Source organism: Odontesthes bonariensis, chromosome 8, assembly GCF_027942865.1.
Source record: "Odontesthes bonariensis isolate fOdoBon6 chromosome 8, fOdoBon6.hap1, whole genome shotgun sequence".
NCBI lineage: Eukaryota > Metazoa > Chordata > Actinopteri > Atheriniformes > Atherinopsidae > Odontesthes > Odontesthes bonariensis.
The window spans coordinates 25,762,571-25,821,292 of NC_134513.1; the positions used below are offsets into that span (position 1 = coordinate 25,762,571).

General features: G+C 42.8%; 1 protein-coding gene and 23 non-coding genes across 24 annotated transcripts; 16 read left to right on the forward strand and 8 right to left on the reverse strand.

The window, feature by feature from the left end:
- Positions 1–14,295: 14,295 nt before the first annotated feature.
- On the reverse strand, positions 14,296–14,367 carry trnae-cuc (transfer RNA glutamic acid (anticodon CUC)). Its single transcript has one exon. It is a non-coding gene; the product is annotated as a tRNA-Glu (tRNA).
- A 281-nt stretch (positions 14,368–14,648) lies between these two features.
- On the forward strand, positions 14,649–14,720 carry trnag-ccc (transfer RNA glycine (anticodon CCC)). Its single transcript has one exon. It is a non-coding gene; the product is annotated as a tRNA-Gly (tRNA).
- A 765-nt stretch (positions 14,721–15,485) lies between these two features.
- trnae-cuc (transfer RNA glutamic acid (anticodon CUC)) lies at positions 15,486–15,557 on the reverse strand. The gene has a single exon. It is a non-coding gene; the product is annotated as a tRNA-Glu (tRNA).
- Positions 15,558–15,838: 281 nt separating this feature from the next.
- trnag-ccc (transfer RNA glycine (anticodon CCC)) lies at positions 15,839–15,910 on the forward strand. The gene has a single exon. It is a non-coding gene; the product is annotated as a tRNA-Gly (tRNA).
- A 1,375-nt stretch (positions 15,911–17,285) lies between these two features.
- Positions 17,286–17,357, reverse strand: trnae-cuc (transfer RNA glutamic acid (anticodon CUC)). The gene has a single exon. It is a non-coding gene; the product is annotated as a tRNA-Glu (tRNA).
- A 281-nt stretch (positions 17,358–17,638) lies between these two features.
- On the forward strand, positions 17,639–17,710 carry trnag-ccc (transfer RNA glycine (anticodon CCC)). Its single transcript has one exon. It is a non-coding gene; the product is annotated as a tRNA-Gly (tRNA).
- A 765-nt stretch (positions 17,711–18,475) lies between these two features.
- On the reverse strand, positions 18,476–18,547 carry trnae-cuc (transfer RNA glutamic acid (anticodon CUC)). The gene has a single exon. It is a non-coding gene; the product is annotated as a tRNA-Glu (tRNA).
- Positions 18,548–18,828: 281 nt separating this feature from the next.
- On the forward strand, positions 18,829–18,900 carry trnag-ccc (transfer RNA glycine (anticodon CCC)). Its single transcript has one exon. It is a non-coding gene; the product is annotated as a tRNA-Gly (tRNA).
- Positions 18,901–19,665: 765 nt separating this feature from the next.
- trnae-cuc (transfer RNA glutamic acid (anticodon CUC)) lies at positions 19,666–19,737 on the reverse strand. The gene has a single exon. It is a non-coding gene; the product is annotated as a tRNA-Glu (tRNA).
- Positions 19,738–20,018: 281 nt separating this feature from the next.
- Positions 20,019–20,090, forward strand: trnag-ccc (transfer RNA glycine (anticodon CCC)). Its single transcript has one exon. It is a non-coding gene; the product is annotated as a tRNA-Gly (tRNA).
- Positions 20,091–20,845: 755 nt separating this feature from the next.
- On the reverse strand, positions 20,846–20,917 carry trnae-cuc (transfer RNA glutamic acid (anticodon CUC)). Its single transcript has one exon. It is a non-coding gene; the product is annotated as a tRNA-Glu (tRNA).
- Positions 20,918–21,198: 281 nt separating this feature from the next.
- Positions 21,199–21,270, forward strand: trnag-ccc (transfer RNA glycine (anticodon CCC)). Its single transcript has one exon. It is a non-coding gene; the product is annotated as a tRNA-Gly (tRNA).
- Positions 21,271–22,654: 1,384 nt separating this feature from the next.
- trnae-cuc (transfer RNA glutamic acid (anticodon CUC)) lies at positions 22,655–22,726 on the reverse strand. The gene has a single exon. It is a non-coding gene; the product is annotated as a tRNA-Glu (tRNA).
- A 1,117-nt stretch (positions 22,727–23,843) lies between these two features.
- trnae-cuc (transfer RNA glutamic acid (anticodon CUC)) lies at positions 23,844–23,915 on the reverse strand. Its single transcript has one exon. It is a non-coding gene; the product is annotated as a tRNA-Glu (tRNA).
- A 281-nt stretch (positions 23,916–24,196) lies between these two features.
- trnag-ccc (transfer RNA glycine (anticodon CCC)) lies at positions 24,197–24,268 on the forward strand. The gene has a single exon. It is a non-coding gene; the product is annotated as a tRNA-Gly (tRNA).
- Positions 24,269–28,101: 3,833 nt separating this feature from the next.
- trnag-ccc (transfer RNA glycine (anticodon CCC)) lies at positions 28,102–28,173 on the forward strand. The gene has a single exon. It is a non-coding gene; the product is annotated as a tRNA-Gly (tRNA).
- A 2,007-nt stretch (positions 28,174–30,180) lies between these two features.
- On the forward strand, positions 30,181–30,269 carry trnay-gua (transfer RNA tyrosine (anticodon GUA)). The gene is given in 2 exon segments: positions 30,181–30,217; positions 30,234–30,269. It is a non-coding gene; the product is annotated as a tRNA-Tyr (tRNA).
- A 503-nt stretch (positions 30,270–30,772) lies between these two features.
- trnah-gug (transfer RNA histidin (anticodon GUG)) lies at positions 30,773–30,844 on the forward strand. The gene has a single exon. It is a non-coding gene; the product is annotated as a tRNA-His (tRNA).
- A 717-nt stretch (positions 30,845–31,561) lies between these two features.
- Positions 31,562–31,650, forward strand: trnay-gua (transfer RNA tyrosine (anticodon GUA)). The gene is given in 2 exon segments: positions 31,562–31,598; positions 31,615–31,650. It is a non-coding gene; the product is annotated as a tRNA-Tyr (tRNA).
- Positions 31,651–31,764: 114 nt separating this feature from the next.
- trnar-acg (transfer RNA arginine (anticodon ACG)) lies at positions 31,765–31,837 on the forward strand. The gene has a single exon. It is a non-coding gene; the product is annotated as a tRNA-Arg (tRNA).
- Positions 31,838–32,154: 317 nt separating this feature from the next.
- Positions 32,155–32,226, forward strand: trnah-gug (transfer RNA histidin (anticodon GUG)). The gene has a single exon. It is a non-coding gene; the product is annotated as a tRNA-His (tRNA).
- A 716-nt stretch (positions 32,227–32,942) lies between these two features.
- trnay-gua (transfer RNA tyrosine (anticodon GUA)) lies at positions 32,943–33,031 on the forward strand. The gene is given in 2 exon segments: positions 32,943–32,979; positions 32,996–33,031. It is a non-coding gene; the product is annotated as a tRNA-Tyr (tRNA).
- A 503-nt stretch (positions 33,032–33,534) lies between these two features.
- On the forward strand, positions 33,535–33,606 carry trnah-gug (transfer RNA histidin (anticodon GUG)). The gene has a single exon. It is a non-coding gene; the product is annotated as a tRNA-His (tRNA).
- Positions 33,607–48,468: 14,862 nt separating this feature from the next.
- LOC142385697 (uncharacterized) lies at positions 48,469–50,239 on the forward strand. Its single transcript, XM_075472420.1, has 2 exons — positions 48,469–49,149; positions 49,793–50,239. Exons 1-2 carry the CDS (start codon positions 48,628–48,630, stop codon positions 50,237–50,239), a joined length of 969 nt encoding a protein of 322 aa, XP_075328535.1. The 5' UTR covers positions 48,469–48,627.
- The last annotated feature ends 8,483 nt before the right edge of the window (positions 50,240–58,722 follow it).

A 58,722-nucleotide genomic window follows, 5' to 3' on the forward strand; every position in this document is an offset into this window, starting at 1 on the left:
CATAAATAATGGTTTTGCACAAGGGTGTAATAATGGTGTTGACATTGGTGGGGACATAATTTTTTCACTCCACCACCAACTAAGTTTGAGGGACACGTCCTTCGTGTGGGGGGTGTGGGGGGCCTCCCCCAGAAATTTTTTATTTCTTAGATGCAATTTCCTGCACTTTAACCAATTCTGGGGTGAAAAATGCAAATCCCATCTGATTCACAGCCCTCTGATTTTTTTTTTTTTAATGTAAACCATAATGGCAAGATTGAGAATTGATTTTTTTATGCTCACTCAAGTTTCTGGTGACTTCAACATTATCCCAGGCCCAAGCAGACATTGCCACAGAAAGATGTTTTATGTGTGTTATGTGTTTCTGAAATTTCAGGATCTGTAAGTTGATGAGTTTGGGTGCATTTTGTATAAAATATCAACTGATGAAGTTTTGAAAGTGCACACTGCAAAGATAAGTGTGAAAAGTGTGAACAATAAAAGTGGAAATGTACAATTTTTGAAAAATGTAGGCGGATGACTACTTAGCATTAGCAACAAGCATTTATTAGCTCTGCACAGTTCCCACAAAAATAAAACACCAGCAGTCAAAAGATTAAGGTCCAGCAAACATTTATTAAAAATAAAGACATACTGGCACATGAAAAACACTTTTCCATGGCTCACTTTTTCCTGAGCTCCTACAAACTATTAAGTTTGTAGCTTTGAGCCTATTAACTAGCCATATCTTGTATGAATGAGCCATGCAATGCATGGCGCCGCCGTTCATTGAGGCAGACAAACTGCTGAGTAACTTACCGTTGACTTGGTGAAATAACCTCTTATGTCCGTCAGTTTTCTTTTCTTGCCCGAGTCAGACATGATTACTCCGAGCCAGCGAATAAAAGACCCGTCACCTCGTCAGCTGTTTTCCCGCTATCACCGCTTAGCAACCAACCTAGCAACCAACCTAGCAACAACAAGCCAGGCATAGCGCTACAGAAGGTGATCCAATCTCAGATAGCGAGGCTGTCCCCACCAATGACACGCCATCTTTGAGAGAAGGAACTGCGGGAGGGGAAAATTAACCCTTTGTTTCGCCCGTGCTCTGCTGTGGTCCATGAGTTTAAGCATTCAAAAATTATAGAACGAGTGAAAAAAAATCAACACAGAAAGAAAAATATATCTAGTTTGAGATTTCTTTGTTAAGTGTGAGAGCGTGACACTAAGTCTGAAGGAGTGAGTGTCACGGCAGATGCGTGAGAGTTGGCAACCCTGCCTTCGGGGGTCTGAGTTGGAAAAACTGCGCTATGGAACTTTGCTGGAGTGGCCCGGTAGCTGAGCGGAAGTACTTCGACTTGCTTTCTGGCACACCTACCGCAAAAACAAATAGACCCCTCTCACGCTCCCAGGTACATTTGACTTGTCTTACCTTCTCGGTCGACATAGCTTGCACCTTCTAACTCCTCGCCGGTTCGTCAACAAACGTGAAAAGTGAAAGTGAAAGGGTGTTGTATTTACGACACTGTAACCGTACATTACCTCCAAGCCTGTAGGGGGAGCTCCAGAGTGGGATTTTTGAGAAGTTACATTGTATCGCTTAAAATAAGAATTTCTATAAGGAAAAAATGTGTCGTGACGGGTGGGTAGGTAGGACACGGACTCGAGAGATGTAAAAAGCAAACTTGGTTTATTTTTAACTTTGGACAAAACAAAAGGCGCAGCTGAGCCAGATGACAAAAACTTCAACTGTGAAATCAAAACATGAACATGACAAAAATAAAATTGGAAAAAAATTGAGATTTTTTTTTATATTCGTCAGGTTTCCGAAATGTGTCCCCCCCAATGTTAAACTCATTCCTACGCCCTTGGTTGTGTCACTTGTTGTGGCTGAAGTTGTGTTTAGTTCATCTCAGGATCCTAGTAGTCCTCAACAGAAGCGATGATCTTTGAGAACTGGTAGAGGGAAATGTGAGGAAAAAATGTTCTGTGAACTGAAAGTGTTTTATGTTTGTTTTTAAAGGATACTGTGAACCATGGCAAACATGGAATTGGTGGTGCGATGGTGGTCCAAAAAAACAACAACAACCCACAAACACTCTGAAATTTGGTAGATCTCAAGCTAGTACTTTTGAATAACACGCCGATTTTACCTTTATCCCTAACACACACACACCCACATCTTATTTACAATAAGGTGAAAAGCACAATCAGTTATAAAGTGAGAAAGCTAAATTTAAACAAAACCAATAACTAACATGTTTTAGTGCTTAGTTTTGGAGGAATTGACTTGCACTAGAGATCACATGTACAATATTCAGAGAAGAAACATGACCAATACTAGCTGACACAAAAGACTGACTATTTTCTATCCTAAAGCCCAAAACACAATGTTTCTCTCATATTTCCAAAGTTGGTTGTTTTGTTTGTGTCTTCTTCTCTAAAGTTGTGTTTCTGGCTTGGTGACCACAAATTTGTTTATTTCAGCCAAGTCTGAAGTGCCTGCATCACAGAAGTCTGGGAAGTCTGTTCTCTGTGGGATGAAATTAATTACTGAGCCAGCAAATCTTGTGAAAGTAGTAGGATGGCAATAAATCCAGAGCTTTGCTGGAAGTTTTGACTATGGGAAAGCCTTAAAGGTAGGGTAGGAGATCCTAGATTTTGAGTCCAGCGAAGCTGCATTTTGAAAATACACAGGTACAAAGTCCTAACCCCTTTCTTCAGACTTTCCCCCGAAGCCACGCCTCTAGAGTACATGAACGCGCAATGCTTGTTCACGAGCAGAAAGGTGCACGAGCGCTGTTTAAATCGTCGTTGCCGTATTTAGTATATGCTAACTATACGTTTAATAATGCTAGGTGCTAGCCAAGCTGGCTCTAGTTTAGCTTCCTGCCAAGCTTCTGGGCACGCGTAATTTGTTCACGAAGAAGGGTACGCGCACAGGGGGAAGGAGGAGCAGATTGCAGTTTGATAGACGCATCAGAATCCAATCATCGTTCAGTATGATTGGATAGTGTTTTTCCTGGATTTTTCGTTCTTAGAGGCCACTAAAACTTTTAATTTTTGTGTCAAAACTTTTAATTAATTGGTTGCAATGGGGATGTGAATAGTATTTCAAGGAATATGTAAAAAATGCTCCAGAAAAAGAACCCCTACCCCACCTTTAAGTCTTTCTTCATCTTAAAGTCAGACTCCATTTCTCTTGCAGACTAGAGATGAAATTTGAAAAATAAAAAAATCTGACAGACTTTAGGCAGCTCCTACATCTTCTCTACCCTTAGCACACACACTTAGTTATGTTTTATGCACCCGTCTCTTAATTTCAGAGGACATTACAGTGAATTACATACATTTCCTAAAGACTAACTGAAGCAATGCTCTCCACTGGCCCAGCCACTCCGCAAACCCAGGATTTTTTTCCTAGAATTTAAATTATTTCGGTCAAACTATGTCCCTACATGGCCACTCTGCACAAAGTAAAAGTCCCCATGACAACCAATATACAGTTCCTCCAGCCCCATATCAAATCTCTGTTCCACACTCACCTCTGGTAAGTAATATTATCTCCACCACATATTCATATGCTGCAAAGGCAAGTTTTTTAATACTGTGATAGCAGTGATCTGAAAAAAACATTTTATTCAGATGTATTTTAAGTGCTCTTCAATCCTACCGACGCCTTCCGATGAGGAAGCAGAGTTGGGGAGCTCGGACGTGGGACCTCCCATTTCTGGGGCTGAGGTTGCCGAGGTGGTCAAAAAACTCCTTGGGGTTGGATGAGGTCCGTCCTGAGTTCCTCAAGGCTCTGGATGTTGTGGGGCTGTCTTGGTTGACACGCCTCTGCAGCATCGCGTGGACATGGGGGGCAGTGCCTCTGGACTGGCAGATCGGGGTGGTGGTCCCCCTCTTTAAAAAGGGGGACCGGAGGGTGTGTTCCAACTATAGAGGGATCACACTCCTCAGCCTCCCTGGTAAGGTCTTTTCGGGGGTACTGGAGAGGAGGATCCGCCGAATAGTTGAATCTTGGATTCAGGAGGTGCAGATATGGGACTCCTTGATATGGGCTGTTCGGTCTCTGTATGACCGGTGTCAGAGTTTGGTCCGCATTGCCGGCAGTAAGTCGGACATGTTTCCTGTTAGGGTTGGACTCCGTCAGGGCTGCCCTTTGTCACCGATTCTGTTCATAATTTTTATGGACAGAATTTCTAGGCACAGCCAGGGCGTTGAGGGGGTCCGGTTTGGCTACCTCAGAATCGGGTCTCTGCTTTTTGCGGACGATGCGGTTCTGTTGGCGTCGTCAGGCCGTGACCTTCAGCTCTCACTGGAGCGGTTCGCAGCCGAGTGTGAAGCGGCTGGGATGGGAATCAGCACCTCCAAATCCGAGACCATGGTCTTCGGCCGGAAAAGGGTGGAATGCAATCTCCGGGTCGGGAATAAGATCCTTCCCCAAGTGGAGGAGTTCAAGTATCTTGGGGTCTTATTCACGAGTGATGGACGAATGGAGCAGGAGATTGACAGACGGATGCGGGCTCTGCACCGGCCCGTCGTGGTGAAGAAGGAGCTGAGCCAGAAGGCGAAGCTCTCGATTTACTGGTCAATCTATGTTCCTACCCTCACCTATGGGTAGTGACCGAAATAACGAGATCGCGAATACAAGCGGCCCAAATGAGTTTCCTCCGCAGGGTGTCTGGGCTCTCCCTTAGAGATAGGGTGAGAAGCTCGGTCATCCGGGAGGGGCTCGGAGTAGAACCGCTGCTCCTCCGCATCCAGAGGAGTCAGATGAGGTGGCTCGGACATCTGGTGAGAATGCCTCCTGGACGCCTCCCTGGTGAGGTGTTCTGGGCCCGTCCCACTGGGAGGAGGCCCCGGGGAAGACCCAGGACACGTTGGAGAGACTGTTTCTCGGCTGGCCTGGGAACGCCTCGGGGTCCCCCCAGAGGAGCTGGAGGAAGTGGCCGGGGACAGGGACGTCTGGGTCTCTTTGCTCAAGCTGCTGCCCCCGCGACCCGATCCCCGGACCAGCGCAAGATGATGGATGGAAGGTATTTTAAGTGCATTTCTTCATAATATCCAGCACAACTGTGAAAGTGAAGAGATTTTTAACATTAGGAAGATACTGGGAAATGTTGTCTATAAGGCAAGCAATGATCTATAACATAAATCTTAGTTTAGTTGAATTATCGACAAGTTACATAGAACTAAATTTATTAATGCAAACAGAAAAAACACAACATAGGTGAATCTGAACCAAGACCCCATAGATTTTATATTCTCTCTAAGATCCATAAGGAACCCAATACTTAGACGATACCTTGGGAGATTCCTCCGTGAACACCCATTGTGTCGGAATGTGGAAACGAATTCATCGAATTTCATTTATACACTCTTTCAATTAAACATCAAAGACACTTATCATTTTATTGATGTGGAGAGTCTTAAATACCAATATTGATGCTTAGTTTCTAGTCTAATTAGGTCCCAATAAGCCCAAATAGCAAAGAGAAATAAAAAATGCATGTAAAAAAAAAATCACCTTGGGCCTTAGTAGGTTGAGATCAAACTTGTCCTACAGATTTAATGCTACAGACTTCAAACTTGGCAAGGTGACTCTTAAGACATGGGGGGTATAATTCATGGAAAAACTTTTTCAAAACTTAAAGGGCGTGGGAACGCCTCAAAGTTTGATGACTCGCCATCACTCGACTCAAAAAATGAAGTCGCTTATAACTCCCACATACATTATCCAATCTGTCCCAAACTTCATACGGTGATTGCTGGACCCAGCCTGAACGCGCAAATATAACATAGTGACATCCACCTATAGCGCCACCTGCTGGTGGTCGGAAATGTCTTTTTTTTTCCACACCTCGCATTTGATCAAACTCCCTCCTACAGATTTAATGCTTTAAGCTTCAAACTTGGCCAGGTTACTCTTAAGACATGGGGGGAAAAATTCATGGAGAAACTTTTTCAAACCTCCAAGGGGATGGCCGGCCCAACGTACGCACATCCCAACGTACGCCACCTCGGTCCCGCCTACAGCTGCTTGCAGCTTTCTAGTTCTTTCTTTCTTTCTTTCTTTCTTTCTTTCTTTCTTTCTTTCTTTGCAAAAGGTCTGCGAAAACTCATGAAATTTTGCGAGCGCCACCTGCCAGTTGACGACATGAAAGTATCTAAACTTTATATTTTTGGGAGTCGCTCATTGACTCTGTAGCGCCCCCTACGATGCTTAAAAATGGTCCCCTTAATAGGATTAGTTTTGCGTAGGACGATGAATTTCGGTACACTCATTCATCATGCCCAGACGCACAAAAAAGTCTCTTCCCGCCATGGTCCCATGTTCACAGGAAGGCGGCCATTTTGGATGGAAAGTGAGTTTTTATGCCATTTTTGACCGATTCCACGCCTTGCATAAGATCGAACTTGTCCCACAGATTTAATGCTACACTCTTCAAACTTGGCCAGGTTACTCTTAAGACATGGGGGGAAAAATTCATGGGGAAACTTTTTCAAAAGGGCGTGGCCGTGGCGACGCCTCAAGTTTGATGACTTGCCATCACTCGAATCAAAATTCAAGTCGCTTATAACTTCCACATGCATTATCCAATCTGTCCCAAACTTCATAAGGTGAATGCTGAACGCGTACATATTATCATAGTGACATCCACCTATAGCGCCACCTGCTGGTGGTCAGAAATGTCTTTTTTTTAACACACCTTGCATTTGATCAAACTCCTCCTACATATTTCATGCTAAAATCTTCAAACTTGGCCAGGTTACTCTTAAGACACGGGGGAAAAATTAATTGAAAAACTTTTCAAAACTCTGAACGGTGTGGGCGTGGCCAGGCAGTGAAAATCATGTGATGGCGTTTGTGATTTGAAAGCCTTATCATCATCGCATTTTCAAAAATCCCGCTGCATTGGGATTATTATGTGCTCGTAGTACGTACGGAGAGGGTATCGTGCGTGTGGGCAGAGCTGCAGCTCCAGCGTCCAGCGCATGCCCCAACGTACGCACATTCCAACGTACGTCATCTCGGTCCTGCTCACAGCTGCTTGCAGCTTTCTAGTTATTGATGTTGTTATTACAATCATTGTAAATATTTAACAAAAATTTGAGCTACTTGACTAATTTGAATTTCCCCCATTGGGGGATGAATAAATTATTTTTCTAATTTCTGGTGAATATTAAATTAACACTATTTATGAAACAAATATACAAATGCTGTATAACTGTTTTGATCTCTTCTCAAAGCAGCTTTTTTGTATTTGATTCACGAAGAAATAAGTTGATGTAAGTTTCTCCAAGGCTTGGCCTTAATGAAGACTTGCGTGACCTCAAGGCTTCAGGAAATCGGAGGCTAGTTGAAACATTAACATGATAAATTCCCTGATGCTCTCCTCTCTTCTTTTCTGTCTGTTACACATTACATTATGCGAGGAGCAGATCTTATTTCAGCATGAAAAACGATTTTTCATGTGTATTAATATGGTATTCCTGAAGACAAAATAATAATCAAGATGAAGTAGAAACATGCAAAACCATGGGCGTAATTTCGGCATGGATATAAGGGACACGTCCCCACCAATATCCAGCGATTATCGTTTTGTCCGCACCAATTTGATCACTGGGGCTGGGGGGAAAAAACGGTCTCCCGTCTCATTCGCATTGCGGCGAAGAAAGGGTTAACCAAAAGTCCTTTGCCAAAGGCTGACGACCAATCTGATTGGCTGTGCCTTCCCCTTCTTTCACGTGAGACTCTAGGTTGTGTATGGTTGCTAGGAGGCAGGAGCGCCAAAAAAAAAAAAAGCTGAGGTCTTTTCGGTAGGTTCTATCACTGCGCTAATCAGTGGTGTTACCACACGGTACGTTATTAAATTACTCTGGCAGGCTAACGTTCCAGAATCTTTGGTGAGTTTAATCTTTCATGCTCAACAAGCAGCCCCCATAGATTCACAACTCTCAAGTGCCTGGTCAAAACAGCAGGGAAATGCCAGACACTGCTTAAGAAGTATTGTTGGTTCAGTACAGTTCCTTAGCAGGCAGGGATTGGCAATGCGTGGCCATGGAAAGGAAGATGGTAACCTGTTTCAACACTTGAAACATAAAGCCAAGGATGACGCCTGTCTCTCTGACTGGTTGTCCCGTCACCATGATTATACATCTCCAACAGTGCAAAATGAGATTTTACAGTTGTTTGGCACCTGTATAGTTAAAGATATTGCACAAACTCTCAGATCTCTGTCTGTGCAGCAGTTCTCCATCATTATAGATGGTACTCAAGATATTTCAGGGACTGAGCAAGAGTCCATATGTTTTAGGTATGTGGATGAGGATCTGGTTCCACATGAGGTGTTTGTGGGCTTATATCAAGTGTCAAGAACTACTGGAGTGGAGATAGCAAGAGCAGCGGTGGATGTGCTTTTGAGGCTGAATATCCCATTGGCATATTTGAGAGGTCAGGCATACGATGGTGCAGCAAACATGTCAGGATCGTATTCAGGTGCACAGGCAGAAATGAAAAAAACAGCAACCACTGGCATTGTATGTGCACTGCGGGCCTCACTGCCTGAACCTGATAACACAGGCTGCATGTCAGGCCAGTCCTTTAATTCGCGATGCCTTAGAGTGGGTGCATGATCTGGGGACATTAAGCAAGCAGTCAGGCAAATTCAAGGGCATGTTTTCAGCTGTAGCCGCAGATTCAGAGGGACCAAATGTGTCTCTTAGACCACTCTGCCCAACCAGGTGGACAGTAAGGGGAAATGCTGTCAAAGCCGTGCTATCTCAATATGACAGTGTGCTGGTGAGCCTAGAGGAGATGGCAGCAAGTGGGTCAAGCTCAGCTGCTAAGGCAAATGGTTTGCATGACAGATTTTCAAAGGGAAAGACTGTGCTTGGGCTTCTAGTGGCATTGGAGGTCATTGAGGAGCTAGAATGCCTCAATAAGTCCCTGCAGTAAAGAACAGCAACAATTGCTGGAATGAAGGAAGCAATAGAGTGCGTCAAATCCACCCTACAGGGTAAAAGAAATGAGGAAAAATTCCAGAAAGTGTTCGATAAAGCTGTGGAAATGGTGGATTCCCTGGAACTTGAGCCAATTCAGATTCCTCACCAGAGACGGCCACCGAAACGGTACACTGGTGAGGCAGGCAGTCACACTCCCAAGACACCTGAGGAGTCTTACAGACCAGAATTTTACAAGGTGCTGGATACTGTAGCTGTTCAGTTTGAGGATAGGTTTAACAAACCTGATCTGTGTGTCTTGCAGAAATTGGAAGAAACTCTGCTGTCTGGAAAGGTGGATGGCATTGTTGATCAGTACCCAGAAATTAACAGGCAGACTCTTGAGATTCAGTCGGCCATGTTCAGGTCAAAATATACATTCACATCTAGTAGTGAGGTGGCTACTATTATCAGAGGGATGCCAGTTGAGGTGAGGGGTCTGTTTAATGAAGTGGAAAGCCTTGTCAGGCTGCTTTTAGTTGTGCTAGTTTCATCAGCTGAAGCAGAGAGAAGCTTCAGTGCCCTGAGAAGGCTGAAAACATGGCTGCGGTCAACAATGACCCAAGTGAGATTGAACAATGCAGCTGTATGCCATGTTCATCAGGACATACTGGATAATATAGACATAAAACAAATATGCCAACAGTTTGTCGCAGTTAACGATCGACGAAGGCATGTGTTTGGCTCCTTCACATAGACCCATTCTTGTGCTCATCAGTTGAGATGACAGTTGCAGTATGGCTGAAATACTTACTAAGTCTTGAGGAGTAAAGTAATGTTAAGATGTAAAGTGATGTTAAGATGTAAGTATTTATTTAGTTAGTTCTCCTTTCATATAGCATGCCCTACACCATTGCAGAAGGAAAGTTCATTGTTTAAATATATATCATTTAGACTAACTGCTTAATGCTGTATAGTTGAAAATAAAGTAGGCCTACATTTTTTCTGTTATTGTAATGTTTTGTTTCATGGAGACCCGTTTCATGGCAGAAGTAAACAGACATGTAAACTATCAATGTGTGTCATTGATTGATTCGGTTGTACACCGACTGAAGGTATATCATTTGTGGCAGTTTTGGGGGGTGGGGGGGATTAGGTCCCTGTCCCCACCAATGTCAAAGCCAAAGTTACACCCTTGAAAGTGATAACAGGTATATTCTTGAAACTACAGTTGATGGGCAGAACGATGGTCTTAGACCAGTTGATAGAGTAGTCAGAAAGTGCTGAGAATTTATTTATGAGTGTGATCTTGTGAGTGAGAGATGTCTCTGAGTTCTGAAGGAAAAGTAATACATCATCAGCATAAAGACTTATTTTGTGTTCAATATTTTTGGGATGGATGCCTTTAATATTTCTATCTTGTCTGATAGGGCTGCTAAAGGTTCGATGAAGATTGCAAAAAGTGAGGGTGAAAGTGGGCAACCCTGTCTGGTACCTCTCTGCAGACTGAAGCTTGGAGAAATTTGATCATTTGTCCTGACACATGCATTTGGGGAGCTATATAGTATCCTTATCCAGTTAATGAAGTACGCCCCAAACCCGACATTGTTTAATGCTGCAAATAAAAATTTCCAGTTAACTTTATCAAATGCTTTTTCAGCATCTAAAGAGACGATTGTTGACGATTCCAAGTTGCTGATGGTAGAATAATCTATGAGATTAATTAGTGTGTGTGTGTGTTAGTGGATGAGTGTCTACCCTTTATAAAACCTGTCTGGTCAGGATGTATTATAAGGGGAGTTATTTTTTCTATTCTTTCGGCGAGAGCTTTGCAGATTATTTTGAGGTCTACATTTATTAGTGATATTGGGCGGTAGCTGGATGGAAGTACAGGGCCTTTTCCTGGTTTCTGTAGAAGGATAATGTTAGCAGAGTTCATGTTAGGGGATAATCTGCCATTAGGAGAATGGCAGATTATCAGACTTTTTTTGTCTGACCATTTTGTGAAATTTAGGTTCCAAAACAGTCCAAAATTCTTTGTAGAACTCAGCTGGAAAACCATCTGGTCCTGGGGCTTTGTTACTAGGCATATGTTGAAGGGCTTCATTGAGTTCTCCTGTTGAGAGGGGTGAATCCAGAGCCGTGGTCTGTTCGAGTTGTGATTTTGGGAGGTTGATGTTACTAAGAAACTGATCTATGTTTCTGTCTGGTGGATCATTTTGTGATGAATATAAGGCTTTATAGAAGTCCCTAAAAGCATTGTTGATTACATCAGGGTCATGGGTAATATTTCCTTCCGAATCCCTAACCGAAGAGATTGTTGTTTTCTCTTTGTTTATCTTTAATTGATTTGCTAGGAACCTTCCAGATTTATTGCCATGCTCAAAATTCTCCAAGCGAAGTCTTTGTATCAGGAACTGTGTTTGTTTATCAATAATTTCATTTAGTTCAAGATTAGCTTTCCTTAATTCATTCAGTATGTGTTCCTCTTTGGAGGCACTGTAGACAACTTCTAATGATTTAATCCTGAGTTCTAAATCTGATATTCTTGAACTTTCCCTCTTTTTCTTATTTGATGAAAAAGAGATTATTTTGCCTCTCATAACTGCTTTTCCCGCTTCCCAGAGAACACAAGCTGACATTCCTGGCAGCTCATTATTTTCCAGATATATAGACCATTCCCTTTTGAAATAATCAATAAAATCAGGGTCTTTAAGTAATGATGTATTAAATCTCCAATTTCTAACTGGTGGTGTAACTCTGTTATTCTTCAGTGTGATAGAAACTGGAGCGTGATCACTGATGGTGATGGGGTGGATTTTGGTGTCTGAAATATTACTCATCAGAGAACTGCTAACTAAGAAATAATCTATTCTTGAATATGAGTGGTGTACTGCTGAGAAGAAGGTGTACTCTCTGAGAGTGGGGTGGTGGGAGCGCCAAGCATCACAAAGACCAAAATCATTCATATATTGTTTAACAACATTTGCGGACTGCCAGTTCCGCTGACTTCCTGTAGTACTGCACCTGTCCACTCCTGAGTCAGATACCATGTTAAAGTCCCCTCCTATGATGAGTGTGTTAACAGAGTGATCGGAGAGTGAAGTGAAAAAGGAGTGAAAAAACGAGGGGTCATCAACATTTGGGCCATAGATATTAGCAATGCATAAATATTTTGGATCAATAAGGTAACAATTATAAATCTGCCTTCTGGATCAATAACTGGATGCTTGTTAAGAGCATCCCTTGCATGTGTGTGCATTTATGCTTGCAGGCGACTGATTGTGCTTCTGCTCTGAGTGCTTGTGCGCTGTCAGTGCTGTGTAAGCGTGGCGTTTGATTACGTGTGCTACTCAAATCTCCTTCTGTGCCGTGCATGTTAACATTAATATGACATACTGAAGTGGAAACGCAGCAGGTTGGGGAAGAGAGAAAGAAGAGAAAAACAGTGCAAAAGAGTAGAAGTGTGAGATAAAAAAAAGCCCAAATAGACGCAACAACCATGACCACAACCACAAGAGCAACAACCACAGCAACAACAACAGCAGCAGCAACAAGAACAACAACAACAAAAAAGAATATGGAGGTGATGGGGGGTGAAATGTTCACAGCCATAAAGCAGTGACCTACCTTTGTGCGGCTATGTGTATTATGTATACTAGTGTTACCTATGCATAGTCCTAAGTTTTATCTCAAGCCAGTATGCATAAGTGTTCGTGTTTACTGTTCAGTGTGGTTACCTGACAAGATGTTATATCGGCGGAGAAAATAGTATGCTTAATAAAGCCAGGGGGTGATGTTTGGGTCTCTGAAGAGTTGACCGTTCACATAGAGTTTATCCACGGCGATGACAGCTCGGGAGTTTTCTTCTATGAACTTCTTCAATGCAGACGCCTGCGACGATCCAGGATCTCCTTCGGGAACTGATCGTTGACGCTAAAGTCCGTTCCGCCCAGCTCTCACCAGGTCCTCGGCTCTTCACCAGTTTCTTCTGCTTGAAGTGTTCGAATTTGGCGACGATCGGCCTGGGTCGCTGGTGGTCTAGTCTCCTCCCTCCGAGGCAATGAACCCGGTGGAAGGTGATTGTGTCCACGGCTTCTTTCGGGAGATTCAGCTGTTTGTGAAGGAAGATTTTGATGGTGGTCTCCGGGTTCTCCTCCTCAAGTTCCGGAAGCCCGGCAAAAACCAGGTTGTCTCTCATGCTACGGGCCTGAATGTCGAGAAGGGACTCCTTTATTTGTTTATTTTCCTTGTTGAGGTTTGTCATCCCCTCGGAAAGTTGCTTTACCGAGTCTTTCAGTGTTTTGTTTTCTTCGGTTAGCATCACTACCTGATTCTGGCTAAACTCCAGGGATTCTCGCAGGGACTGGAATTCCTTGTGGAGGATCTCCACCAGAGCAAGCCTGGCATCAAAGCTCGCCAATCGCTCATTTATGGAGTCTAGGATGGCCACAAACTCCTTCTGTGGCCAGGTGGCAGCTGTCGGGGACTCGGCTTCGCGGCTGCGTTTGGTCGCTTGCGTTGTTTTCCCCATGACGACACGTTGAAAACACTCCTCTACAAACTCCTGAAGTGACTCGATCGTCTCTTCCAGGGTGAACGATATGTTGAGCAGTCCACGTAGAGGTTTCAGACCTATATTTTTAGGTTTTGGGTGTCGTTATCTGGCGTTTGTTGTGGATATTAGCGCTATTTTTAGAGCTAGATGGAGGACGCCATGTTGGATTCCGCACTGGGCTCGCGAGAGTTCACAGCATCACACGCGATCTCACCGGCCATCATGTGCATTCTAAGTTCCTTCTCTACAAAGCAAGTGGTGAAGATTAGATTCCACAGTGCGGTACGACACAAAAAACGGGCCTCCCTCAAACTCAATCCAAGACGGACGGACGGAGGACGGCCAGCACCTGCCAGATAACCAAATGCTCCAAGTCCACGGACAAAAACATTTTGTCCGACAATAGACCATGAAATTTCTCTTTTTCCGTATCATTCGTGGATGCCCATGTCATTTAATAACAAATGGCATTTCTCTTTGCTGCTCAAAATATTATTAAGCACCGTGTTACACATCAAAGTATCAGAAAAACTTGATCATTCTTTTAGTTTTTAAAAGCCACAACGGTCCTAGAGCTGCTGGAAAGAGTTAAGCGAGCCCTTCTCTAAAGAGAAGTAGTAAATCTGCTGGCTGTAAAGTGTTATTTCAAATCAAGTGGTGCGCATAGGATGACTTCTTACAAACCAACGTCCTATTGAATTTGTGACAGGGCTCAATTAAATTGACATTCTAGATGGATATCATTCGATAACAACAGCATAACTGTCTTAAGTTTACGCTAAACACAGTGCCAAAACCTGATTACCTCATTCCCTGACCGGGAATCGAACCCGGGCCGCGGCGGTGAGAGCGCCTAATCCTAGCCACTAGACCATCAGGGACCCAAAAGCAGTGCACACGGTACAGGTTGCAACACTGTGGTAAACTCTTCCTAACTGGCAAATTAATTTGCATAGTGCATTGTACTGAAGTTGTGGACATTTTAGCCTTAGATGAAAGCAATTCTGCACATCTGGAGAATGAATCCAAGCAAGCACAAGTTTCACGCTTTAGACTTCTCTCTTATTTCAGGGAGAAATAGAAAGATTCCTGAGTAAGAGTGAGTGTGTCATAGCCCTGCAAGAAAAACAGTTGATAGATGACTAAATCAGGGTCTGTCAGGGCATTGGTGGTATAGTGGAGAGAATAGCTGCTTCCCAAGCAGTTGACCCGGGTTCGATTCCCGGCCAATGCATTCTCTGCTCCTTGTATGATTAGCTTTCAAATGTACCTTGCTATCTATACCTCTGTTCAGACAATGGGTGGCTTGTTGGGGAAACACAGTCTCAAGCTTAATGCACTCTAGCTACTCTTCAACCAAGGAAGTATGTTTTGCTATGACTCTTCAGTTAAAGTGATGGTCTGTTATCTCATGTGCATTCTAAGTTCCTCCTCTACAAAGCAAGTGGGGAAGATTAGATTCCACAGTGCCGTACGACACAAAAAACGGGCCTCCCTCAAACTCAATACAAGACGGATGGACGGATGGTAGGCCAGCACCTGCCAGATGGCCAAATGCTCCAATTCCACGGACAAAAACATTTTGTCCGACAATAGACCATGAAATTTCTCTTTTTCCGTATCATTCGTGGATGCCTATGTCATTTAATGACAAATGGCATTTCTCTTTGCTGCTCAAGATGTTATTAAGCACCGTGTTACACATCAAAGTATCAGAAAAACTTGATCATTCTTTTAGTTTTTAAAAGCCACAACGGTCCTAGAGCTGCTGAAAAGAGTTAAGCGAGCCCTTCTCTAAAGAGAAGTAGTAAATCTGCTGGCTGTAAAGTGTTATTTCAAATCAAGTGGTGCGCATAGGATGACTTCTTACAAACCAAGGTCCTATTGAATTTGTGACAGGGCTCAATTAAATTGACATTCTAGTTGGATCTCATTGGATAACAACAGCAGAAGTGTCTTAGGTTTACGCTACACACAGTGCCAAAATCTGATTACCTCATTCCCTGATCGGGAATCGAACCCGGGCCGCGGCGGTGAGAGCACCGAATCCTAGCCACTAGACCATCAGGGACCCAAAAGCAGTGCACACGGTACAGGTTGCAACACGGTGGTGAACTCTTCCTAACTGGCAAATTATTTGGCACAGTGCATTGTACTGACGTTGTGAACATTTTAGCCTTAGATGAAAGTAATTCTGCACATCTGGAGAATGAATCCAAGCAAGCACAACTTTCACGCTTTAGACTTCTCTCTTATATCAGGGAGAAATAGAAAGATTCCTGAGTAAGAGTGAGTGTGTCATCGCCCTGCAAGAAAAACAGTTGATAGATGACTAAATCAGGGTCTGTCAGGGCATTGGTGGTATAGTGGAGAGAATAGCTGCTTCCCAAGCAGTTGACCCGGGTTCGATTCCCGGCCAATGCATTCTCTGCTCCTTGTATAATCAGCTTTCAAATGTACATTGCTATCTCTACCTCTGTTCAGACAATGGGTGGCTTGTTGGGGAAACACAGTCTCAAGCTTAATGCACTCTAGCTACTCTTCAACCAAGGAAGCATGTTTTGCTATGACTCTTCAGTTAAAGTGATGCTCTGTTATCTCATGTGCATTCTAAGTTCCTCCTCTACAAAGCAAGTGGGGAAGATTAGATTCCATAGTGTCGTACGACAAAAAAACGGGACTCCCTCAAACTCAATACAAGACGGATGGACGGCCAGCACCTGCCAGATCACCAAATGCTCCAAGTCCGCGGACAAAAACATTTCGTCCGACAATAGACCATGAAATTTCTCTTTTTCCGTATCATTCGTGGATGCCCATGTCATTCAATGACAAATGGCATTTCTCTTTGCTGCTCAAGATGTTATTAAGCACCGTGTTACACATCAAAGTATCAGAAAAACTTGATCATTCTTTTAGTTTTTAAAAGCCACAACGGTCCTAGAGCTGCTGGAAAGAGTTAAGCGAGCCCTTCTCTAAAGAGAAGTAGTAAATCTGTACCCAGGCTCCGCCCTCGCAGTGACGCAACACCTTCGGCTCTGCTACACTTACTCAGGCAAACTGCTCATTCAGGTGAATTCGAGTTCCCGAAAAAATGGGAACTCCACCCACTTCGTCGGGAAGCAATCAACTTTGAGCAGCGCCAATGGCCCAGGGTAGAGGCATGTTCAAGGTAGTGACGTGGTTGAACTGCCACTCAACCCATGGATTGTATACGGAAGCGCTTCATTCAATATCAACATGGAGCAGCGTCAAGCTTTTGACACTGCTGTAGATGCTGTAATGAAAGTGTTCGACGGGAGATTCTCGTTAAAAATCGAGCAAAGAACAGCCCTTGAATCATTTCTTGACAGGAAAGACGTTTTCGCCTTGCTCCCTACTGGCTTTGGTAAGAGTTTAATCTACCAGTTAGCCCCGCTGGTAGCTAAATCATACGTCAGAGGAAAGAGTGGTGTGATTGGCTTAAGCTAAGGCACAGCCTTTTCTGGCCACAACCAGTAGCAACCCAAGGGAGGCGGGTTGACCAAGCCATTTCGAATCGTATTCGTTATGGTCTTGGTCAGACCAGAATCTCGAAGAGATTTGAAAGTCTATGTTAATCAGGCTAGTAAATCTGCTGGCTGTAAAGTGTTATTTCAAATCAAGTGGTGCGCATAGGATGACTTCTTACAAACCAACGTCCTATTGAATTTGTGACAGGGCTCAATTAAATTGACATTCTAGATGGATATCATTCGATAACAACAGCATAACTGTCTTAAGTTTACGCTAAACACAGTGCCAAAACCTGATTACCTCATTCCCTGACCGGGAATCGAACCCGGGCCGCGGCGGTGAGAGCGCCTAATCCTAGCCACTAGACCATCAGGGACCCAAAAGCAGTGCACACGGTACAGGTTGCAACACTGTGGTAAACTCTTCCTAACTGGCAAATTAATTTGCATAGTGCATTGTACTGAAGTTGTGGACATTTTAGCCTTAGATGAAAGCAATTCTGCACATCTGGAGAATGAATCCAAGCAAGCACAAGTTTCACGCTTTAGACTTCTCTCTTATTTCAGGGAGAAATAGAAAGATTCCTGAGTAAGAGTGAGTGTGTCATAGCCCTGCAAGAACAACAGTTGATAGATGACTAAATCAGGGTCTGTCAGGGCATTGGTGGTATAGTGGAGAGAATAGCTGCTTCCCAAGCAGTTGACCCGGGTTCGATTCCCGGCCAATGAATTCTCTGCTCCTTGTATAATTAGCTTTCAAATGTACCTTGCTATCTATACCTCTGTTCAGACAATGGGTGGCTTGTTGGGGAAACACAGTCTCAAGCTTAATGCACTCTAGCTACTCTTCTACCAAAGAAGCATGTTTTGCTATGACTCTTCAGTTAAAGTGATGGTCTGTTATCTCATGTGCATTCTAAGTTCCTCCTCTACAAAGCAAGTGGGAAAGATTAGATTCCACAGTGCCGTACGACACAAAAAACGGGCCTCCCTCAAACTCAATACAAGACGGATGGACGGATGGTAGGCCAGCACCTGCCAGATGGCCAAATGCTCCAATTCCACGGACAAAAACATTTTGTCCGACAATAGACCATGAAATTTCTCTTTTTCCGTATCATTCGTGGATGCCCATGTCATTTAATGACAAATGGCATTTCTCTTTGCTGCTCAAGATGTTATTAAGCACCGTGTTACACATCAAAGTATCAGAAAAACTTGATCATTCTTTTAGTTTTTAAAAGCCACAACGGTCCTAGAGCTGCTGAAAAGAGTTAAGCGAGCCCTTCTCTAAAGAGAAGTAGTAAATCTGCTGGCTGTAAAGTGTTATTTCAAATCAAGTGGTGCGCATAGGATGACTTCTTACAAACCAAGGTCCTATTGAATTTGTGACAGGGCTCAATTAAATTGACATTCTAGTTGGATCTCATTGGATAACAACAGCAGAAGTGTCTTAGGTTTACGCTACACACAGTGCCAAAACCTGATTACCTCATTCCCTGACCGGGAATCGAACCCAGGCCGCGGCGGTGAGAGCACCGAATCCTAGCCACTAGACCATCAGGGACCCAGAAGCAGTGCACACGGTACAGGTTGCAACACTGTGGTGAACTCTTCCTAACTGGCAAATTATTTGGCACAGTGCATTGTACTGACGTTGTGAACATTTTAGCCTTAGATGAAAGCAATTCTGCACATCTGGAGAATGAATCCAAGCAAGCACAAGTTTCACGCTTTAGACTTCTCTCTTATTTCAGGGAGAAATAGAAAGATTCCTGAGTAAGAGTGAGTGTGTCATAGCCCTGCAAGAAAAACAGTTGATAGATGACTAAATCAGGGTCTGTCAGGGCATTGGTGGTATAGTGGAGAGAATAGCTGCTTCCCAAGCAGTTGACCCGGGTTCGATTCCCGGCCAATGCATTCTCTGCTCCTTGTATGATTAGCTTTCAAATGTACCTTGCTATCTATACCTCTGTTCAGACAATGGGTGGCTTGTTGGGGAAACACAGTCTCAAGCTTAATGCACTTTAGCTACTCTTCAACCAAGGAAGTATGTTTTGCTATGACTCTTCAGTTAAAGTGATGGTCTGTTATCTCATGTGCATTCTAAGTTCCTCCTCTACAAAGCAAGTGGGGAAGATTAGATTCCACAGTGCCGTACGACACAAAAAACGGGCCTCCCTCAAACTCAATACAAGACGGACGGACGGATGGTAGGCCAGCACCTGCCAGATGGCCAAATGCTCCAATTCCACGGACAAAAACATTTTGTCCGACAATAGACCATGAAATTTCTCTTTTTCCGTATCATTCGTGGATGCCCATGTCATTTAATGACAAATGGCATTTCTCTTTGCTGCTCAAGATGTTATTAAGCACCGTGTTACACATCAAAGTATCAGAAAAACTTGATCATTCTTTTAGTTTTTAAAAGCCACAACGGTCCTAGAGCTGCTGAAAAGAGTTAAGCGAGCCCTTCTCTAAAGAGAAGTAGTAAATCTGCTGGCTGTAAAGTGTTATTTCAAATCAAGTGGTATGCATAGGATGACTTCTTACAAACCAAGGTCCTATTGAATTTGTGACAGGGCTCAATTAAATTGACATTCTAGTTGGATCTCATTGGATAACAACAGCAGAAGTGTCTTAGGTTTACGCTACACACAGTGCCAAAACCTGATTACCTCATTCCCTGACCGGGAATCGAACCCGGGCCGCGGCGGTGAGAGCACCTAATCCTAGCCACTAGACCATCAGGGACCCAAAAGCAGTGCACACGGTACAGGTTGCAACACGGTGGTGAACTCTTCCTAACTGGCAAATTATTTGGCACAGTGCATTGTACTGAAGTTGTGAACATTTTAGCCTTAGATGAAAGCAATTCTGCACATCTGGAGAATGAATCCAAGCAAGCACAAGTTTCACGCTTTAGACTTCTCTCTTATTTCAGGGAGAAATAGAAAGATTCCTGAGTAAGAGTGAGTGTGTCATCGCCCTGCAAGAAAAACAGTTGATAGATGACTAAATCAGGGTCTGTCAGGGCATTGGTGGTGTAGTGGAGAGAATAGCTGCTTCCCAAGCAGTTGACCCGGGTTCGATTCCTGGCCAATGCATTCTCTGCTCCTTGTGTAATCAGCTTTCAAATGTACATTGCTATCTCTACCTCTGTTCAGACAATGGGTGGCTTGTTGGGGAAACACAGTCTCAAGCTTAATGCACTCTAGCTACTCTTCAACCAAGGAAGCATGTTTTGCTATGACTCTCCAGTTAAAGTGATGCTCTGTTATCTCATGTGCATTCTAAGTTCCTACTCTACAAAGCAAGTGGGGAAGATTAGATTCCACAGTGTCGTACGACAAAAAAACGGGACTCCCTCAAACTCAATACAAGACGGATGGACATTCAGCACCTGCCAGATCGCCAAATGCTCCAGTCCGCGGACAAAAACATTTCGTCCGACAATAGACCATGAAATTTCTCTTTTTCCGTATCATTCGTGGATGCCCATGTCATTTAATGACAAATGGCATTTCTCTTTGCTGCTCAAGATGTTATTAAGCACCGTGTTACACATCAAAGTATCAGAAAAACTTGATCATTCTTTTAGTTTTTAAAAGCCACAACGGTCCTAGAGCTGCTGGAAAGAGTTAAGCGAGCCCTTCTCTAAAGAGAAGTAGTAAATCTGCTGGCTGTAAAGTGTTATTTCAAATCAAGTGGTGCGCATAGGATGACTTCTTACAAACCAACGTCCTATTGAATTTGTGACAGGGCTCAATTAAATTGACATTCTAGATGGATATCATTCGATAACAACAGCATAACTGTCTTAAGTTTACGCTAAACACAGTGCCAAAACCTGATTCCCTCATTCCCTGACCGGGAATCGAACCCGGGCTGCGGCAGTGAGAGCGCCGAATCCTAGCCACTAGACCATCAGGGACCCGAAAGCAGTGCACACGGTACAGGTTGCAACACTGTGGTGAACTCTTCCTAACTGGCAAATTATTTGGCATAGTGCATTGTACTGAAGTTGTGGACATTTTAGCCTTAGATGAAAGCAATTCTGCACATCTGGAGAATGAATCCAAGCAAGCACAAGTTTCACGCTTTAGACTTCTCTCTTATTTCAGGGAGAAATAGAAAGATTCCTGAGTAAGAGTGAGTGTGTCATAGCCCTGCAAGAAAAACAGTTGATAGATGACTAAATCAGGGTCTGTCAGGGCATTGGTGGTATAGTGGAGAGAATAGCTGCTTCCCAAGCAGTTGACCCGGGTTCGATTCCCGGCCAGTGCATTCTCTGCTCCTTGTATAATCAGCTTTCAAATGTACATTGCTATCTATACCTCTGTTCAGACAATGGGTGGCTTGTTGGGCAAACACAGTCTCAAGCTTTAAGCACTCTAGCAACTCTTCAACCAAGGCAGCATGCTTTTCTATGACTCTTCAGTTAAAGTGATGGTCTGTTATTTCATGTGCATTCTAAGTTCCTCCTTTACAAAGCAAGTGGGGAAGATTAGATTCCACAGTGTCGTACGACACAAAAAACGGCACTCCCTCAAACTCAATACAAGACGGACGGACGGATGGACGGCCAGCACCTGCCAGATGTCCAAATGCTCCAAGTCCGCGGACAAAAACATTTCGTCCGACAATAGACCATGAAATTTCTCTTTTTCCGTATCATTCGTGGATGCCCATGTCATTTAATGACAAATGGCATTTCTCTTTGCTGCTCAAGATGTTATTAAGCACCGTGTTACACATCAAAGTATCAGAAAAACTTGATCATTCTTTTAGTTTTTAAAAGCCACAACGGTCCTAGAGCTGCTGGAAAGAGTTAAGCGAGCCCTTCTCTAAAGAGAAGTAGTAAATCTGTACCCAGGCTCCGCCCTCGCAGTGACGCAACACCTTCGGCTCTGCTACACTTACTCAGGCAAACTGCTCATTCAGGTGAATTCGAGTTCCCGAAAAAATGGGAACTCCACCCACTTCGTCGGGAAGCAATCAACTTTGAGCAGCGCCAATGGCCCAGGGTAGAGGCATGTTCAAGGTAGTGACGTGGTTGAACTGCCACTCAACCCATGGATTGTATACGGAAGCGCTTCATTCAATATCAACATGGAGCAGCGTCAAGCTTTTGACACTGCTGTAGATGCTGTAATGAAAGTGTTCGACGGGAGATTCTCGTTAAAAATCGAGCAAAGAACAGCCCTTGAATCATTTCTTGACAGGAAAGACGTTTTCGCCTTGCTCCCTACTGGCTCTGGTAAGAGTTTAATCTACCAGTTAGCCCCGCTGGTAGCTAAATCATACGTCAGAGGAAAGAGTGGTGTGATTGGCTTAAGCTAAGGCACAGCCTTTTCTGGCCACAACCAGTAGCAACCCAAGGGAGGCGGGTTGACCAAGCCATTTCGAATCGTATTCGTTATGGTCTTGGTCAGACCAGAATCTCGAAGAGATTTGAAAGTCTATGTTAATCAGGCTAGTAAATCTGCTGGCTGTAAAGTGTTATTTCAAATCAAGTGGTGCGCATAGGATGACTTCTTACAAACCAACGTCCTATTGAATTTGTGACAGGGCTCAATTAAATTGACATTCTAGATGGATATCATTCGATAACAACAGCATAACTGTCTTAAGTTTACGCTAAACACAGTGCCAAAACCTGATTACCTCATTCCCTGACCGGGAATCGAACCCGGGCCGCGGCGGTGAGAGCGCCGAATCCTAGCCACTAGACCATCAGGGACCCAAAAGCAGTGCACACGGTACAGGTTGCAACACTGTGGTGAACTCTTCCTAACTGGCAAATTATTTGGCCTAGTGCATTGTACTGAAGTTGTGGAGATTTTAGCCTTAGATGAAAGCAATTCTGCACATCTGGAGAATGAATCCAAGCAAGCACAAGTTTCACGCTATAGACTTCTCTCTTATTTCAGGGAGAAATAGAAAGATTCCTGAGTAAGAGTGAGTGTGTCATAGCCCTGCAAGAAAAACAGTTGATAGATGACTAAATCAGGGTCTGTCAGGGCATTGGTGGTATAGTGGAGAGAATAGCTGCTTCCCAAGCAGTTGACCTGGGTTCGATTCCAGGCCAATGCATTCTCTGCTCCTTGTATAATTAGCTTTCAAATGTACCTTGCTATCTATACCTCTGTTCAGACAATGGGTGGCTTGTTGGGGAAACACAGTCTCAAGCTTAATGCACTCTAGCTACTCTTCAACCAAGGAAGCATGTTTTGCTATGACTCTCCAGTTAAAGTGATGCTCTGTTATCTCATGTGCATCCTAAGTTCTTCCTCTACAAAGCAAGTGGGGAAGATTAGATTCCACAGTGCCGTACGACACAAAAAACGGGCCTCCCTCAAACTTGATCCAAGACGGACGGACGGATGGTAGGCCAGCACCTGCCAGATGGCCAAATGCTCCAAGTCCGCGGACAAAAACATTTTGTCCGACAATAGACCATGAAATTTCTCTTTTTCCGTATCATTCGTGGATGCCCATGTCATTTAATGACAAATGGCATTTCTCTTTGCTGCTCAAGATGTTATTAAGCACCGTGTTACACATCAAAGTATCAGAAAAACTTGATCATTCTTTTAGTTTTTAAAAGCCACAACGGTCCTAGAGCTGCTGGAAAGAGTTAAGCGAGCCCTTCTCTAAAGAGAAGTAGTAAATCTGCTGGCTGTAAAGTGTTATTTCAAATCAAGTGGTGCGCATAGGATGACTTCTTACAAACCAACGTCCTATTGAATTTGTGACGGGCTCAATTAAATTGACATTCTAGATGGATATCATTCGATAACAACAGCATAACTGTCTTAAGTTTACGCTAAACACAGTGCCAAAACCTGATTCCCTCATTCCCTGACCGGGAATCGAACCCGGGCCGCGGCAGTGAGAGCGCCGAATCCTAGCCACTAGACCATCAGGGACCCAAAAGCAGTGCACACGGTACAGGTTGCAACACTGTGGTGAACTCTTCCTAACTGGCAAATTATTTGGCATAGTGCATTGTACTGAAGTTGTGAACATTTTAGCCTTAGATGAAAGCAATTCTGCACATCTGGAGAATGAATCCAAGCAAGCACAAGTTTCACGCTTTAGACTTCTCTCTTATTTCAGGGAGAAATAGAAAGATTCCTGAGTAAGAGTGAGTGTGTCATAGCCCTGCAAGAAAAACAGTTGATAGATGACTAAATCAGGGTCTGTCAGGGCATTGGTGGTATAGTGGAGAGAATAGCTGCTTCCCAAGCAGTTGACCCGGGTTCGATTCCCGGCCAATGCATTCTCTGTTCCTTGTATAATCAGCTTTCAAATGTACCTTGCTATCTATACCTCTGTTCAGGCAATGGGTGGCTTGTTGGGCAAACATAGTCTCAAGCTTAAAGCACTCTAGTAACTCTTCAACCAAGGAAGCATGTTTTTCTATGACTCTTCAGTTAAAGTGATGCTCTGTTATCTCATGTGCATTCTAAGTTCCTCCTCTACAAAGCAAGTGGGGAAGATTAGATTCCACAGTGTCGTACGACACAAGAAACTGTCCTCCCTCAAACTCAATCCAAGACGGACGGACGGATGGACGGCCAGCACCTGCCAGATCACCAAATGGTCCAAGTCCGCGGACAAAAACATTTTGTCCGACAATAGACCATGAAATTTCTCTTTTTCCGAATCATTCGTGGATGCCCATGTCATTTAAAGGAACATTCCACCAGTGGAGACATGAATATGTATTGAAAGTGGGCCATATATGTAGTAGAATAGTAGCATAAATTTCTAATTTGGTGCCTTCTTGACCGAGAAAAGGCAGAAAATGACTTTTTTGTGCTTGTGGATTAAAGACAACAATCCCCATAATGCATTGCAATGCTCAAGATCCGCAGGCCACTCCCCCGAGAATGTACGAGCTCCACCCGACTACGCTACCTGGAAATCATGTCACTGCCTTACCTGTTTGCACTTCCATCGAGCACCTTACTGTATACTCAATCACAGGGTCAATACCTCTTTTTTTTTTTTATAGTGTGGATAGTTTTGTTTGTGTGTCTTTATGTTCATGACAATTCTTATTTTGTGAATTAAAAAACAAAATGTCACTCCTTCTCTCCTGTCTGCCTTCAACAAAGTTTAGAATAGCATCATAAACTCTGAAGGAGGTAACTGATTTGCAACAAACTTATAATGCAATGTATACTTGTAATGCTTCATAATTTATAGTAATTATAGGTAGGCTATGATCACAATTCTGTCGTTTTGTCATCTGAGGTAACAGTAGCTGGGTAGTTCCCGTTCTGAAATGTTGGTCGTTCAATAACTCGAATACACTTGGAGCAACATTACTAAGAAAGAACCACAACAAAGTACATTTTAACCATTCAATTAAATAACTATACAAACAATACAACTGTTGAATGAATATAAAACAAGGAAACTATAGCTTCTCCTGAGCGTCCTCCTGAGCGCCCGTAGTACTGGCCGTCTGGAGCTGGGTAGTTCTGGCGGATAGCCTGCACGCCAGACGCCCTCTGCCCAATCTCTCTCCTTGCAGGACACACTCAAGAAAGTGCCGGTAGGCTGTTAGACGAAATTGTCTAGACAAAACATTGATCACAAAGTGAGTGATGGCATTTGAGCCTAGCGTGCCACAGTAGCTTGCATAACTGCAAGCTATTTGTACAATGAACATGCCACGTTAGCATGTTAGCAAGAGTACTCCTTGACATAGTAACAAAGAAAACAAACTTACTTTACAGAAAGACGTCCATTTGGCCCTGTAGGCTTTGGCTTTCGTTTCCAGTTGACTTTAGGTATTTTAAAGTAGGTCTCCAGGACGCCACCAATTCGCCCCAGCTCGAGCCATATCTTCTCCAGTTCTCCGTGTTAGCTGCAGGCTGCAGCTCTATCTCTCTCTCTATTTCGTTTTTTTTATTGGCGGTTGGCAAACAACTTAAAGCAGCATTACCGCCACCAACTGGTAAGGAGTGTGGATCTCATGACAATTATATATACCTATATCTATATAGATATATATATCTATATAGATATACGGTAGATATATATATATGTTAGCTGCAGCTCTCTGCCAGTCTACAGCACTGGCACTGATCTGTGATAGGTCTGTTAGCCCATTAGGTCCAACCCCCTATGGGCGGTGTTGAAGGGTGGGAACTAGGCTTGTAGTCTCAACAGAAATCCACCCCTCTTACACTTCCTCCTACAATGACGCAAAAATCGTCATTTTGCGTCATTGTAGGAGGAAGTGTAAAGAGGTGAATACGGATTTCTCCCGTCTCAGGGGGAAATGAGAGAGTGTTGCATGACCATTCAAAAGTATGACTGGGTTTCTAACAATGCAAAGCCTAATGCAAATGGGTGGAGTGTCCCTTTAATGACAAATGGCATTTCTCTTTGCTGCTCAAGATGTTTTTAAGCACCGTGTTACACATCAAAGTATCAGAAAAACTTGATCATTCTTTTAGTTTTTAAAAGCCACAACGATCCTAGAGCTGCTGGAAAGAGTTAAGCGAGCCCTTCTCTAAGGAGAAGTAGTAAATCTGCTGGCTGTAAAGTGTTATTTCAAATCAAGTGGTGCGCATAGGATGAATTCTTACAAACCAAGGTCCTATTGAATTTGTGACAGGGCTCGATTAAATTGACATTCTAGATGGATCTCATTGGATAACAACAGCAGAAATGTCTTAGGTTTACGCTACACACAGTGCCAAAACCTGGTTCCCTTATTCCCTGACCTGGAATCGAACCCAGGCCGCGGCGGTGAGGGCACGGAATCCTAGCCACTAGACCATCAGGGACCTGAAACCAGTGCACACGGTACAGGTTGCAACACTGTGGTAAACTCTTCCTAACTGGCAAATTAATTGGCATAGTGCATTGTACTGAAGTTGTGAAATTTTTAGCCTTAGATGAAAGCAATTCTGCACATCTGGAGAATGAATCCAAGCAAACACAGAAAAACTTGATAATTCTTTTAGCTTTTAAAAGCCACAACGATCCTAGAGCTGCTGGAAAGAGTTAAGCGAGCCCTTCTCTAAAGAGAAGTAGTAAATCTGCTGGCTGTAAAGTGTTCTTTCAAATCAAGTGGTGCGCATAGGATGACTTCTTACAAACCAAGGTCCTATTGAATTTGTGACAGGGCTCGATTAAATTGACATTCTAGATGGATCTCATTGGATAACAACAGCAGAAATGTCTTAGGTTTACGCTACACACAGTGCCAAAACCTGGTTCCCTTATTCCCTGACCTGGAATCGAACCCAGGCCGCGGCGGTGAGGGCACGGAATCCTAGCCACTAGACCATCAGGGACCTGAAACCAGTGCACACGGTACAGGTTGCAACACTGTGGTAAACTCTTCCTAACTGGCAAATTAATTGGCATAGTGCATTGTACTGAAGTTGTGAAATTTTTAGCCTTAGATGAAAGCAATTCTGCACATCTGGAGAATGAATCCAAGCAAACACAGAAAAACTTGATAATTCTTTTAGCTTTTAAAAGCCACAACGATCCTAGAGCTGCTGGAAAGAGTTAAGCGAGCCCTTCTCTAAAGAGAAGTAGTAAATCTGCTGGCTGTAAAGTGTTCTTTCAAATCAAGTGGTGCGCATAGGATGACTTCTTACAAACCAAGGTCCTATTGAATTTGTGACGGGCTCGATTAAATTGACATTCTAGTTGGATCTCATTGGATAACAACAGCAGAACTGTCTTAGGTTTACGCTACTCACAGTGCCAAAACCTGATTCCCTCATTCCCGGACCGGGAATCGAACCCGGGCCGCGGCAGTGAAAGCACGGAATCCTAACCACTAGACCATCAGGGACCCAAAAGCAGTGCACACGGTACAGGTTGCAACACTGTGGTAAACTCTTCCTAACTGGCAAATTAATTTGCATAGTGCATTGTACTGAAGTTGTGAACATTTTAGCCTTAGATAAAAGCAATTGTGCACATCTGGAGAATGAATCCAAGCAAGCACAAGTTTCACGCTTTAGACTTCTCTCTTATTTCAGGGAGAAATAGAAAGATTCCTGAGTAAGAGTGAGTGTGTCATAGCCCTGCAAGAAAAACAGTTGATAGATGACTAAATAATGGTCTGTCAGGGCATTGGTGGTATAGTGGAGAGAATAGCTGCTTCCCAAGCAGTTGACTCGGGTTCGATTCCCGGCCAATGCATTCTCTGCTCCTTGTATAATCAGCTTTCAAATGTACCTTGCTACCTCTACCTCTGTTCAGACAATGGGTGGCTTGTAGGGAAAACACAGTCTCAAGCTAATGCACTCTAGCAACTCTTCAACCAAGGAAGCATTTTTTGATGGTCTGTTATCTCATGTGCATTCTAAGTTCTTCCTCTACAAAGCAAGTGGGGAAGATTAGATTCCACAGTGCCGTACGACACAAAAAACGGGCCTCCCTCAAACTTGATCCAAGACGGACGGACGGATGTACGGCCAGCACCTGCCAGATCACCAAATGGTCCAAGTCCGCGGACAAAAACATTTTGTCCGACAATAGACCATGTAATTTCTCTTTTTCCGTATCATTCGTGGATGCCCATGTCATTTAATGACAAATGGCATTTGTCTTTAGTGCTCAAAATGTTATTAAGCACCGTGTTACACATCAAAGTATCAGGAAAACTTGACCATTCTTTTAGTTTTTAAAAGCCACAATGGTCCTAGATCTGCTGGAAAGAGTTAAGCGAGCCCTTCTCTAAAGAGAAGTAGTAAATCTGCTGGCTGTAAAGTGTTATTTCAAATCAAGTGGTGCGCATAGGATGACTCCTTACAAACCAACGTCCTATTGAATTTGTGACAGGGCTCGATTAAATTGACATTCTTTTCATGTCATTGGAAAAACAACAGCAGAATTGTCTTTGGTTTACGCTACTCATAGTGCCAAAACCTGTTTCGATTCCGTGCCAATGCATTCTCTGCTCCTTGAATAATCAGCTTTCAAATGAACCTTGCTATCTATACCTCTGTTCAGACAATGGGTGGCTTGTAGGGAAAACATAGTCTCAAGCTAATGCACTCTAGCAACTCTTCAACCAAGGAAGCATTTCTTGCTATGACTCTTCAGTTAAAGTGATGGTCTGTTTTCTCATGTGCATTCTAAGTTCCTCCTCTACAAAGCAAGTGGGGAAGATTAGATTCCACAGTGCCGTACGACACAAAAAACGGGCCTCCCTCAAACTCAATCTAAGACGGACGGAAACGCCAAATGCTCCAAGTCCGCCGACAAAAACATTTTGTCCGACAATAGACCATGAAATTTCTCTTTTTCCGTATCATTCGTGGATGCCCATGTATTTAATGACAAATAGCATTTGTCTTTGCTGCTCAAAATGTTATTAAGCACCGTGTTACACATCAAAGTATCAGAAAAACTTGACCATTCTTTTAGTTTTTAAAAGCCACAATGGTCCTAGAGCTGCTGGAAAGAGTTAAGCGAGCCCTTCTCTAAAGAGAAGTAGTAAATCTGCTGGCTGTAAAGTAGGCAGCGTGTCAGTCTCATAATCTGAAGGTCTTGAGTTCGACCCTCACACAAGGCAGTTGTTTTGATGGTGTCTTTATAGCACTTCACCTCAGTTACAGCTGGAAACTTTCTGGGCACAGGTGGCTCCGATTGCTCTCTGTTGGAGCTGCAGAAAGCCTACTCGGAAGCTTAGTCCTTCCAAAGTGTGGAAGGTGTCAAACACAAGTTATGGGGCTTCGAACCATGTCTCTTTTAGAGATGCCTTGCAATCAGATATTTGTCGCCTTTCAGTTTCTGCTTCCTTTATTATCTACTTAAACTTGTCAAGTTTCTCATTGCAATCAGATCTTTGTCGCCATGTGTCAAAGCCAAGTTATGGGGATTCGAACCATGGCTCTTTTAGAGATGCCTTGCAATCAGATATTTGTCGCCTTTCAGTTTCTGCTTCCTTTATTATCTACTTAAACTTGTCAAGTCAGACACATTTTTCTTCGGTTTTGCCTTTGTCGCCCCCCATAGGTGTCACAGGGGGCTGCAGATTAGAATATCTTATTTCCTACCATCCACTTATTTGATAACCATGCAATCCATGTGAGCTGGGCAAGTGGGCATCACATACCTTTAGCAAAGTCTGCAGGACCAATGAATGAGTGAATGGTTACATGCATTCATACAGGATTCAGGAAAAGGATGTTGGCTTTATTCCCTTCGATAGCTCAGTTGGTAGAGCGGAGGACTGTAGGTGCCCAGCAACAGTTATCCTTAGGTCGCTGGTTCAATTCCGGCTCGAAGGATGTGCCAAGCTTTTGTATACAGAGGCTCTTTTGGCCAACTCCATCAATCCTTTCAAAGCTTTTGGAATATACTGTTTTACGAAAGACTGTTCCACTCTTTATAGAACTTGCTAAGGGCTAGTGGCGCAATGGATAATGCGTCTGACTACGGATCAGAAGATTCTAGGTTCAACTCCTGGCTAGCTAGGCACGCTGGTTTTAGTCTTTCACTTCTCCCACTGCTTTAGGACAGGATCGCTTTAAACCTTCTACTCCCTGGGTATCCCAGCTCACTTACGCCCCAAAGATACCTCACAGTGTGTCGTCTTGCAACACATGTGGCTGACCCCACACCGTAAGGAAAGCTCGTCTTCCTCTTTATCTCTGCTGTCAATAATTTTGCTACAAACACAAAAAAAAAACATGCCTGCCAGCCACATGCCGCAGAGCTACATATGCTATCCTTGGGATACGAAGGTGTTTCGGATCACATCAAAGCCACACACGACAAAAACCCACAGCCGGCCGTGATCGTATAGTGGTTAGTACTCTGCGTTGTGGTCGCAGCAACCCCGGTTCGAATCCGGGTCACGGCAACCCCCCGACCGAATTTGTTTGCATCGCTGAAAAAAGATCCCACTTACAACTTAGATTTCTTAAACTTTTAAGAAAATAATTTTGTCTACAGGCCTCTGTCCCGTATCAAAGGTCTGAAAGAATCAAACAGCACAAATTCAGAAGGTCTGCCCATTTAAAGAGCATAAAAGGGGTCAAAGTATCAAACAGGCCCCAATGAGAAATAGTGCCTTTTTAATGAGTCGCCAAGGCCGCATATGTTCTGTGTTTTTTAGCTCTTCTAAAGGGAGGGTTTTCACACACCGCCACACCCAAAGTATAAACATCCTAACAACAGAAGATGAAAATCATGTGCCAAAAGAATGGATGGATAGACCTGACAAAAAAGAACCAAAACAAAAAGGCTGGACTTTTTGCGCTGGACAATGTGAGGGTATATTGAGGATCAACATCTGTGTTGGACGATGTGGAGACTTTCCCAGATAGATGCCAGATATGTTTTTGTAAGGACTAAATGCATGATAGAAACTGAGGCTGATTTGATCTGAAACGCATCTGAAACTGATGGTTTGTCATCACTTTTTGTGTTTATTTAACTGATAAACAGGCCCAAGCCCCTGGCTCCCTTCCATAACTCATTTGGTACAGCAGAGAACTGCAGGTGTCCCATGATACGCATCTTAAGCCTGGTTACATGCATTCATACAGGATTCATGAAAAGGATGATGGCTTTGCTCCCTTCGATAGCTCAGTTGGTAGAGCAGAGGACTGTAGGTGCCCAAAAACAGTTATCCTTAGGTTGCTGGTTCAATTCCGGCTCGAAGGATGTGCCAAGCTTTTGTATACAGAGGCTCTTTTGGCCAACTCCGTCAATCCTTTCAAAGCTTTTGGAACATGCTGTTTTACAAAAGACTGTTCCACTCTCTATAGTACTTGCTAAGGGCTAGTGGCGCAATGGATAATGCGTCTGACTACGGATCAGAAGATTCTAGGTTCAACTCCTGGCTAGCTCGGCACGCTGGTTTTAGTCTCTCACTTCCCCCACACCTATAGAACAGGATCGCTTTAAACCTTCTACTCCCTGGGTATCCCAGCTCACTTACGCCCCAAAGATACCTCACAGTGTGTTGTCTTGCAACACATGTGGCTGACCCCACATCGTAAGGAAAGCTCGTCTTCCTCTTTATCTCTGCTGTCAATGATTTTGCTCCAAACACAAAAAAAAAAACATGCCTGCCAGCCACATGCCGCAGAGCTACATATGCTATCCTTGGGATACGAAGGTTTTTCGGATCACATCAAAGCCACACACGACAACAACCCACAACCGGCCGTGATCGTATAGTGGTTAGTACTCTGCGTTGTGGTCGCAGCAACCCCGGTTCGAATCCGGGTCACGGCAACCGCCCGACCGAATTTGTTTACATCGCTGAAAAAAGATCCCACTTTCAACTTAGATTTCTTAAACTTTTAAAAAAATAATTTTGTCTACAGGCCTCTGTCCCGTATCAAAGGTCTGAAAGAATCAAACAGCACAAATGCAGAAGGTCTGCCCATTTAAAGAGCATAAAAGGGGTCAAAGTATCAAACAGGCCCCAATGAGAAATAGTGCCTTTTTAATGAGTCGCCAAGGCCGCATATGTTCTGTGTTTTTGAGCTCTTCTAAAGGGAGGGTTTTCACACACCGCCACACCCAAAGTATAAACATCCCAACAACAGAAGATGAAAATCGTGTGCCAAATGAATGGGTGGATAGACCTGACAAAAAAGGAACCAAACAAAAAGGCTGGACTTTTGCGCTGGACAATGTGAGGGTATATTGAGGATCAACATCTGTGTTGGACGATGTGGAGACTTTCCCAGATAGATGCCAGATATGTTTCTGTAACGACTAAATGCATGATAGAAACTGGGGCTGATTTGATCTGAAACACATCTGAAACTGATGGTTTCTCATCACTTTTTGTGTTTATTTAACTGATAAACAGGCCCAAGCCCTTGGCTCCCTTCCATAACTCATTTGGTACAGCAGAGAACTGCAGGTGTCCCATGATACGCATCTTAAGCCTGGTTACATGCATTCATACAGGATTCATGAAAAGGATGCTGGCTTTGCTCCCTTCGATAGCTCAGTTGGTAGAGCAGAGGACTGTAGGTGCCCAACAACAGTTATCCTTAGGTCGCTGGTTCAATTCCGGCTCGAAGGATGTGCCAAGCTTTTGTATACAGAGGCTCTTTTGGCCAACTCCGTCAATCCTTTCAAAGCTTTTGGAATATGCTGTTTTACGAAAGACTGTTCCACTCTCTATCAGATTTGCTAAGGGCTAGTGGCGCAATGGATAACGTGTCTGACTACGGATCAGAAGAGTCTAGGATCAACTCCTGGCTAGCTCGGCACGCTGGTTTTAGTCTCTCACTTCTCCCACTGCTTTAGAACAGGATCGCTTTAAACCTTCTACTCCCTGGGTATCCCAGCTCACTTACGCCCCAAAGATACCTCACAGTGTGTCGTCTTGCAACACATGTGGCTGACCCCACACCTTAAGGAAAGCTCGTCTTCCTCTTTATCTCTGCTGTCAATGATTTTGCTCCAAACACAAAAAAAAAACATGGCTGCCAGCCACATGCCGCAGAGCTACATTTGCTATCCTTGGGATACGAAGGTGTTTCGGATCACATCAAAGCCACACACGACAACAACCCACAACCGGCCGTGATCGTATAGTGGTTAGTACTCTGCGTTGTGGTCGCAGCAACCCCGGTTCGAATCCGGGTCACGGCAACCCCCCGATCGAATTTGTTTGCATCGCTGAAAAAAGATCCCACTTTCAACTTAGATTTCTTAAACTTTTAAGAAAATAATTTTGTCTACAGGCCTCTGTCCCGTATCAAAGGTCTGATATTTTTAATGAGTCGCCAAGGCCGCATATGTTCTGTGTTTTTTAGCTCTTCTAAAGGGAGGGTTTTCACACACCGCCACACCCAAAGTATAAACATCCTAACAACAGAAGATGAAAATCGTGTGCCAAATGAATGGATGGATAGACCTGACAAAAAAAGAACCAAACAAAATGGCTGGACTTTTGCGCTGGACAATGTGAGGGTATATTGCACTTCATGAAAAGAGGGATTTGTGGATGTATGTGGCCCCTTACATACGTTAAGCCCCTGCATTTGCGGTGGTAAAAGTGAAAACTTGGCCCAAGTTGTTGCAAATTGACCTGGCAACTGCTCCCCCATGCCCCCCTCCCCTCCCCTACTTAGGAGAGCCTTTAATATGTAAATGCCAGTGATCAGGTCAGGAGCTGCCACAGTCATTTTCAAGTGGGGTTGGTTGAGGTGAGGTGGGGGGTGGGCAGGCCTGTTTCTACACGTTCCTGACCATCACCTCCAACTCCAGCCAAGTTTGTTGCTGTGTTGTCTTGAAAAAGAAGAGGTGCACGCTGTCTGCTGGTGACAGGTGATGCATATCTGTTTTTTTTTCTCCCAAACACCTCTTTTGTAATACCGCTTTTTGTGGGCAAAATTCAAGGATTCAAGGATTCAAAGGTTTATTGTCACATGTGCAGTTAGAAACGTGTTTCCCTGAACAATGAAATTCTTTTCTTTGTTGCCCGCACTGGATGTCCAAATGTATAATAATAAAGATAAGATAAAGATAAAATAAGCATGCAACAGCAATATTCTAAAAGGTTTCTTAAATAAAATAGAAATATAGAAATAAAAATATAGAAATCTGGCCTGTATACATAATGTGCAGTAGTGCGCTCAGTGTTTTATTGTGTATGGCTTAATTCGGTGTCACAATGGTCACAATATCGCCGAGGTCTTTTCTTTGTCCTTGCAGAGTCCATTTTTGTGTCAAAACAGTGCAAATTGCCAGCTGTGGTCAGACAACATTAAATAGCAAAAGGACGGGAGGTTGTCTCGCGAGTATTCCGTGTAATGACGTATACGCATATGATTGGTGGAGCTTAACGGCTCGCATAAGCTCTCGTTCAATCACGTATGAGAAACATTGTGTCGTGCAGTGTAAACAAAAAGTTTAAGGAGCAGATCTGGCGGCAGAAAGGCAGACAGAAATCGCTGAGGTCCCGTGCTGTGAAAACTGCCCTGGTTTGCGGAATACAATGGGCTGGAAGACGACTTGCTTTCAACTCCCCAGCAACTCTCTGCGGGTCTACAGGTTTGTGTGTTTTTTTCTACTTGCACATGACCATTAGATTGTTTAATTTTAGTCTTGTTGACACTGTACAGCACTTGGGACAGTTCTCGCTGATTTTAAATGTGCTGTATATTAAACTTACTTACTCACTTGCTTACAGGCAGATAAAATGAAAGTCCTGTTGAATGCTATAACCGGGATGTCTCGTATGGTGGCCAGCACTGTGGATACGGTCGTGGAGAGGGTTCTGGAGGGAATCGACCAGAGATTCGCTAGGTTGGAGGCAAGATGGCCGTCGAGAACAGACTGAAGTTACATTCCAGAGAAGTTGAAGAGCGCAAGAGAAGGCGGATACAGAATCCGAAAATCGCGGTAAGAGTAGGTTATTGACTGTGGCTTTAGGCTAAACTCAACTTAATTGTGTCCATCACGTGAAAACCAGTGTGAGTTGCTTTATTTAAAAAAATGAATTTCGTGTTTTCAATTTATAGGAAGCAGTTCGCCGCCTGCATAACTCACCGTGGCATTATAATCCAGGTCAAGGGTAAGAATAAGTGAATGTTCTCCCAATATCTAGTTGAGTTGGACCCGATGTTACGTTACGTTAATGCAGGTTTTTTTTATTAACCATAGGCCTATTGTTTTTACAGGCTACTGTCACCTCACAATATGGATGTAACGAGTCGCTTGAAGGAGGCGGTGTCAAACTGTCACACCGTGGTGAGGTTAAGTTGGGTTTTTTGTCTTGTCTCGTCATTTCCTGTTTTATTTTGAAAGACTAACTTCCCTCTCGTTCCAGGTCACTTGCCCTTCCTCTCGTGTTCCAGTCTGATTGTCGTATGAGTGATTCCACCTGTTTCCCATTACCCCCGTGTGCTTAAGAGTCTGCGTCTCCCCCTGTCTTGTGCCAGTGTGTTGTATCTGTCCCCGTATAGTGCTTCATCCTCGCGTACCTTCCAAACCTGTTTCCTTAGCCTGTTTCCGAGTTCCTGGTTCCCAGTGGTAATTATCCTCGTGAGAGTGATTTTCTTTTTTCCTAGAATAAGTTTTATATTATAGATCCTGTAAGAAATACATAGTTAAGTTTGCTTATAGTCTTTTGTTTTCCCTCCTGGGTGGAGTGGTCCTTTTGTTTGGTAAAAACGTTCATAGTTTATTTCCTCCAAATTTTTAGGAGAGGTTTTTCTTTTCCTCCTTAGTAGGAGAGACTTATAGTTAATTGTAGAGTTTCATAGTCTTTTGTTTTTCCTCCACTAGTGGAGTGATTTTGAGTTTTGATAATTTTTATATAATCCTAGAATAATATTTCATAGCCTTCCTTAGCTTCTCTCACGAGGAACTGGTCGCTCTGCTGCCTCAAAATAAAAGTCTTGGATTTAAACCTCCTGCATCTGCGTCCTCCATTCTCTGGGCCTGACACAAACAGTCCGAACTTCAGAGAGGTAGACGGGGACACTATCGAGGGTGAGCGGCGCTGACTTTTACCACGGCTGGCACTGACACTTTTAAGCACCGGTCATTTTATTCATTCCTCTTGTTTTTTTTTTTTTAGCAGCGTGACGGACCTGTGTGCTGTGCTACAGGCGCGTCTTGAAGCCAACCCGAAATACTCACAGTCTCACCACAGAAGAGTGAAAGAGAGTAAGAACATATACGCTGTCAATATGACTTTCGTTACTTTATAGACAAGTTGTTAATATGCTGTGCATGGATAGACTATGTTTTGATTATTTATTGGTTATTCCAACAGCTCCCAGAAGCCAGCTTCTGATCCAGGATGAGGACGTCTGACAACTCCCGCAGACCCTGCAGGGACCGGAGTAATGCGGAGAATGCGGATTCCAAACGGCGCCGTTTAGGCTTATTGTGTATATTGTAGGCTACAGCAGTGTGTGTATATAGTTTAATTCTTTATTATCAACATGGTTCTTATTACAATGTAAGCTATGTACATTGTGTGGTGTGGCAATAAAAGCGCTTTAAAAAAAGTTTCCTTTTTCATTTCCTCAATAGATTCACGTCATTCATGCCTGCATTAGCCTAGTCATAGTGCAGCTTATAAGAATGACGTGAATATATGAAGTACACAAACATCCCAGGAATATTAGTAATCATAATCACAATTATTAATCATAATTGCTGAGTGATATGCCCATATAAAGTATGCATATATTAACCTTATTGGCCAATGGGCGGTCAGCTTTACAGGAGCTTTTTTTTGTAATCACGTGCCTTTTTCGTCCAATACCAGCGAGGCCAGTGAGAGGTCCAGGCACTCTCACAGCGGGGTGCTAATCGCTGGGCCATTAGCACCCCGCTGTGAGAGCCCGCCGCGAGTCGGGTTCGTTTCCGACGATTTTCTCGCTCAACAAACTTAAAGTTTGTCTGCCTGCAAGCGCCCAGGTGCGTCCGAAAATTAGGCAAATTCGCGGATGTTCACTGCCGTCCACAGTGACACAAATCCCTCTTTTCGTGCAGTGACATGTCCAGTATATTCTTCTTTTCAACTTGAACCTGTGTAGTGACCGTCACAGGAGGATCCACATTCACTGGTGTGGAAGGTCCAGCTACAGGCTCAAATTCAAAACTGCTGACGGGATCTGGATCAACACAGTCTTTATGTGCTCGAGATAGGTGACGTTGGTAAGCAGAATATGTACAAAAAACAAATGAACAACCAGGCTCTCCACAGTTCAAGCGCAGAGACCTTCCCGGATACAATCCATGCTCAAACTTCAAATGTCTAAATAACATTGAACAACTGGTGTGGTGTACCTTGCAAATGTAACGTGTGCATTTCTGGTCAAAATGTACCGGTCTTCAAACTTCACAGTGAAGAAGCTCCGCTCTGATTTCTTTTAGCCGAGGACTCTCTGTCACTTTGCCGACGTCGATGCCATACACGGTGGTTTGGATGAAGATGAAGAAGCTGGACAGCGGATCATCATACGACACGGCAAAAGCATAATGCGCCTTGAAGAGCTCATCAAAGGCAGCAACTGGGGTCTGCATCCTGCAGGGAATGGCCTTCTGGTCCAGGATGATGTAGAAATCCTGGATACTGTTGCTTCTTTCTTCAACACCGAGAAGAAAGGGCTGTTTGGGACCAGTTTCTCTAAGGAAGGTCTCCATACTTGACCCCACCTGAGAGAGAGAGAGAGAGAGAGAATGTTTTTACTCAAGTCATTTGAATTTATACTGTCTGAATGTACGATGTACTGATTGTATGAATGGATGTGCGCAACTTGATAGATAGATGTGCACAAGTAATGAATTCAGGGATGGATCTATCAATGTACACAACATCCATTTATTTTTGTGTGATGAATGGATGGATGAATTTTTAAAAACAATGTAACTGCACCGCACCATGTGATGGAATGTTGCCTTCATCTTATTTTTGACAAGGGTCGTATCACTTGAGTGTTTCATCACCGATATGGCTCCCTGCAATCATCACCAGTCAACTGCTTCTCATCTGAACGGATACGGCGTGGAGTCTTGGGGCCCTCTTGGAAAGTGGACCTGGATTTCTTGCTGTCTTGAGCAGAGTTCCGCTGAACAGTGTAGCGTTGACACGTTATTAATTAATATTTACCTCGAAAATAGCAGGGGCACCACCTACCTACAATCTTAATTTACGTTACAGTCAGGTAGGAAACTGTTACAATCTTACGATCCTGGTATATTAAATTATTAATTAATTAATACTCGATCTCATTAATTAATTAATACTCAATCCCATTAATTCATTAATAATCAGTCTCATTCTGATTCGTAGTTCTGTTTGAAGTGATAGTCGGCTTTAGTAACTGTCCGTGACGCTCTTAAATGGAGTAATACAAACATTTATTCAACATTGCACAGGTATATAGGTGTATAAACAATTGATAAAGAGACAGAAATTAGAATTATTGGTGACACTCAAAAAGGGCATATAAGGGGAGAAAGAAGCAGGCCACTAACAGGGTTACCTATCAAAAATGTGACTAAATCTGGTTCGTAACACGGATATTGTGCCAACGGTCTTCTGCCCGCGGAGGTCTGCTCATTCGTCGCTTTCAGAGAAAGTTTTCATTTTATCCACGGCTTCGAAAGATCTCAAACCAGCACCTTACTTTGTCGTAGTAGCGTAAGGGGTCCCGTGGTTCTTTCCTTCTGATGAGTTGGTGTCGAAGCGGTGTTCCCGTGGTAACCAGCGGGATGACGCAGAATCGACTTCTTCTTTATTCTTGGTCCTTGGATGAAGAGTGGCGGCTTGGCTGGGCTGAGTTGGCACACACTCGCGTGTATTGGACCAGACTTTTATACAAAAGAAAGGGGAAGTCTAAAAAAAATGGTAATTAATAGTTACAGAGAGAGAGGACAAAAGAGTTGCGTGAGGGATAACAGAGAAAAATGATGAGAGAGTTTGATGAGAGACTGAGAGGGGCGGAGAGAGGCTGAGAGCGATTTCATGCGCGCCTCTCTTTTTAAGCTGGAGATCACATGTCGGCTTTCGTCCAATCAGAGTTCAGCTTGCTTTTGACCCAAAGGAAAAAAAAGGGGGGTTGACCAAGCTGAACTCATGAGACAAAAAGGGGAGAATTCCTGCTTCTTTCTTATACCGTATTTAACTCATATGACATTGATTTTAGATAATATAATGTTTCTAACAGACAATAATGTTGCATACGAGCAGGCATAAACACACATATGAGCATGGAACAGTTATCAGCATACAATACTTCATATTATCATGATAGAAATAGTATGACAACTTTTGGTTACTGTTAATTAGAATGATCTGCAGCTGTTTGGACTCAATGCCTGTGGAATTAAACACTATTAGGTTATGCATTGCACATAATGAGAACATTAAACATCCATAGGTGAAATTGTCCATGTCCATCAGATTGACACAGTGAAAAGTGTCCGTTATCCGTGTCCTTTGGGGGGCGCTGTGGCTCCACGAAAGGGATTCTATTAAATCCAATATCCCATAACTCGGTAAATACTTCATGTAAAAGAATGGCGAATGTTTCAAAATGATCTGTAGATTTATGCAGTTTCGATTTCAACAGTTTATGTCAAGAAAAGTGACGATTAGGGTTGATTCTATTCTTCTAAAGAAAAGTGGAGATTTGAACATTCCTTGTAGCAGACCAGGAAAGAAAAACAAGCCTGGTTTGTTTCTCGGTCAGAGGGTGTCAGTTTGCATAATTTATTATGCGTGGCTGGCGTTGGAGGAGAGGATCTCACAAAGGAACTCCAGTAGGTTAGAATTCACATCTGGGTCCTTATCTCCTTTGGGTAATCCGTTGAAAGGGGTCATAAACAGCGGAATGTTTTCGATGTCAAGACATTTGAAAAAGTGGGGAAGGTTTAATGTAAACATCTCCGTTCTCTGTCTTTCCTGAGAGCACGCTACAACAGTTTTCAACCTCCACGCTAGATAGCCGGAACCACTCTGGTGACCATAGAAATGTTCCTGTTGAAAAAGAAAAGCACATTGACTCACATCAACTGAGGAAAAACTCCAGGAAAACCCTTTAAAAGGGAAAAAAACTGGAGAAACCTCAGGGTGAGCAACAGAGGAGGGATCCCTCACCCAGGACTGGCAGACTTGCAATAGATGTTATATACAGACAAAAACAGTTTACAACACATAATGTATGGGGATGCAGGCCCGCCGATAGGGGGGGACAAACGGGTATTTTGTCCCGGGCCCAGGAATCGGGGGGGGCTCCAAAAAAAAAAAAAGGAATATGCGCATTAGTCCGCAAATATGTCCAAATGTTTCAGGCACGCACGCCAATCAGGCTGAATTGATTTGAGAATCATCCCCGGTCAGCTGAATGACAGTCAGTGTAACGCGGCTCTGGTTTAACCTTATTTTGTTTCAAATAAGCCAGTATAGACATGGCAACGTGTGAAATTGCCATTTAGATAGAGTTGAATGTAACGAATGGGTTATAAACGTGACGTTTTGGGGTAGCCTGTAACTTTCGTTTAGACTGATTTAACTTGACACTCGCCAGATGAATGGGCTCCGCCTTGTTCCCCGAACATTCTCAGAAAGTTCAGCGGACATACACGCAGATCTGGTGATAAATAAAAGTACCCTTAACATGATTCCCTTGGTCAAGTGAAAAATGGTTGATGAAATGTGCAGTTTATGAGCTCTAAATGAATAAAATAGCGTGAGTTTTATTGTGGTAGGATTTTGAAAGCCATAACTCCACTCAGTCCATATCCATATCCAGGCAAAGTGGTAAATAATCCTTTTGGTTTATCCGCAATAAATGAGAGACTGGGAAAGTAGAGGTGGGTGGGTTGCTACGGGTGGGGGGGGGCATTCAGAGAATTTTGTCCCGGGCCCAGACAAACCTGTCAGCGGCCCTGTGGGGATGCATTACTGTTTATACTCACATAGCCTTTCTTGGAATCAGGGTCCTTCAATTTAGGGAACAGTGTTGTAATCCCAAGTGCGTAGAGGATTCGCACATTCACCGGAGGGACCCTCCTGAAAAAAGTAGAGATGCACCGATACCATTTTTTTGAAAACCGATACGAGTACGAGTACAATCATTACAGTACTCGCCGATACCGAGTACTACCGATACCGATGCCCCATATTTAGGCTATTCAGAAATTGCCAAAAAAAAAAAAATGTATGTATATATATAATTTATTATTATTATTATTATGATATATTTGCCATGAATGTAGTTTTCTACCAGGGGTGATAATGATGCATGATTGACAGTCTCCGCTGCTCCCTGCTCTGGGGCAGAGTAGGCCTAGGCTGTGCTGCCAGCGGACAGCTCCGCTTCATTTCACGGTAGCGCCAGAGATTGTAAAAGCAGGCCTATAATATCCATTCTCTCTGGTAGCGCGTGTCTTCTGCAACATTGTTGCAAAAATTAATTGGATTAGAATGTTCAACGTTCGAAGTCATGGAACACTTGTTGCGACTAGACTGATTGTGTAATGGAGTGGGGAGAGCGAGGAGTGACAAAAACACACCAGCGAACAGCGCACAATAGGCAATAGCCTACATGTACGATAGGCTACTCGAAACCAAGCCCTCCTAGTATACATTACTTGCCGTCTTTTCACAAAATAAATGTGCACTGAAAGCGAAAAAAAAAAACAGCAACCGAACAACACAGCGCCCTGCGCTACAATCAACAAGAAGACGCACAAACAGCTACTCATTTATGGCACAAACAGAGAGAGAGAGAGAGAGAGAGAGAGAGAGAGAGAGAGAGAGAGAGACGGTGGGGGGGTAACTGTGTCAGTGTGTCCACGCTCTTTTGCACTGGTGTCGAAATGTTTTTAGATAAACCCGAAAAATGAATAGGCTACTGCAGCATTATAATGAGCATGTTTAAACTATCAGCTTACCAACGTAAAGTAAATAAATCTTCAACACAGTAAATGTTGTAGTGTTAATATTCAATAGGCCTAGGAAATATGAAAAATCAATGTGAAATAGACTAATAAATAGCACGTTGTGAAATAACGATGTCAGTAGGGTATGTTTTTTTTATTTTTTATCACACAGTCATTCAATGTGCCTGAGAAATGGAAAGAAGAAAAATATTCCGCCTACAGAAAGTAAAGTAGAAAACTAACCATATGCTACAGCATTAACAAGCCTATTTCAGCTTTCCAACGTAAAATAAATGGAAGAGCAGAGTAGGCATATACTGCCAGCGGACAGCACGCAGGGTCGCATGATTGACAGTCTCCGCTGCTCCCTGTTCTGGGGCAGCTATAGGCTGTGCTGCCAGCGAACAGCTCCGCTTCATTTCACGGTAGCGCCAGATGCACCTAATGTTTTCCTTCTTTCCCTTTCTCGGGCACATTTAATGGCAGTGTGATAAAACACTATAGCCTATTTATATTTTAGCGCATGTGCTTGGGCTGGTTAAGTTATGCGGAAGAGAGGAAGGGTTAGTCGGCTTTTTTAACAGCTGTGGAGGAAAGGAAGGGAGAGGAAAAATTGGCGCAATATCACCTCGAATGCTTTTCAATGGTCTTATTAGTTATCAATAGAGGTACGGTGGCTTTTTTTGTTTTCTATCACCAATTCTTCGATTTATAGGAGAGCGAGGGAGAGATATGCGTGAAGCAGGTGTAGCCACACCTGCTTTTTTTAAGCCGGCTGCGCGAATGGAAATGGAGGGAGATGTGAAAAAATGGCACCACTGTTCGTTTTTGATGCTGGCGCAGCTTTGTCAACTCAACTGCTTTAGGGTGCTTCTTATTAGTTTGCAGTAGGTAACCGGCTACCGTTGTAATAGCCTAATGTTGCAAGGGGTGCCGCGTTGACGGATTACATTCTGGCCACAGGCACACGGATTTTCATAATTGTTATGTCGCAAGTGAATATAAAAAAACAGACAGCTTCGGGTAGGCGGGCAGCGAAAGGGAGTGGAAGAGACAGTTCTGACGTTAGAAATGACTGTCAGAGAAAGATGTTGGCTGTGACTGCACCACTGTTACGCTACATGACTGCGCACATCCTCGCCATGGAAAATGGGTTCGTGCAGTGAATGCCTAATTGTCTGAAGGACAATGCATTAGGTCTAACTACCTAGGCTACTACTTCGTTGTTTTTTTCACGGAGGACGATTATAGCTAAAGCGATGCGGGAAACACTGGTGGTATCGGTGCATGGTATCGGCAACTGTTTGACAAGTACGAGTACGAGTATATAAGTGAAGTATCGGTGCCGATGCCAGCATCGGTATCGGTGCATCCTTAGAAAAAAGAGAAAGGTCATTCCTCCAAAAACTGCAAATTTTATTTATGTGCACTTGGGTTATTACAGTTAACTAAAACTAGCAGGGAAAAAAATAATTTAAGAAACAGAAACTTAAAATAAAAATGATATTATTTCCAAAAATGAGAGCTAAATAAAAACTACAATAATAATACAAAAACTAAAATTAAAGTGAATGTCAGATAACATCAGCTTAGTTTTAGTTAGAGATGTTAAAGTTGCAGGAAGAAAAGGCCTCAGCTCAATATGGTACAAATGACCCTCAGGTAGATAAGAGTGAATGGAAACGTGATGAGGACTGATGGGAACATTATGGGATGCAACTAAAAGGGGAAAAATGTCATTTTCATAGGTCTCACAGAGGCCTTCTCCTAAAACCTGAAAAGCTAAGACTGAGACCAAATAAAAACTAGTCAATTCCTCAAAATAAAAACTAGGGCTGGGCAAGTTAACTTGTTATTATCGCGTTACCGTATTAATTATTTAACGCCGTTAAATATTTTGTCGCGCATTAACACGTTTTATTTTTTTTTAAGAAATTTTTTTAGGTCTTTTGTGCCTTTAATGGATAGGAAAGTTCAGACAGAAAGGAAGCAGGGGCCGAGAGAGGGGGAACGCACATGACACTGACGTGATGAATGAAGGTGAAATGCTGTTTCAAAAAGCCTTTCCTTTCAAGATACTTTTAATAATTTGAGGAACTAATGTTAGCTAAACCTTGGTCCAGCGCAGTGTTGGCCAGGGCTAGCGAGCTAGGCTAACGTTAGCTAGCTAGACAACTTTGCTAGGTAGCTAGAGGCCAAAGTCAACCACATAAAACAAACAAAAAAAATCGCTAAAATCATTAAAAAAGAGAACGTTTTATCGACCGAAACTTAACTTACCGTAGAAAGAAGAGACTTGGAAGACAAGTGTGACTGCAGTCTGAGTGCTGACTCTGAGTGTAAATCCAGAGTGATTCTCAGAACGACGGAGTTCTTTCACTATCAGGAAAGAACTGCAGGGGAAGTTCATTTTGATCAATTCTGAGTAAAATGAATAGTAACCCCTGTTAATTTACACCAACACTAAAAAAAACAACACTGACACATTTGCTGCGCAGTGAAGCACTCGGGGTGGGTGTCACTGTGGACCCCTCCTCTCTCGCTTGGGAGTGTGAAGGGTGTGACAGAGATTTGGTCTGAAGGTCTCCATGGTAACCTCGGTTCTAATACGTCACAAAGAGCTCACAACGTATGTGATGATAATGCCTCAACGACACACGTCAATGCACGTCAATGTAAAACACGTGCATGCCACGTGATTTATACGTCATAACACATCATTAAACGTCAGAGGCGAAAGTTTATAAATAGGACCCAGAGATATCAACAGCTTTGTGTTGGGAGGTTGTGGCTCCCCTCCCTCAGGGAGCAGGTTGAGAGGCTGATGGCAGATGGGCGTTGAGTCTCGGCTGCCAGGACAGCAGTCAGGCTCTTTCCATGCGTACAGTATGAGGCTGTGGCTGGAAGCGTCTGCTCCGCACTCGCAAGTCAGGCTTGTGTTGTGGACAGGAGCCCCCGGAATTGGTTGCGTCTTGGTCTCGGTCCTCTCATGTCCTTCTGGTCCCTGAGTACGTCCTTTGTGTTAATTCCAAACACAATCATCTGAGGCTACAGCAGTACCCGCTGTCACTGCCGTGCATTATTAGCCTCCATCACAACAGCTGGTCTCACTTTTCCATGGCAAGGAAACAAAACCAAATTATCACGGGTCCAACACATCACTTGTCCACTTCACTAGTGGGACCTGCTAGTAGGTTTTAAAGGGGGAAAAACTGAGATCGGGTTTAAGTATTAAGTTAACCTGCTGAGTCTTGGAAATAACTCTAAAATAATTTTAACTCCTCGGCAGGAATATCTCTGCAGCTCTCTCATCCAGAGGATCTACAATCATGCATGTGTTTGTAACATAGCAGAGGGTGTATTCTTACTAAAGTCAAGCATATTGCCTTTTGCGCACTCTGAGATGTTTAAAGCTCAGATTAATATCAGAGCTGAGATTTAGAAACACGTGGAACATTCTGTATTTCCTCTTTTGTCTGTTGAGGAGCTGCTAAATATCAATGGTTCAGTATTTGTAGCACATGCGCATGCACGTAAACACGTTCACTTATAATATCGTGCGCTCATAAATTCACAAACACTTACACACGCGTGCACAGACACACACACACACACACTCACAACGGCCTACAACCACCACACGCGGGCAAACTCGTGTGTTGGTGTGTGTTCCTGCAGATCTTTCAGTCAAACCTGCAGCTGATTGGTAAGATAAGAAAGCTGGGAAAGCCTTGGCAAAATAAAAGAACGTTCATTTTTAAACGAATTTTACTAAGTGAACTCAAGAAAAAAGTTTTAGTGTATTTCTAAAATATACTCTGTATGTCACAGCCTGTGGGTTTTTGCTTCCATTTGTCATACTTGGTCATTTTGATTTCAGGAATCTGGGTTAGTTCCGTTTGGCTCATGCTGGATCTCTGTTTCGTGTCCTTTTGTCTTCTTCCATTTACTCAGTTATACTCTTGTTTTCTGCTCAGCCTGTAAAACTGGCTTAAGTTAGCCAAAGACCACCACCTGTCCTGTGTTAATCATCAGCCTCCTCAATATGAATGCTCTCAGTTTCCTTTTTTCATAGCCAGAGCCTCATTGTTGTTGTTCCCTTCTTGTGAGTTTGTTGTCAGTTTTGTGTTCCAGCTCTGCTCGATGTCTAGTTTTGTCTGAAGTTTTCATTTTTGGTGATTTCCTGTTTTGCATTAAAAGTACGCATTTGTCATACTGTCCCGTGATTTAGTACAACAAATAGATCTTTCGAGAGTATAAATCATGTTATTATGTACTGTAAGAGTACCTCTGGTGTGAGAGCAGTAAACTTTAAGGTAACTACTAGTTATGTTTAGGTTTTATTTTGTACTGTAGCTATACATACTGTGAGCTACACCACAGCTGACTGCTTATACCTCATTATATAGTCATATACTGTATACATAGACAGCTTTGGTATTGCCCTTGAGTATAATCCAGGGTTTTATACCTGAAGCTATGCCATAAATCCACTATCAGTGGACTACACATACGAATTCACAGACCGACTTGGAATTATTAGGAAGTTTATTTCTAAGAGTTCTGTGTTGAAGCAGTGCTGCACACTTAGAAGACGGTACATTGGGTTCAGTTGATGTCAGTTTAGTCAGTCCTAAATGTTGAACGTACATGCTGGTGATGGCTGACAATATGAACATAGCAGCCAATATGAATAAACTCTGTTCTAGAAAGAAGAGTTATCAATAATGAAATGATTAACAAGGTGCAGGTAAGGTGGACAGCTGGCCCAGGAAGCCCTTTCGGGATGTTAAGGCTTTGCACAGAATTGCATCTTCTCTCAATAACTCTCAGATAGAAGTCCATTCATCTTAGCTGCGGATTTAAAATATTTTTCTCCTTTTACATTATGTGCTAAAACATTTAGAGACCATTAGAGAGCATTTAGCAAACACATAATCAGATAAAAAAGAGGTGACGGTGAATCTCCTCTCTGCCGGTATGACAATGATTATGTCATTTAGCTGTATTCATACTGCATAATGATTCAAAAGGTCCTCATGCGCTGGCTCTTGTAGATCAATTTTCTAATGCATCAGGTCTCAAGTTGAACACTTCAAAATGTGAAATATTACCCCTACAGGAATGCAATGACACAGTATTGGATAACATCCCAGTAAAACAAACAGTTAAATATTTAGGAATACAATTAACTAAGGATCCCAAGATTAGAGAGGAACTGAATTTTGCAGGAAAAATAATAAAAGCCAAGAACATCTTTAATTCTTGGTTACAACGAGATCTAAGTATATATGGAAGAACTTTGGTATCTAAAGCAGATGGTCTTTCTCATTTTGTTTATCCCTCTCTCTCCCTATATCTGAAGGATCAAACAATAAAACAGATCAACAAAATATTTCTGGATTTCATATGGAGAAATAAACCTCATAAATTAAAGAAGGAAGTGCTGACAGATTGTAAAGCTAATGGAGGTCAAGACTTTTTAGACTTCTCTAACACAAATGATTCCTTCAGGACTGGATGGATTCGAAGATGCCTTTTACAACCTAACTCACTGTGGTTTTTTATCCCTAATCACATATTCAACAAATTAGGTGGTCTTTCTTTTATTCTTAAGTGCAACTTTGTCCCATCTAAATTGCCTATTAAACTTTCTAATTTCCATAGGCAATGCCTACTTGCTTGGAGAATGTGCTTTGTTCATAACTTCTCCCCCCATAAAGTGTTTATCTGGAACAATTCTGACATCACTGTAAGAAACAAAACTTTATTTTACCCTAAGTGGTTTGAACATGGTATATGTAATATTTTTTCATTGTTTGATAATTCTGGCACTTTGTTGACATATGAGCAGTTTTTGTCACGGTACTACTTTCCTGTACCCTTCCGTCAATTTAACACAATAATCAAAGCAATCCCTCAAGGATTAGCTCTTCTAATTAAAAGTCACTTATCATATAATTTACCTACTCCTTCTCCCTATTCAGAAATAATATTGAATGGCATTAATATATTTGATAAAAAAATGTTCCAATAAACATGTGCGTCAGTCTCTTCAGCAAAGAAACAGAATTACTCCTACGACAACGCTCTGAAGCATAAACGCAGATGTCCGTTTTTTTCTCCACAATTTATCTGCGTTCTCACGAGCGTTTTGGGGTTGGATATCTGTCCATCCATGGGAACAGTGAAAACGTATAAAATTCTTAAAACTGGCAGTTTGCCGATGTAGTATGCACGCACCGCGTCAGTTGGAAGAAAATGGCAAAGCGCGGCGGCAACAACACTCCTTCTAACTTTGTTTGGACCGATGATGAGGTCCAGTTGCTCCTCAACATGACACAGGACTACAAAACCAGGAAGGCAGTGGAGAATGTCGATTGGGAGAGTATTCAAAACAAATATTGTGAAATATGGGAGTCGTTCATGGAGAACTACCCACTTAACGACCCAAAGTACCCTCATGCTAAGGACCAGGTTAGCAAAGTTCATGTCGCAACGAAAATTAAAGCCGTGCGGATTAAATATAGGCAGGCTGTGGACACCCAGCGCCGTAGTGGGCACGGGAGGGTGGTGTCTTTGTTTTTTGAACTATGTGATGAAATTTGGGGAACCACCCCTGCCTCCACAACGGTGGAGCATGGTCTCGAAACGGCTGAAGTAAATGATGATGGGGCAGCAGAGCCGGGCGGTGTAGAACTAGCAGAAGAATCGGTGCAGGAGGACACCTCATCTTCGGAGCCGGCCGGAGAAACTCTTGCGAGGAGGAGACACTTACTTCAGGTAAAACTATGTGTTTGACGCTAGTGTTAGCCCCAACCATCATGGCAATGTAAGGGGCACCTGTCCTGTTCCGGGTAATGTGTGTGTGTGTGTGTTTTTTTTCATAATGACAGTGAGTAAAAATATTGTTTACACGAATTACAAAGGACAGTTGTGTTTGCCAGATGCACAATTACACTCGTTATTGTTTGGATGTTGAAATGTTTTGGATGTCACAATGTTCCAGTCCTACCGTTTTGACACAATTCAAGTGAAGTGTAGCCCACTTTATTGGTATCCATATTGGTCTGTAACTGACAATGGCACAATATTTGAAATCGCGTTAACACACACACACACACACACACACACACACGCACACACACACACACACACACACACACACACACACACACACACACACAGAGAGAGAGAGAGAGCAAACGCATAAAGACAATATTTTGCACACAACCGAAATTGCATACAAGACCTACAACTTAGCACTTGAACATTGCTCTGTTTCGGACACAGAATTATTGAAATATTTTCATTAAGATATTGTAATATTGTCATGAAGGTGGATTGTGCATGCATGTTGCACAGGACAAGGACAGATGAACGATTATAAGTCCACTAATGTTTGCTTTGGTCTGTTATTTTGTAGGCCAAACTCAACAGCTACAAGACAACCAGGCTGCAGAAGAAAGTGCGGAGCGATGAACACCATGAAGACCTCCAAATTAAAAAGAGGATTGCCGACATCATGGAGAATGCGGAAAGGGAACACAGTTCCAGGATGGATGCATTAGTGACTGCCCAAATCAGGATGAGCCAGTCTTTTGAAACTCTTGTGAGACATTTCACCTCACCCTCATACCGACCAAACATGGCTTTCCCACACAACGCGCCCACATACCCACAGCCCATGGCCTCCTCAAGCTCATACTTACCACCTGCCATGCCCTCCTCCTACCAATACATACCACAAGAACCACCCATGCCCTCCTGTAACCCATACTTACCACAACCACCCAGGGCCGCCTCCTACACACACCAGCTGGTTTCAGAAACCACTGAGGAAGAAGACCAGGTTGATCTTCTTTCATTGTAAGTAGCCAGGCCGTGCTTACATACTGTCAAATGACACTTGTTCTGGGAGGGGGGGTGTTCAACGTTGTTGCTGTTGATGCCACCTCATGTGGCTATGCAGGCCGATTTTCGAGTGCAATTTCTATTTCTATTTCTGTACAGTGTTACTGTATATTTGGTTTATGGCTGTCTTTGCATGATGTTCACATGCACTTTATGTCCTGAATATTTGACATAAAAAGGTTTTTTAGTAAAACTGTCATTTGCACTATATACATTTTTTTTGTGGATTTATGTTTTCTGTATTTATGTTTAAACAAAGTAAAATACTTTATTTCCCCCCTGATTTGCATGTGTTATTGAGAAAAGTCTTACACACCTAATTTTGACAGGTCAAGAAAATCTACTGGACAATCAGTTACTAACTGCTCCCCCTTGTGGTCCTCATTTGTCATCATGTCTGCTAATTCTATGTAGTTACACAGAAAGTGTTTCAACTGAAATAATAGGAGATATGACGTTTAAACAGTTGTCATATTGCAGAACCACTAAACATAGTAATCATAATCATAGTAAATGAATGCAGGTTATTTTGACAAAAAAGGGTTTTATTCATTACCTGTTACTGAGAATGAGTACATAAAGTCATGAACACAGAACACAAACGCAAAACATAACATGACAAGTTCTGGAAGACTGAACACAGTTCATAAGTCATGAACACAAAACTATATGAACACAAAAAAATAATGTGCATAAACATAAACACATGTGTCACCAGTAACTGTTTTACTTTGGCAAACAAGCTGATTTTAAAAGAACATGTTATGGGTCCAGATACTTGGTGAGGACTCTCCTCACCCGCTTTCCACCTGCCTCATTGCAGTCTGTGGTATAATTGTTTCTCTGTGTGGGAGGTTGCTGGTCCCGCTCCCTTTGCATGGCTTCCTCTTGTGCATGGTGATTTACGGTGTCGTGGCAAGCCTCACAGTAGTTGTTGAGGACAAAACAGGCATAAATCACAGTAGGCAGGTCACTGAGATTTATGTCCATTTGTCGCTTCAGGCAGGCGAACCTGGCCTTGAGGCGACCAAATGCACACTCTATGACCATGCGTGCCTTGCATAGGGAGAGGCCAAAGTACTGCTCTGAAGGGGTTGCGCCTCCGTTTGAATATTCCTTCATCAGGTATGGGAGGAGGGGATAGGCCGGGTCTCCCAACAGGAAGATGGGGATGGCTTCCTCATCCTCCACTATCTGCTTCTCCAGTGAGGGAATCTTCCCAGTCTTCAAATGACTGTTGACTTTCGAGTTGGCGAATATCCGGGCATCATGCACACTACCTGGCCATTTCACCACCACATCCATGAATCTGCAACACAAATGAAGCATCATGACTTCAGTTTTTTTTATAACAGAAAACCCACACAACTTGTAAATTTCTAACAAAAATAGATTAATGAATGGGTGTGTAAATATAGCTAAATGTTGTGTCAATATGGTACTGTAGGCCTATTAATATATAGACTACATGTATATTGGTGTATATTGGCTACATTCTGTTACATTTTTTGTTACAAGGCTATTGGATGGGACAGACTGCTCTGTGCCCAATGAGTGATGGTGGTGTATAGCTGATGTCTTTGGAGTAATAAACTGCCTGTAGCCTTACCTGTACTTGTGGTCACATACAGCTTGGACGTTCAGCGAGTGTCTTCTCTTCCTGTTGATGTAATCAGTGGCGTTCACAGACGGCTGTTTGATGTCAATGTGTGTCCCGTCTACTGCTCCCAGACACTGGGGCATCCCATGGTCTTCTAGGAACCCAGCCACTAGCTCCTCAGTATCCGGGACAGTGAATGGCAGCTTGATATATTTGGGTCCGAGATGAACCGTAATTGCACGGCACGTGTCTCTTATGATTGTTGACACTGTAGATCTCCCCAGGCCAAATGAATTCGCGGTTTTGCGGAGGCGCCCCTCATCGCTTAGGTAGTACAATGTACATGCCACCTTCTTCAGAGCCGGCACTGGCTGTCTCATATTTGTCCATTGACCCTCGATGTGAGGACGAAGTAGGTCAGTCAGGGCATGAAGGGAGTCTTTGGTCATGCGGAAATTCTCGTACCACGCTTGCTCGTCCACCACATCATTCACGAAGTTATCCCACCATTCGGAGCTTCTCCCTGGCCTCGTCCACACTCGTCTCTCACTTCGTCGGGTCTCCTCCGGTGCGTTAATAATGTCCAATAAACGCTGATATCGTCTCATATGATTTAAGTGACTCTCGGTCAAGAGTCTCGCCATTTGTTGGCATGATTCATTCATGGTATTTAACGCGGCTACTGCTAAACGTTCATCCATATTGTATACCAGGCTCAAATTTGTCGCTAAAACGTCAGTTGGCTACTTCCAGACAGCAACTGACAGCATCAGCCGTTTAAACGGCTCTGCTTCCAGATGCGCGTGCAGAAAGAAACGTGTGCAAAAAACGCACTTCTGCCTTTTGAACTGTTCATACGGCGATGAGAGGTTGGATCGTTTTCAAGATCTCCACTCTGGAGGGCGTTTGCGTTTTCTCCGTTTTGAACTCCTAAAAACGCCATCGCCGTGTGAAAGATAGGCACATCTGTGGAAATGTTCTGCGTTTATCTGTCGTTATCGTTGTCGTGGGCACGTAGCCTAGGGAAATTTTTTTGGAATTCTTTAGTTCAAGGTATCATTTGGAAGAAGGCTTGGTTGCTACCTCATAAATATTGTATAACGAATAAAATAAAAGAAAATCATTTTAAAATTCTCCACAAGATTTATCCTACAAATGTATATATTTCCAAATACACAGACTTAAGTTTTAATTGTTCTTTTTGTGATGGAGAAGGTGAAACTCTTGTACATTTATTTTTTGACTGTAACTTAGTGAAACAATTTCTAGCAAACCTCAGTTCTTATCTTTTTGCACAGCATGGCCATTATGTTTTCTCTCTTAAAGATATTTTCTTTTACTATGAAAACTCAAAAGATCCATCGTTTGAATTTTTAGTTAACTTTTATATTTTGCAAGCTAAGTTTTTTATTCATAAACAAAAATGGCAGAAAAATCAGCCTTTCTTTAATGTTTTTATGTTAGAAATGTCCGCTCTTTTCAAGTCTCTTAAGTTTGTCAATAATAAGAAAAATGAAAGACTTTTGAATGTTCTTTAATGTATTCCTCTAGTTTTGTGTTTTGTTTATTGTTTTTTTTTCTTTTAGTTGATTTAATGTAGCCTAATCTAATCTAAATTGTCCTTTACATTGTTTAAAAAAAAAAGAATTATTTATCATTTATTTATTTTTGTTGATACATAGATACAGAAATATTGAAGCACATGTCTGCTGTTCAATGTATAATTGTTTGTATGTACCACCTTTTTCAATAAAGTTCATTGAAAAAAAAAAAAGATTCAAAAGGTTAGAACATAAAGGAAAATATCACACACTAGAATGGAAAATCAAAATGTCACTTATTAAGGCTTCTCTTTAACATGAAACTTGTGGAATGAGCACAACAGCTTTAACAGCATTTACAAGTCCCAGCAATTTTTATTCTGAAAGCAGTGAGCAGCGAGTTTTGTATGTTCTGAAAGTCCAGCATGAAGGAGCACTCCCAGTCGCGGAAGGAGGTGGTGGTGTTGACTTGTTCAGCTTCTGCTGCTCGATCTGGATGTTTGTGAGGAAAACCACAGAGAAAACAACGAGCGCTACCATTTCAGAGGTTTCTTGTTTTGTCGTTTTTTGTTTTTTTGGGATACCTCTTACCTCTGCACCGGTGTGACAGGCTCTGAGCTCGTTGGGGTTGTTCCGATAGACTTTGAGGGTGGAGATTGAAGGTGGCATTTTTCTGAATGGCGATGTCAGAGACTTCAGGTGGAGCTGCATCTGTTTGCAATCAGCAAGAGGATAAAAATGGTGGCTGTCAAAAGCTAAAAATAAAACACTACTTCATCTTTGCTGCAAGTCGAGTTGGAATTTCCCAATAGTGAAGGGACAGTAAGGGAGATGGATGGAGGATGTTAGAAGCCACAGATAAAGAGGTAATATGATGGGTGGAGGTGCTACCTCGGTTTCAGGTGGAGGTTAGTGCTGGAGAATATTGTCTGCTATAATGGAGAATACTGTTGAGGTAGTAGTTTTAGGTAGAGATGGAAGGTGGTGTTTTTGTTGCAGGTGGATGGTAGACTCTGAAAGTGGAGATTGAAGGTGGCATTTTTCTGAATGGCGATGTCAGAGACTTCAGGTGGAGCTGCATCTGTTTGCGATCAGTAAGAGGATAAAAATGGTGGCTGTCAAAAGCTAAAAATAAAACACTACTTCATCTTTGCTGCAAGTCGAGTTGGAATTTCCCAATAGTGAAGGGACAGTAAGGGAGATGGATGGAGGATGTTAGAAGCCACAGATAAAGAGGTAATATGATGGGTGGAGGTGCTACCTCGGTTTCAGGTGGAGGTTAGTGCTGGAGAATATTGTCTGCTATAATGGAGAATACTGTTGAGGTAGTAGTTTTAGGTAGAGATGGAAGGTGGTGTTTTTGTTGCAGGTGGATGGTAGACTCTGAAAGTGGAGATGGAAGGTGGAGTTTTTTTGCAGCCAGATGGTTGAATCTGCATGATGTGGAAGGTGGAGGTTTTTCTGCAGGTGGATGGTAGACTCTGCAGGTGGAGATATGAGGTCGAATTTTTTGCAGATGGGTGGTAGACTGCTTGTGGAGAAGGAAGGTGGATGTTTTTTGCAGGCAGATGGTTGATGCAGGTGGAGATTGAAGGTGGAGGTCTTTTGCAGGGGAATGGTTGACTGTGTGTGAAGCTGGAAGGTGGAGTTTTTCGGCAGGTGGATGGTAGACTGCATGAGCTGGAAGGTGGAGTTGTTGTGCCAGGTGGATGGTAGACTCTGCATGAGATAGAAGGTGGAGTTGTTGTGCCAGGTGGATGGTAGACTCTGCATGAGATGGAAGGTGGAGTTGTTGTGCCAGGTGGATGGTAGACTCTGCATGAGATGGAAAGTGGAGTTTTTCTGCAGGTGGATGGTAGACTCTGCAGGTGGAGATATGAGGTCGAATTTTTTGCAGATGGGTGGTAGACTGCTTGTGGAGATGGAAGGTGGAGTTTTTCGGCAGGTGGATGGTAGACTCTGCATGAGCTGGAAGGTGGAGTTGTTGTGCCAGGTGGATGGTAGACTCTGCATGAGATGGAAAGTGGAGTTTTTTTGCAGATGGGTGGTAGACTGCTTGTGGAGATGGAAGGTGGAGGTTTTTTTCAGGCAGATGGTGGACTCTGCGTGTGGCGATAGAGGTTTTTCTGAAGGTGGATGGTTGACTCTGCATGATGTGGAAGGTGGAGGTTTTTGCAGGCAGATGGTAGAAGCTGCAGAAGGATGTGGAATGTGGAGGTTTATCCTGCAGGTTGATGGAGACAAAAACTGTATTTACTGATTCAAATATGAAAAAAAACTTAAACCAATATAACTATGTACAGATATCATCACATTTAACCATCTAACTTATATTTAAAATCTTAGAGAGATTATTAAATATTATTTAGATTTAGTAAATATTAATAGTAATAGTAATATATTAATAGGGCCACAGTCCTCTAAACTCTCTTAAAAATATTCTTTTCAAACTATAAATATGTAGGAAAACTTCTCGTTCAGATCAGGTTTGAGTTTTTCTGAGTTGTTTCCCTTTGAATTAGGTAGTTTTTCATTTCATTTCATTGGACTGATGGTCACATATATGTCACATTCATAACCTCACCAGTGACACAGAGCAGAGTATACACAGTTAAACAGAGCGTTTCCACTTATTGATGATGACTGATGAACATTATCAGCGGATTAGAGAGGGCAGTGCTTCGCCCAGGTGACCTACAGCTGCCTCACGTGCTTTTTAAGTGCAACGTACAAGTTAACAACCTCAGTGATTTAAGTTCTAGAAAAACAGGTATGTGAGCCAGTTTTTAGAGAAAAAAATTGTCTATATATATGCTTTAGTTTATAGTAACATTCAGACAGGTTTTGATATATAAGTATAGTACTTTTAAAAAGAAATGACAGCTCAGCAGTGACACAGCTGAAGAGAGTTCCAGAACAAGTCGAAGAACAACAACATTCATCGTTGTTGCTGCTGAGCTGTATTTTTTCAAAAATGTGCAAAACTCTGATACTAAAATGTCTCCAAAAGTTATAGTAAATATATATATAAATATATAAATATATATATATATATAAATATATATATATATATATATGTAAAGTTTAAGTTGTTTAAGTTGTTAACCTGCAATTTGCATTTCAAATAATAAAAGTATAAAGTCTGACCTTTGTTGGATTTTATAAAAGTAATTATAAGGACAGACAATGTGAGCTACTCAAACAAAACTTAGCGTTTAGAATTAAAACAAGTTCAAAAGCAAGTTCAGGTCTGACAGTCAGTATCACTCCAGTCAAAATGACGTTCCCTTAAACTTTAACCCATTTTTGTTCTTTAAAATCACATAAATATGCACTCTCTACTGAATGTCCCCCATTGGGGGATGAATAAAGTATTTTTCTATTCTATCCTAACTTTGACTTCACTGTATGATCTGTACAATGTGACCTGGTTAATGGGTGTTTTATATGTTATTTCTGTAATCCCTGACCTTTTGAAGATTTTATGAAAGTAATTACGAGGACAGATGATTTGAAGTACTTAAAGGAAGTGTTTCAAAAGGAAAAAATAAATTAACTCAGGATAACTATAAACTAATGCTCAGTTTCATAAACAGGTGTTAAAAGTTCTGGTACAGTTGAGGTCTAACAGTCAATATCATGACGGTAAAAATGACTGAAATAGTATAGAAATAGTCAAATCTCCCAATTGAACTAAAATTTGGATTATTGCTTCACCATTTGCTTCACAAAGCAAAGAGAAATAGTAGCCTACAGACTATCAAATTTGTAAAAATCAAATTTCTCACATTTTCCATGTTGGAAGTTTGTTGAGTCACAGGAAGTTTCTGGAAGTCTTTGGCTCTTTAGAAGATGCAGCAACTTGTCAGTCGAAGTGATTGAAATCAACAGCAATCGTTGAGGGATGTCTGAGAAACACTGTTCTTGAATGATAGAATTGTGTTTGTGTTTAAATGATGATGCGACCTAAAAGATGCACCTGAGGAGAAACCATAGCAACCATGGAATGCTGGACATCCAAGTTTGTGCATTGGTTGTTTTCACGGATGTGGACATAATGATGCCACGTGATGTTTTTCACATATCACCTCTGTGATGGGATGTTATATCAAGTCTACCTGAAAACACATTCATATCAACCCTTGTTACCAATAGTAACCCTTGTTACATATGTATGAAGCAATGTGCCCCGGCCTTGGCTCTCAGGGGAAAAGGCCCAGTCATAAGGGGAGATTGCTCTGGGAGAGAGGAGAGGGAAGTTAGTCCAGGTATGGATTGAAACAGAGTTTCCAGAGAGAGATGCACAGGGTGTTAAATTTTACAGAAGAATTTGCTTACTTAGGAACTGGGAAGAGGAAACTTGGAAGGGGGGCACTGGTTTCAGTTCCAACGGGTGCAGAGATCGTGCGAGGGTGGGTGGGCAGGCGTTAATCAAGAGAGGTTTTCCACAGGAGCGGAGCATCTTGAGGGAAGCAGATAAGTGATCTGGGCAAGTAGGCTGCTCTTCGGCCGAATGGAGCACACTGAGAAGCATAGGAACAGAGATGTTAGAAGTGTGAGCTTCAAGAAACGCAGGAGAGCCATGAAAGTGCCGCTCTACTATGGCAGATAATCTGGTGGAGATTGAGTGCAGGCCGGCGAGAGGGAACCCAGGACTCCACCCAGCGGCAGGTCCCAGCCTGCCCAACCCATCCTAGATTCCAGAAGATAAACAAACACCACAACACAAACAATGATAAAGTATAAGGTGAGAAGATTCAGTTGATGCATCTCCTGGATTACTGACTACCTGACAGACAGGACACAGTTTGTATGGCCAACAGGAAAGGCTGTGTACCGGTAAGCATGGGCGTCAGTTTGATTTCAGAAGTGCTGGGGACAATTACCATAAACCTGAGTAAGGTTTGAAAAGTGCTGGGTACAAGCTAGGCCCATTACTTCCGAATTGAGGTTTCATGATAAATAATAGGCATTGCATTAGATGATGCGTATTGACGCGATATTGTCCCCATATTAAAAGTTAAAAGCCATCTGCGCGGTCTTGTTTAGGCCGTCAGAAACATCACTGCGGTCACGCCATCTGCGCTTCAGAGAGGCACGGTCGCGCGATCTACACTTGAAAATCGAGTGCGCGTCTACATCGCGTCGTACGGTAAAGCGTTTGAGCCCAATGCACGATGTATATTTACCTGACTCCCGCCCTCTGGTATTCGCATACCATCTGGGACGAGCCCACAACCGACATGATTTCAAATGGGGCTATTTTTTCTAAAACTCGTGCATGTGATTGGATGAAGAATC

What these genes read in the sequence shown, in the direction of transcription:
- LOC142385697 (XM_075472420.1), top strand. Translation starts at nt 48,628, where the DNA reads ATGGCAAAGCGCGGCGGCAACAACACTCCTTCTAACTTTGTTTGGACC. An exon ending in GGAGGAGACACTTACTTCAG is followed by an intron (nt 49,150 to 49,792) that starts GTAAAACTATGT and finishes GTTATTTTGTAG; the next exon opens with GCCAAACTCAACAGCTACAA.